Raw genomic sequence first — 72,089 nt, forward strand, 5'->3', positions numbered from 1 at the left:
TTTCTTCAAGCGTTCCAAAATCTGAGTGAAATGCAACAAGTTATATGGTCAGGTCTCCATTCTTCTAATAATGAATGACAACATGAACAAGACTGTGTGAATTGTACAAAAACTCTTATGAGTTTGGCTGCGTGATTTGATTTTCATGCAGAAAATATATCTTTCCAATGCTGGATGTCAAAATGAGCCTGCCTTCCTGGTACACCTTCCCCTTAGCAGAAGGCCGTCAGACTTTCAGGTGAAAGGTGATTGTTGGCAATAACTAGCAAGGTAGAAAGACTTCATAGCCTAAATCATAAATTATGGTATAAATTGAAAGGAATAAAAAATAAGCAGATCTCTCTAGAGAAAATAGGTTAGACTCAGATGGCATGAATCTATGCTCAATACCCAGAGCTTGTGCCTGAGTGCTAAGTTGCTTCAGTTGTGTCCGACTCTTTGGGGCCTCCTGGACTGTAGCCCGCCAGGCTCCTCTGTCCATGGGATCTTCCAGGCAAGAATACTGGAGTGGGTTGCCATGCCCTTCTCCAGGGGCTATTCCTGGCCCAGGGATTGAACCCATGTCTCTTATGTCTCCTGCATTGGCAGGTGGGTTCTTTACCACTAGTATCACCTGGGAAGCTCTCCCCAGAGCATACCCAGCAGCAAATGGCCTTCAGTAGTTATGTGAATCATGTAAACAGGATGAACAATGTTATTTTTAATAACAAAATAGTACATATTTTGGCATATGTTTGGAACTCAGAGTTGAACCTCCTATGGAGCAATAAAGTTCATAGTGAATACTAAGTCTTTGCTTTCACACTAATTATAAATCCATTGATTTGTAATGGATCCTTAATATTAATCCCTTAAACTATATACTTTAAGACACTTCGGGTTCATTTTGAATTTTTAAAAATAAGCATGGGCTGGTTTTCTCTATTTATAAACAGCTCATCAGAGACTTGTAAAGCCCATCAGTTTTGAGACACTGACTCGTATTTCTCTGCTATCTTTCATTTCTATGCGTGCTTTCTGTTTTTGTTCTCTTTGATGGTCTCTCTGTGTTGTATTTGTTTTGCTCTACGGGGCTGATTCAGTCCGATGGACACCCCAGAGAAAATTCTGACTCAGCAGACCTCTTCTAAAGGGTTGCAGAAGGTAAGCAAAGGCTACTCAGCCTCTGAGGACTGATACTATGCGACGCTATTAAGATGCTACTTGTCAGGACCCCACATCAAGGTGAAACGAGATCATGAAGCTACAGAACACAGAAGTGGTCCCACAGCCAAACTAGAGGTGCAGATGTAGAGAAGAGAGTTATGGACACAGCAGGGGAAAGAGAGGGTGGGATGAACCGAGAGAGTACCATTGAAATATACACACCACCGTGTGCAAAACGGATAGCTAGTGGGAAGCTGCTGTATAGCACAGAGAGCTCCGGTCAGTGCTCCGTGACGGTCCAGAGGGGTGGGATGGGGAGACGGCGGGGAGGTTCAAGAGGGAGGGGAAATATGTATACCTACGGCTGATTCATGGTGATGTATGGCAGCAACCCACTCAATACTGCAAAGCAATTATCCCCCAATTAATAATAAATAAATGTAATAAAAGTGAAAAAGAGGGAGGGGATATATGTATTGTTGTTCAGCTGCTCAGTTGTGTCCAACTCCTTGTGACCCCATGGACTGCCGCACACCAGGCTTCCCTGTCCTTCACCATCTCCTGGAACTTGCTCAAACTCATGTCCGTTGAGTCAGTGATGCCTCCCAACCACCTTGTCCTTTGTTGTCTCCTTGTACTTATGGCTAATTCACGCTGTTCTACGGCAGAAGCTAACACAACATTGCAAAGCAATCATCCTCCAGTTTAAAAAATTTAAAAATTAGAAAGAGCAAAAAATGGAAAAGTCTAACTTAAACTTGCCTTAATTTTAGTAAATGTATGGATGCAAAAGAAAGAAAGAAGTGGTCCACAGCCTCAGGCTGTGACAGAGACCTGGAAGATCCCTGACCCTGCTCTCTCTTCCTTCCACAGTCGCAGCCTTTATCTGAGATCCGGGATCAAGAGTGGAAGAGTAGTTTCTACTGTTCTGTCCTCTCATACTTATTTTCCAAGCCTTTCAGAAAAGGTATAACCCTCTTACCAAGCCCTCTCCATGACTGTAGCCACACATACCGCACATAAATGAGTCTCCCAGTCGGGAGAGTCTGTGCTGACCCTGGGGGATGTGTTGGTTGGGTGATAAACATCAGCATATGTCCTGACTTCTGTGGGGCTACATGAAGGAGGGAAAACACAGATTCATGAACAAGCCCCATTCCTTCCTGTAAGACCCACCAGCGTTCTTGGCCTTCCCCAATCAATAGAAATTGATTCCAGACGAAACAAGAAACTCAGGCAAGGCTTTATTGGGGCTCCTGTTATAGCAGGGGGGAGCAAGAATACACAAGTCTCCCTTGCTTACTCCCCGAAAAAAGGCAGAGCTTGCTTCTTACATGAGGCGAGGGTAAGAATGTGCCCAGGGGTAGGGTAGAGGGGTGGCTTAGGTGGTCTGACTCCCCTTTAGCGGTGTTGAGTGCCAGGCGCATGCGCAGTCTCTGGGTTTTGCGTCAAACACTCTTATCGCTCCCGGCTCTTCAGAAATGGCCGTGGCTGGCGAGGGCAGTGGTGGGGGTGTTGATCATTCTGTATCTTGTCCATAATTTGCCCCAACTGCACATGCATTCGTTTTTAGTCCTTTAGAGTTTCTATTTTGTGTGTCCAGTGCAAGCATTGCAGCAAAGGATTCCAGGTTCCACGTCCCAGCCTGTTTCGTTTATACTCAGCCTGGAACTAAGGTAAGTCATTTCCCTGGGGAAACTGAGAGACGTTGTGCTTAAGATCTCAACTAGACAGAAGCCAAATGCTCAGTAAAGTAGTGAATGTGCTGGATGTTCAGCTTTGCTTGAAAAAACTTTTAGAAACCTTTCCAAACATCCACATGGACCTAAGTTTCTTATCTGCTAAAGGTTGACATCCAAATTTTTCCTCTCTCTTTTTGTTTTATTTTAAAATAATTTTCTGGTGTTTTATTAGTATTCTGACATTTAATTATGAGTTGTTAGAATTGCCCTAGAAAGAAAATATCTGTTCAGACTTCAAGGACTAATACAATAATACCACTTGCTTCATTACGTCTTGGGCATTTTAACCTCACAGCACACCTGGAGAAGAACTAACATTCACTTCAGTGGTGGGTGGTCTCTGCTGAGATGATAAACGATACCTCTTTATATTTGAAGAGTCATTGATCATGCTGAGCCTGTGTGAAGTGAAAAGGGGTAAAGTTATGGTTACTTTTGAAGGACTGAAGCAACGGTTTAACAGATTGCTCAAGAAAAGACATATTTTAAAATGTGGGATTACTGGAGAGTTTTGCTGAATGCTGTGAGGTTGGTAACTGGCAAACTGTTTTTACTTCTGTGTAAGACATGCTCTAGGAACAGATCACACAGTTTGCTGAGGAGCTGCAAGATAGTTTGATTAACTTTCTTTTCTAGGACAAAAGGCTACCATTTAACTTGAAGTCCTCTATGTGAATTGAGTGATTCAGGCAATGATATTAATTCCATTTGAATTCCATTTGAGTTTATTGATTCCTTCATCTGGGAAAAAAAAAAAGAAAAAGAAGCAGGGAGCAGCTGTGGAGGCAGTAACCCAGGTCTTCCAGATTTTTGCTGTAAATCATGGGAGGGGATATGGTCTAAATTGCTCCCATTTGTAAATGCTTCTAGGCTGTTCTTTATGTGAAAAATGGCTTATCTTCGAACTTCCTTTTTCTGTCTTTTGTTAAGATAAGACAGAAGCCTAGTGGCTAGCAATAAAGAAAATTGTACTAACCATTTAGAAAGCATTTCTTTCTCGGGAGATGAGCTACATGCAGATATGTTGAGCTTGTAATCAGTGTGAGCAGTGTTCTTATCTGAGGGATGGGCTTTTGGACGATGCAGACCTGGAATGCTAGCATTTGTTGGGAAGTCATAGCTGTAGGGAAGACAGCTGTGATGAATGATTCCCTAGCACCCCAGGTCTGGGGAACAAGAAGTTCACTTGCATTTCTGTTTATAAAACAGAATATATCTGGCAATAAATAATGCCTTCAACCTCGATATTTTTTTTCCAGACTAATTCCATTCATTAATCAAACTAAACCATTATACTAAACCCCAAGGCTAATATGCTATAAAAAGTTCCCATCTATAGTGAAGACAGGTTGATTTGTGACTAAGATGGGGAAAAGAAGGATTATCTCGTGTTTCTTTTATTTCCCCAAAGCTTGTTGTTTAAAACACATAAAATTCGTAATTTAAAACCCTCAATTCCTTGAGCTTGTAACATCTGATTGCTGCTCAGATAGCTTCTAGTATGCAAGGGGTCACTTGCTATGGTCTGAATGTGTGTGTCCCTCCAAATTTATACATAGAACCCCTAGGGGATGGTATCGGGGGGTGGGGTCTGATTAGGACCCCACCTAGGACATGATCCAGAGAAGGCAATGGCATCCCACTCCAGTATTCTTGCCTGGAAAATCCCATGGGCGGAGGAGCCTGGTAGGCTCCAATCCATGGGGTCTCGAAAAGTCGGACACAACTGAGCGACTTCACTTTCACTTTTCACTTTCATGCATTGGAGAAGGAAATGGCAACCCACTCCAGTGTTCTTGCCTGGAGAATCCCAGGGACGGGGGAGCCTGGTGGGCTGCCATCTATGGGGTCTCACAGAGTCAGACACGACTGAAGTGACTTAGCAGGAGGACATGATCAGGTCGTAATTAGGTCATGAGAGTTCTACCCTCAAGAATAGGATTGGTGCCCTTGTAAAAGGGACTCCAAGGAGACTCCTTGCTCCCTTCCCCCATGGGAGGAAACAAGGAGAGTCTGCCTTCCAGAAGAAGCCCCTCTCTTGACTGTGAAAGTGACAGGTGCTCAGTCACGTCCAGCTCTTTGCCACCCCATAGACTGTGGCCCACCAGGCTCCTCCATCCACTGGATTTCCTAGGCAAGAATACTGAAATGGGTAGCTATTCCCATCTCCAGGGGATCTTCCCGACTCAGGGATCTAACCTGGGTCTCCTGCATTGTAGGCAGATTCTTTACCATCTGAGCTACCAGGAAAGCCCCCATCAATCATGATGATACCCTAATCTAGGACTTCCAGCCCCCAAAACCAGGAGAAATAAATTTCTGTTATTTATAAGCTACCCAGTCTATTGTGTTTTGTTAAAGCAGCCTGAATAGACTAAAATAGCTACCTACACTCCAAAGAAACTGTAGAGGAAGTCAGTGTTTCCATTTCTAACCCCGTGAAGAAAGATCAGGGCTGGGAGTCCACTGAGAACAGAATGACCTAACATAGACACATGGGAAACCTCACTCAGGCTGAAGCCAAAAGGACAGCATGTGTGTGTGTGTTAAGTGTGTTAGTTGCTCAGTCGTGTCTGACTCTTTGCGACCCCATGGACTGTAGCCGCCCAGGCTCCTCTGTCTGTGGGATTCTCCAAGCAAGAATGCTGGAGTGGGTTGCCATTCCCTTCTCCAGGGGATCTTTCCAACCCAGGGGTCAACCTGGGGTCTCTTGCATTGCAGGCAGATTCTTTGCCGTCTCAGCCAACATGGTTGTGTACTACTACCACCCTATGAACAATAACAACAACAACAAAAATGTGGAATTGAGAAAAAGAGAAAGTTCTGCTCCAGGTCTAAACTGCAGTGTCAGCCTCTCTGCTGCTGGGGCTGTGTATTGGTCGGGGTTCAATCAGAGAAGCAGCTGACTATGCAGGTACATTCAGGTATATTTTTCTATATAAATGCTGCTGCTAAGTCACTTCAGTCGTGTCCGACTCTGTGTGACCCCATAGACGGCAGCCCACCAGGCTCCTCCTTCCCTGGGATTCTCCAGGCAAGAACACTGGAGTGGGTTGCCATTTCCTTCTCCAATGCATGGAAGTGAACAGTCAAAGTGAAGTCGCTCAGTCATGTCCGACCCTCAGCGACCCCATGGACTGCAGCCTTCCACGCTCCTCCGTCCATGGGATTCTCCAGGCAAGAACACTGGAGTGGGTTGCCATTGCCTTCTCCAATGCATGAAAGTGAAAAGTGAAAGTGAAGTCGCTCAGTCGTGTCCAACCCTCAGCGACCCCATGGACTGCAGCCTTCCACGCTCCTCCGTCCATGGGATTTTCCAGGCAAGAGTACTGGAGTGGGGTGCCATTGCCTTCTCCAATACAAATGCTACATAGAGCTAAAAGTTAAAACTCAACTACTTGGCCATAAAGAATGAAATAATGCCATTTTGCAGCAATGGATGCACCTAGAGATTACCATATTAAGTGGAGTAAATCAGAAAGAGATCTCTAAGACAAACACCGTGTGACATCACTTCTAAGTGGAATCTAAAATATGACAGAAATGGACCTGTCTGTAAAACAGAAACAGACTCACAGACACAGAGAGCAGAAAAGAAAAGGCTGGGGGGCGGGCTGGGAGAAGGCTGAATTGAGAGTTTGGGATTGGCAGATGCAAACTGGTATATATAGGATGGATAAACAAGATCCAATTGTACTGTGATAAGCCATAATGGAAAAGAATTCTTTAAAAAAAGAATAAGGTTTCAAGAACACACACACAAAACTTAGAACTCAGAAACTTCTAGAGGAAAACATAGAAGATCTCTGTGACACAGATGGCACATGTTTTGTAGATGAAAAATAGTAATGATAAAATATAGTCCATCATATACAAAACTCCCATGCATCAAAAGATTTCATTAAGGTGATAAAAGAAAAAGCTAGCTATAACTGGAAGAAAATATTTGCAATACAAATATCTCATAAAAGACTCATACCCAGTATATATAAATAATTCCAACTGCTAACTAATAGAAAAATGAGTAATCTTGTTAAAAAAATTGCAAAAACCAAAACACACTTCAGAAAAGAAATTATATGATTCTAATGATAAAAGTGGCCAATGCACACATGAAAAGATGCTAAACAGCAGTGAAATGCAGATTAAAAGCATAATTTACAGTAACTAGAATAGCTAAAATTAGAAATAGAATAAACAGACAATACTCAGTATTGGGGAAAGTTACAAATGCAACTCTCATGCACTATTGCTGGAAATGTATAAAGACAAGTACTTTGGGAATCAATCTGGTAGTTTAAACATATATTTAAAATATAATTTAGCAATTCAACTCCTAGGGAAATAAAATTACACTCACTTAAAAACAAACAAACAAACAAACAAACAACAACCCTGTACAAAGGACTTCCCTGGAGATCCAGTAGTTAAGACTTCACCTTCCAATGTAGAGAATGCATTTTTGATCTCTGTTCAGGGAACTAGATCCCACATGCCTCGGGGCCAAGAAAGCAAACCAAAAATATTTGGAAGCAATATTGTAACAAATTCAATGAAGACTTTAAAAATGGTCCACTTGAAAAAAAAAAAAAACTGTATAAGGATTTTCATAGCAACTGTTCCATAACTGTCAAAACTAGGGGAGAAGAATCAACTAAGGAAATAAATTGCTGAATTATATGATGGCATACCCATTCAGTGAAATTCTACTGACCAATGAAAAGGAACAAACCACTGTATATCAGTTATCTGGGGCTGCGTAACAAATCACTTCAAAATATAATGACTTAAAACAACTATGGTGTATTACTTCTGTAGGTTAAGAGCGTGGCATTTCTGCCTGGGCTGACTTGCATTTATATTCAGTTGCTGGATGGAACCAAGAGAGCCTCACTCACCTCCTGGTGGCTTGATGCTGGCAATGGGCTGGACACCTGCCTCCATGTGGCCCTTTATCCAGGTGGTCTTCCCATCCTCTAGGGCCATTCTCTATAAATGTGGCCTGGCTCTTCAGCAGGATAGCCTGAACTTCCTTATATGGCTGCTGGAGAAACAAACGGCTACCTACTCCAGTATTCTTGCCTGGAGAATCCCATGGACAGAGGAGCCTGGCAGGCTACAGTCCATGGGGACGTGAAGAGTCGGACATGACGGAGCACGCAGATTCACCCTCTTTTTCCAAGACATAAAGTAGAAGCTATAAGCTCTATTAAGGCTTGGATTCAGAAGTCAAAGAATATCACTTCCATCACATTTTATTGGTCAATCAAGTCATAAAAGCAGTCTGTCTCATGGGGTAGTATATAGACCTTGTCACGTGATGGCAGGGGTAGCAATTTTCCATTATAAAAGGATAAGGTAACAGGAAAGGGAGTCATTGGGAGGCTGTTTTCACCACGGTCCCTCTTGTGATATGAGATTAATCTTACAAATAATACCCTGACTGAAAGAAGATGTTCACAGAAGAGTGAACAGTATATTATGCTATTTATATTAAAGCCTGGAACAGTCAAAACTAAGCTGTAAGTCAGAAATGAGAATACTGATTGGTTGTCTATTGTGGGAATGGAGGTGGGGAGGTTGACTGAAAATTGGGACAAGGAAGCTTTCTGTAGTGATGAAAATGTGGTGTGAATTTCAGATTATCTTCGTTGATATTAGTATTTCCTATCCAAGAAATAAATCTTATAAATATTTCTTCATTGTTCATATAATTCTTTTCCATTAATTGGATAGAACAACAAACAATCAAATACCCTGTTTATTACTTCTATTAGAAGTTTATCTTGTAATGAATTGTTGTTTTTATCGTGCTCTGAAAATTTTTTGCTACAATTTGCTTCTCAGTGCCCCCATATATGTCTATTTATTTTGTTGTTCATCTTTATTGCTTTTCTTATAGCCCATCAGCTTTTGAGCATGAAATCTATAGAAAAGGGAGAAATGACATAAGGAACTTTTCCCCCCAAATTTTGTAGCTTCTGCTAGAGGAAGTGAGTTAATGAATAAATCTGGGTCTGTACATAACTTGAATGAACAGGAAATCAGCTTTTTCCTTTTACCACCAAACCAAAAAACGTTAACTTATTTTTAATTTTTAACATATATAAAAATAAATAGGCAATATAGCAAACCCATTCTCCAGCCCCCAACATAAACAGGCCAGTCTTGCCTCATCTATGTTCCTAGCTCCAGTGCTATTAGAGATGGACCATCTTGTTATACTTACTCTTCCAAAGTAATCCAGGATAGCATACGTGTTTCATTTGTTCCATCAGTCAGATGGATCTGGAAAGAAAACAAAACTATTATAAAATACCAAAGTAATTATTAACTTCTGGTCCTAAGAAGCAACTTTCTGTCTGATGAGATGAAGAGATGGAGCAACACGTGTTACATATTCACACAGATCTTGGTTCTCATCTCTGATAACTGCTATGCTGCCACACAACTGATGGCAAATGGTTGTCAATGACAGGTTGCAATTGTCCAGAACATTTTTTATTGATTTAAGAAACTCACAAATAGATGATTTTCATTTGGCCAGAGGGGGAAAAAAAGGCTTAAAACTGCTCATAGGATTTCCTTTTGTAACAAGTGTACATTGTTATTGCCAAGTAACCAGGGTAGAATCTACAGTAATGGAATGATAGGTGGTGTTTGGTTTGCCACTTCATTTTGTATGGATTCTCCCATTATTTCAAATTTTTTTGAAATGTTTGGAAAAGTAAGTCACACTTGTTTTTTTTTTTTTACTTCAACATTTTTTCCTAAGTCCTGACACAACAATGGATTAAATTCAAGAACAACATGATTCACACTAAATTTGTATTATTTAAGAATTTAACTTTTCATTATGACCCTGAAGGACAAAACTCTCACTTAAAATTTAACAACTGTAACTACTTTTTAGCACTCCAGGAATAATACTAAGTTGTCTTTGGTTTAGCACTCCAGGAATAATGCTGAGTTGTCTTTGGTCTTAAAATGCTGATTCAGTGTGCTTTGTTTGGCTTGACTTGCATATAAAACAAGTAAACACAGCCTCCTTGTGCTCAGTGTCATCTCCAGGACTTGAGAGTTCGCAATATGGTCATTCAGACTGGGCACTTGTCTTGCGTCAGTTGTGTCTGTCTCACTGAAAACAGTTTAAAATGATTCATGCAGTTTTATTGTTGGGCTAGGCTAGTCCGGATCTCAAAATAAGTTGCATTTTTTTTTTCTCCTCAAAATATCTGTTTAAGACTTTTTGGTTATTTTGCATTCTGTTCATTTCTCTCTACATATTATGAGGATCACAATTCTGAAACACTGCTGTCATTAACAATGTTGAACATTTTATTGCTTTCCGTAACAACATGAGGAGAGAAGACATGGTTCCTAACAAAATCAACTTCTTCCTCAAGATAAGCAGTTGCTGACTATCTGGAATGCTCTGGTGGACTTATAATTTCTCTCCTCTTTTTAAAAAAATTTATTTTAAAAATGTTTTTCATTGTGTACAGTTGCTTTGCAATGTTCTTTTACAATTGCTTTACAACATTGCTTTACAATGTTAGTTTCAGCTATACAGTGAAGTGAATCAGCTATATGTATACATGTGTACCCCAGGACATGGAAGCAAGCTATATGTCCATCCGCAGGTGAGTGGATAGAGAAAATGTGGTTCATATATACAATGGAATATTACTCAGCCATAAAAACAAAACTCAACAAAACTGGGTCATGTGATGGCGATATGGATGGACCTAGAGTCTGTCAAGTGGAGTGAAGTAAGTCAGAAAGAGGAAAGCGAATATCATATGTTAATGCATATATGTAGAATCTAGAAAAATGGTACAGATGAACCTATTTGCAGGAATAGAGATGCAGATGTAGAGAACAGGCTGTGGACATAGACGGGAAGGGGAGGGTGGGACGAACTGGGAGAAAAGGACTGACATACACACGATTTTTCCCTTCTTAACTTTCTTTTTCTTTCACTGCTTTTCCTTCTGAAAGTATTCTCATTCTAGTAAATATATCTATCTTTTTACGATGTTACTGCCAAGAGATTTCCATTTCCTTCAGACCCAGTAGGAGAATTTGGCCATTTTGAGGCTCAAGAGGAACTAAAAAGCCTCCTGATGAAAGTGAAAGAGGAGAGTGAAAAAGTTGGCTTAAAGCTCAACATTCAGAAAATGAAGATCATGGCATCTGGTCCCATCACTTCATGGGAAATAGATGAGGAAACAGTGGAAACAGTGTCAGACTTTTTTTGGGGGGGGGGCTCCAAAATCACTGCAGATGGTGACTGCAGCCATGAAATTAAAAGATGCTTACTCCTTGGAAGGAAAGTTATGACCAACCTAGATGGCATATTCAAAAGCAGAGACATTACTTTTCCAACAAAGGTCCATCTAGTCAAGGCTATGGTTTTTCCAGTGATCATGTATGGATGTGAAAGTTGGACTGTGAAGAAAGCTGAGTGCCGAAGAACTGATGCTTTTGAACTGTGGTGTTGGAGAAGACTCTTGAGAGTCTTTGGACTGCAAGGAGATCCAACCAGTCCATTCTAAAGGAGATCAGTCCTGGATGTTCTTTGGAAGGAATGATGCTAAAGCTGAAACTCCAATACTTTGGCCACCTCATGTGAAGAGTTGACTCATTGGAAAAGACTTTGATGTTGGGAGGGGTTGAGGGCAGGAGAAGGGGACAACAGAAGATGAGATGGCTGATGGCATCACCGACTGAATGGACATGAGTTTGAATGAACTCCGGGAGTTGGTGATGGACAGGGAGGCCTGGCACGCTGCAATTCATGGGGTCGCAAAGAGTCAGACATGACTGAGCGACTAAACTGAACTGAACAGTCTTCTTTCTTTCAGAATAGGTTTTTGGCTTGCAGTAGGATACTTAATTTCATTTTATTTAAATTTTGGCATAGTCCATAATTCAGAACAATGTACACAACCTGAATTTAAGGTTTGCAAAAGTACATTTCAAATACATTTTAATTGCTCCTACCCTGTATAGAGCTATATAAATTGGTAATCAAACAACTTAAAAAAATTGAGGTATTGTTGATTTGTAGTGTCAGGTTAGCTTCAGGTATACAGCAAGGTGTTCAGTTATACATGTATATCTATTCTTTTTCAGCTTCTTTTCCTTTAGGTTATTACAAAATATTTATTATAGTTCCCTATACAGTAGGGAACAGTAGGTCCTTACTGGTTATCTATCAAACAATTTCTATTTTACATACATTAACTTGTTGATGGATATATGTAGGAATTTTTATCACTGGGACCCTCTATTCTTTGGGTCATCTTACTGCTTTTAGACAATTTGTGTGCAGACTCACTACGCCTATGTCAGTGTTATAGCTTGTTTCTTCTGGAACTACTGTCAGGACAAGATGTTGAGTAACAACAACAGTAAACTTGTTGAGTAACAAGTTAATGCATTGCAGAAAGCACAGAATGCCACACAGACATTTCAGATGCATGAGGTACTGCCACAGTTTTGCTCTATAAAGTTAAGAATTCTTATAAACTCATATTTGCATGATTCCCACAAAAAAGAAACATATAGAGTATTTAAGATTGTATATTCTGAATTATTTTATCTGTTCTGACAAAACTCCTATTTGGGTAAGTATTGTAGCAAACCAAATCTTCCACTAACAATTTTGCTTTGCGAGTCTGATAATTACAAGAGATTTCTGCAGGCTAGCTTCGGCCCATACATTCCAAACCTTGTTTCTCCCACATGGCCCCCATATCTAGGGCTGAGTGGTTAGAGCACTTTCATGTTGCAGCCTCATCTCTGACCCTACACTTTGTATTACCGTTGGTGAGTCAGCCTGGTGGACAACAGTGGTTTTCCTGGAAGTCATCTTTATACCTGGATACCTAGCAATAAGTAACAATGCCAGAAGAGACCATAAGCTGCATAAATATACTCCATTAAACCAAAAACATATGCTTCCTTTGCTCAGCTCCCTTTATCTGTATCTCCCAAAAGCTAGGCCACTCTGTTGCTGCTGCTGCTGCTAAGTCACTTCAGTCGTGTCCGACTCTGTGCGACCCCATAGACGGCAGCCCACCAGGCTCCCCCGTCCCTGGGATTCTCCAGGCAAGAACACTGGAGTGGGGTGCCATTTCCTTCTCTAATGCATGAAAGTGAAAAGTGAAAGTGAAGTCGCTCAGTCATGTCTGACTCTTCGCGACCCCATGGACTGCAGCCCACCAGGCTCCTCCACCCATGGGATTTTCCAGGCAGGAGTACTGGAGTGGGGTGCCATTGCCTTCTCCGCAGGCCACTCTAAAATCCCTGATATCACAGGGCAAGTATGACAAAGGGAAAATGAGTGGAAAGAGACAACTGTCTTCACCAGTGAATCCATCTTACTTTGACACATTTTAGAAAAGCGCATGACTAGGTGAACTCATTTCTAGGTTCTCTCCCAGGCCTTGGAAATGGTCCATTAAAAATGAGGGGCTCTGACATTTTGTCAATTTTATAGTAAACCTGCTTCTGACCCCATCAGCAAATTACATCTCTAAATTACAGTTCATTGATTACTCTTGATGTGTTGCTGATGACATTATATATACAATGAAGAAAAAAATCAGAATTAGAAACTTATTTGACTCATGATTTAATGGTTTTAGATCAATCATTAATACTCATATAATTATAAAATTATTTAATAATAAATGAACAACAGTAGCTAACACATGAGAAGCTCTTTTGCAGGCTGTATGATCTACACTTCAACACTACGAGACAGGTGTACTGTTACAGGTATTATCATCCCTGATTCAGAGATGAGGAAACAGAGGATGGAAAGGATACGTGATTTGTTCACAGTCACATAGTTTTAGTAGAGGATCTGAAAGATTTCTATGAGGAATGCTATGGGATTTCTATGGTGGCTCAGTGGTAAAGAATTTGCCTGCAAAAAAAAAAAAAAAAAAAAAAGATGCAGCATGCTTGGGGCTGGTGCATGGGGATGACCCAGAGAGATGTTATGGGGAGGGAGGTTCATGTTTGGGAATGCATGTAAGAATTAAAGATATTAAAATTTAAAAAATTTAAAAAAAAAGGAAACAAAACAAAACAAAACTTAGAACCTGAAAAAAAAAAAAAGAGAGAGAAGTGGCTTCAACTACACTTTTTAGTTAGAAGATATTTGAAATAAGACTTAAAATAACAACCTCTGTTATAAAAACATCTTCATAGAAGAGTATTCAAAAAATCTCAGAAAAATGAACTCTTAAAACAATGATTACCAAAGCAGCGATACTTGGATAACATTGGAATAAAACCAAATCCAACAAGTAAAAAAAAAAAAAAAAGTCCATTCTAAAACAAAAAAAAAAGAATTTGCCTGCCAATGCAGGAGACGTGGGTTTAATCCCCTGGGGTAGGAAATGGCAACCTACTCCAGTATTTTTGCTGGAATAATCCCATGGATAGAGGAACCTGGCAGGTTATAGTCTATGGGGTCCCAAAGAGTCAGACATGACTGAAGCGACCGAGTTCTCTTGAGGAATTCTGTGACAGAGACTCAAATGTCTTCTTGTCCAGGCAGGAAGGATGCATGGGGGGAGGAGGGGGTATGGTTGTAATGAGATCAGTCGCTCACTCCCTAGGCACTGGTGAGACTGACTTGAACTGGAAAGCTCAAGGCCATCTAAGGATCAGTACTCAGACCCAAGGGATTGTGGCCCCGTGCTAACACTGGCCCAGACTTTCTGATTTTTCAAGAGAATACAAAAACGTAAAAGTTTGTGTGTCACTGTGTAGAATCTCCTAATTGTAAAATACTGAATCCATTTTATTTATTTTTGGTTTGTTTCTGATGTCACTTTTTAATCAACACTAAGGCCTTTTAACATTTAGCTTCCTTCTTTCTCGAATGTTTCTGAAGACGTTCAATTCCCAGGGCCCTTGGAATAATAGAATCCACCTTGCTTTGTTTCAGTAGTTTAGAAATAATCACCACCTTCTCCCTTGTCTTCATTTGTACCAAAACAACAACGTACATAGAAGTGACAAGAATTTCACCATCTCTGTTCAAAGACCTTATGTAAAGAACAAAACCAGGGCTGACAGCTCAAAAACTCTTCCGTTTTGGGCAAATATATTAATCTGTGTACTTGCTGAGGCTGCCTCGGACTCCAGCCTCTGGAAATCAGACGTGCTGATGGCAGGTGGGCCTGGCTGCCTATTGCAGTTTTATTGTTCTTGAATCAATTTTTAAAAAGAAAAACAAGTGGGCCAAAAAAGGGGACTGTGCTTCTAGCCCTGCTCTGAGGCCAAGACTACTCAGCCACAGTTAGTTCTTCGCAAAATCACAGTGTATGATCTGTATTTCTACACTCGTTTTCCTTTGCTTCCCTTGTGGCTCAGTTGGTAGACTCTGCCTGCAATGCGGGAGACCTGGGTTTGATCTCTGGTTTGGGAAGATCCCCTGGAGAAGGGCAAGGCTACCCACTCCTGTATTCTGGCCTGGAGAATTCCGTGGACTGCAGTCCATGGGGTCACAAAGAGTTGGACATAACTGAGTGACTTTTGCTTTCACTTTCCCTTTTTTCCTTTTACTACTCAAAATTTTGTAGGTTGCTTTCACTGCTTAGCATTTTGCTTTTCCTAGAGCAGTTGCTTAAATAAATGAAGTTGGTCTGTAAGATTCTCCGACTCAGAAGTGGAGCTTGACCTGTCTAATCAGGATGCTTTATGGGAGGGAACACAGGAAAAGGTAACATACAGCAACATTCAACCATTTACCACAGGTGATATGGTGCTATCTACCTGTAAAAAGTATTGATTTTTCCCTCTGGGTACTCCTTATTGGTCAAATATCAGATCAACCCAGGAGTAAGGAAATATAGAGAAGAGCATAAAATGCTGATTAAAGGGGTGGGGTGAAGTGGGAGCTGGGAGGGAGGTTCAAGAGGCAGGGAACATATACATACCTATGGCTGATTCATGTTGATGTATGGCAGAAACCAACACAATATTGTACAGCAATTATCCTCATTAAAAATGAATAAATCAAAAATAAAAAAGAATCAGAAGACCTCTGATCTATTACCACTTCCAAATAAATATTTAGATATGCTACAGTTAAGTACAACTAAATATTAGTAATTATTAAAGTTAAACATTAGATTGTTTAAGTTTACTTTAAACTGAACTATTATAATAATTGATATAATAACTTTGTGTATAGAATACTGTTTGAAATCAAATGGGTTATAGGTTAGTAAATATGTTTTTGTTATATTTACTTTATATTCAAATGGTATTGGTAATAAAATTTCATATATATTTTTTTCTACAAAAATATCAGTAATTAGCAGTCATAAACATTTCAGGCCCCAAGGCACCTGTCCCACTTTAATATCCACTGTATGAAATATGGAATTGCTCTCTAAAAGCATACAGCCAGATCATTCAATAGGATCCCCAACAACCTTTGCCCCAGTCATCTTGCAGCCCAGAAATCAACACTATTAACAGCAAACCTCAGAAATAAAAACTTAGAGACACATGTACCCCAATGTTCATTGCAGCACTGTTTATAATAGCCAGGACATGGAAACAACCTAGATGTCCATCAGCAGATGAATGGATAAGAAAGCTGTGGTACATATACACAATGGAGTATTACTCAGCCGTTAAAAAGAATTCATTTGAATCAGTTCTGATGAGATGGATGAAACTGGAGCCGATTATACAGAGTGAAGTAAGCCAGAAAGAAAAACACCAATACAGTATACTAACACATATATATGGAATTTAGGAAGATGGCAATGACGACCCTGTATGCAAGACAGGGAAAGAGACACAGATGTGTATAACGGACTTTTTGGACTCAGAGGGAGAGGGAGAGGGTGGGATGATTTGGGAGAATGACATTCTAACATGTATACTATCATGTGAATTGAATTGCCAGTCTGTGTCTGACGCGGGATGCAGCATGCTTGGGGCTGGTGCATGGGGATGACCCAGAAAGATGTTATGGGGAGGGAGGTGGGAGGGGGGTTCATGTTTGGGAATGCATGTAAGAATTAAAGATTTTAAAATTTAAAAAATAAAAAACTAAAACAAAAACAAAAACAAAAACAAAACTTAGTATTCATGCTATAAACAGGTGTAAATCCCTGAAAGCACAGTAAACCCAGTAATGTGATGGTTTCCATTCATTTCATTTTATCTATTCTGGTTTTTTTTTATTTTTGATTATATGTTTCATACTTCCAGTGATCAAATGCTCATGTCAAGTGGTTGAAATTATTGGTTCCAGAAATTCCAGTGAGTTGGCTACCGACATCTGCCTGCTCTGATTTTTGAGCTCATTGTGTCTGTGTGTGTCACTGGGGCTCACACATACACGGAAAGCAAGCTCTTCCAAGACGGAAGACAGAGGGAGACTCCCCTCCTGTCACAGCGGCCTCGCTCTCTGCTGCTGTTGTTTGCGTCCGGTCTGTTCTGTTTCTTCAGAAACAGCCCAAGTGTGTGATTATGCACTTCTGGAGCCTCGCCAGCTCACTCAGGAGTTTCTGGCCCTCTGGCGTCTCTCCCCTAAGGCAGCAAACTCCATTGACTCAGAGAGCTGTTAATTAAGTGAATTATGTCTGGTCAGGAATTTATGAACAAAGAAAACAGAACTGGAAATGATAACTGTGCCCTCACAAAAGACTGAGTAAGCGATATGCAAATTAAACAAAAAACCCCAACCCAACCAAAAGAATCTCTTCATAAGGATTTTCCCTCTACTCTGAGTTTAGTGTTCCTTTCTAACCCAATTTGACAGAATACACTTGTTCTTCAGTGAGATGGTTCTCCTCCCAAATGTGCTTATAATCTCGGGCAAAATGCAGAGAAGAGCTGAGAGGAATATAAACACTGTGTATTCTCTCTACAGAACCGTTGAAGGAAATGCTGTTTACTTGGAAATAGAGTTCCAGAAAGTATGTCTGCCATCTGTAGTCCAGATGACGGTGGCTGTGGTGATGAATTAAACGTTTAGAAATAAAAGCTAGTGGTTGTTTCTGTTTGCGAGGATAAGGCAGTTGAAATATTGTTTCATTACTCTTAATTCACAAAATAGCTAGAACTTGTTTGTGCATTATATATGCACAACTTAGAAGACATTTGAAGAAAGGCACAATGATTGTGGATTTTTGAGAGTGTGTCTTGGCACAATTTCTGCATAAGCTCTGATGCAGACGTAATTTGCTAAGCCATGGAGACTGCTAGAAATTTGAAAGCACTCTTATTAGCACCATGACTTACTCTTTAATGAGGGCTCTTGCTCTAAGATCCACACACCTGACCTGCCTCTTGAGAAACCTATATGCAGGTCAAGAAGCAACAGTTAGAACTGGACATGGAACAACAGACTGGTTCCAAATAGGAAAAGGAGTACATCAAGTCTGTATATTATCATCCTGCTTATTTAACTTATATGCAGAGTACATCATGAGAAACGCTGGGCTGGAAGAAACACAAGCTGGAATCAAGATTTCTGGGAGAGATATCAATAACCTCAGATATGCAGATAACACCACCCTTATGGCAGAAAGTGAAGAGGAACTCAAAAGCCTCTTGATGAAAGTGAAAGAGGAGAATGAGAAAGTTGGCTTAAAGCTCAACATCCAGAAACCAAGATCATGGCATCTGGTCCCATCACTTCATGGGAAATAGATGGGGAAACAGTGGAAACAGTGGCTGACTTTATTTTTGGGCTCCAAAATCACTGGAGATGGTGACTGCAGCCATGAAATTAAAAGACGCTTACTCCTTGGAAGAAAAGTTATGACCAACCTAGATGGCATATTCAAAAGCAGAGACATTACTTTGCCAACAAAGGTCCATCTAGTCAAGGCTATGGTTTTTCCAGTGATCATGTATGGATGTGAGAGATGGACTGTGAAGAAAGCTGAGCACCGAAGAATTGATGCTTTTGGAGTGTGGTGCTAGAGAAGACTCTTGAGAGTCCCTTGGACTGCAAGGAGATCCAACCAGTCCATTCTAAAGAAAATCAGTCCTGGATGTTCTTTGGAAGGACTGATGCTAAAGCTGAAACTCCAATACTTTGGCCACCTCATGCAAAGAGTTGACTCATTGGAAAAGACTCTGATGCTGGGAGGGATTCGGGGCAGGAGGAGAAGGGGACAACAGAGGATGAGATGGCTGGATGGCATCACTGACTTGATGGACATGAGTTTGGGTGAACTCCAGGAGTTAGTGATGGACAGGGAGGCCTGGCGTGCTGCGATTCATGGGGTCACAAAGAGTCGGACACAACTGAGCCACTGAACTGAACTGAACTGAACTTGCTCTAAGATAGAGTGATTGTTTCAAATGCTACCACTCACAAGCATGCATCAATCAGCTCACCGTGAATATCCCCATTCTTGAAGCTATGAAAGAACATTTAGAAAGCCGTCCATGATTCTTTACTAAGTGAGATGCCAAGAAAGCTAAATGACTATGATTCCTGAGCACTGCCCTTCAAGAACAGACCATCTAAAAGGGACATGTGAAAGAACAGGGCAATGAAAATAGTACATTCCTAAGATATTCATAAAATCAAGGCACATAGAAGAGTTTTGGTGGTTTTTTAAAAATGAAAAATTTGTTTCAGTTGGTGAAGGCAGAACAAGCAGAGTAATGGTCTCAATCATCGTGCTCAGTCATGTCTGACTCTGCGACCCCATGCACGGAGGCCCACCAGACTCCTCTGTCCATGGGATTATGGGATCCCAGCAAGAATAATGGAGTGGGTTGCCATTTCCTACTCCAGGGGGTCTTTCCGATCCAGGATTCAAACCCGCTAACCGACATCTCCTGTGGCTCCTGCATTGGCAGGCGGATTCTTTACCACTGAAACAAGCCCAGAGTAATGGTAGAAGAATCATTAACTTTCATCCAAAGTTGAGACAATTCTGGTATGAAATGAGACTTCAAAGGCTGTTTGTACAATCAAGAAGGTTGAGAAGGAGACATACAGGCCAGACAATGAATGACTGAAAGCAAGTTGGACTTGGGCTGTGGTGATGTGTAGAGATGGCCAGGATGCGGGGTGGCGGCAGGGATTGGGGGGGCAGCCATGGTTATAATGGGACCACTCATTCACTCCCCAGGGACTGGCAAATTGAAGAGACTGAATTGGAGAGCTCAAGGCCATTTAAGGGTCACTATTCAGGCCCAGGGGGTTGTAGTCCTATGGTAATACTGGCCCAGACTTTCAGATTTTTCAAGAGAATATAAAAATATTAAAATGTGTGTGTGTGTGTGTGTGTGTGTGTATAAACTCTGAATTATACAACATTGGGAGGTGGTGAGCCAAATACAAGAATATAAAATTGAAGCAAGCTGTCTATCTATAACTCAAGATACTTGGTAAATGTTTCTAGGTTTGGGGGAGTTAAAGGATGTTCCAGTCTTCTTTCTGGTCTATCTACTCTTTCTTACAAATCTTTGTACTTCTCCGCCACTAACCAAAACAATTGGCCATTCCAAGCAAACAAATGTTCCTGATTGAAGATACTAGCAAAAGAAGTGCTTGAAGTGATGCTGTATGGGTTCAGGGCTGGATGGGGAGGGTTTGGGTCCTGAAGGCAGGTTGAGTAAAGCATCCTATTCAATAGCTGAAGCCAGCTCCTATAGTATCATGAAAAGTGAAAGTGTTAGTTACTCAGTCATGTCCAACTCTTTTGTGACCTCATGAACTGTAGCCCGCCAGGCTCCCCTGTCCATGGGATTTCCCAGGCAAGAATACTGGAGTGGGTAGTCATTCCCTTCTCCAGGGGATCTTCCTGACCCAGGGATCGAACGAACCCAGATCTCTTGCATTGCAGGAGGATTCTTTACCATCTAAGCCACCATGGAAGCCCATAGTATCATGAGAAAAAATTATTAAATTATCAGGAATTTTGTCAGCCAGTATAGCCATTATAAAAACTATATTAAAAATACAATTACATAAATTATATAAAAAACAAAGGTAATAAATACTCACACCCTTCCACTTTCTGATTATGTCAGTACATTTTACTGTTATCTATACTCTTGAGGGCATTTTCTTACATTGTCACTGTACAATGAAAGTGCTGCAGAATAAGGTGCTTTGGGGCCTCTTTTCCCAAGGCTGCCCTCAGTGTTAACATGCTGGTGGCTGGAAATCAGCTACACTGATAAGCATTTACCAACATATCACTGGTCCTTTCTACAATAGACCATCTCCAAGGGTGAGCTTGCTTTTTACATCAGAGCTGGTTTTACAGGCTAAATAAAATCTCATTACAAAGTACAGTTACAGATCTAGAAAACAAATTTATGATTACTAGGGGGTAAGGGAGAGGAGAGATAAACTTGGAGACTGGGATTGACATATACACACTTGTTATTGTTCAGTCAATAAGTTGTGTCCGACTCTTTATGGCCCCATGGGTTGCAGCACGCCAGGCTTCCCTGTCCTTCACTATCTCTTGGAGTTTGCTCAAACTCATGTCCGCTGAGTCGGTGATGCCATCCAACCATCTCATCCTCTGTTGCCCCCTTCTCCTCCTACCTTCAATCTTTCCGAGCATTAGTCTTTTTCCAATGAGTCAGCTCTTTGAATCAGGTGGCCAAAGTATTGGAGCTTCAAGCATCAGTCCTTCGAATGCATATTGAAGGTTGATTTCCTTTAGGATTGACTGATTTGATCTCCTTGCTGTCCAAAGGACTTTCAAGAGTCTTCTCCAGCACCACATTTTGCAAGCATCAATTTTTTGGTGCTCAGCCTTCTTTAGAGTCTCACATCTATACATGACTACTGGAAAAACCATAGCTTTGATGATATGGACCTTTGTTGGCAAAGTGATGTCTCTGCTTTTAAATATGCTATCTAGGTTTGTCAGAGCTCTAGGTAACTAATAAGGACCCACTGTATAGCACAGGGGACTCTATACAATATTCTGTAATAATCTATATGGGAGAAGAATCTAAAAAGGAGGGCAGGATATATGTGTATGTATAACTGATTCACTTTGCTATACATCTGAAATTAACACAACATTGTAAATCAGCTATATTCCAATGAAAAATTTTTAGACAAAGAAATAAAACTTGGAAAGTAAGAAGAAAAAGGAGATAAGGAAATGCAGGAAGTGGGTAGGAAGAATTGCCGCTCAGTTGCTGATAACGATATTCCATCTGTCCCTGAGATGGGCCTGGAGCTCTGAAATGATGATTAAATTCTCATCCAGTTCCTGAATAAGTGCTTCTAATATCAGGCAACTGAGAAGCAAATTGAAATGACATTATTAGAAATAAGTGTCTATGTATAAGTTGCAGTCTCTTTGCCTGAAAGAAGAGATTTTATCATCTGTATTCATTGCTTTTGAGACTACTAAACTGAATCTGATATTTCTTCATGTTAAATTGAAGGCTGTAGTTATCAAAATGCTGACAGGTTGAGTTATTGGCTATTTTCAGGGCCCATGGAAAGAGTCTCCCATTAATAACATTCACTGTGTACATTGGTAGCAGAGAATTACTTAGAGCTATCAAATGTGTTATTACAACTTATCCTGTATGCCCTAAAGAAGACATTTTTGACTTGTGGGGGGAAAAAGGATATTTTCAGGGAGCTGACAAATGACAAAATAGCACGGCCTGTATTAGGGGGAAGGATGTAGTAATGCAACTCTGGGATAACTCAGTTAGAATCTGCCGCTGCTTTGCTGGTAGTTGTTTCTCAACAAGGTTTACAAGGCTCATCTCTCTTGCTCTCTCCCTCTCTCTCTCTCTCTCTCACACACACACAATGAGATGAAACCAGAATACAAGAAGTCAGATGAATAAATTTGTTTAAAATGTTGATTTATCACACGGGCTTAAAACTCACTACCAAAAAATATCGACCATTTCCTTTATTTTCTACTAAAAAATCACAGCTGTCAGTTTAAGTATACAATTGTGTATTATGTGCCCTTAATGCACATTAAAAAAAAAAAAGAAAATATTTTTAGAAGTTCTGATTTTAAATACAAAAGCAATGGTGTAGGGATAAGCATGGGGTTATAACGACATGGTATGGTAGCCTTATTTGGCAAATAAGGCTCTCACACTTCCTTTTCAGGGTGTGATTGCCTGCATAAACAGTTCTCAAGCCCTTTGTATATTTCAGCCCAAGAACTATTTTCACAGATTCTCTATGGACCATTATGGACACACCCTTCATATCTGATGGCTACATGGTCATAACTGTATCCCATACTCCCACAATACAGAAACACACGTGCACAACCCAAGAATGAGTGGAGAAATGACGGTGTCTTTTGATGCCTCTCATCCATATGATTGACATACATGTTATCATTCCTGTGTCCCATGTACCCCTGCTGGGCACTCGGAGGGACCCAGGAATAATATACCCAACTCCTTAAGGCATCTTTAAGTAACCGATGAGAGACATTTAAAAAATGGCAAATCACAATATAGTAAGGGAAATAATTTTGTCATGAAGATATGGAGAGCAGTGCTGTGGAATTCTCAGAATGGAGAGATCCACCCTTCCTGAAGTCAGGGAAGACTTCACAGAGAGCTGGACCCTTAAAGGCATAGGATTTCACCAGACAAGAAAGAGAAAAGGTCTGAAATGAATAAAGTTCTGCTGCTGCTAAGTCGCTTCAGTCGTGTCCGTCTCTGTGTGACCCCATAGACAGCAGCCCACCAGGCTCCTCCGTCCCTGGGATTCTCCAGGCAAGAACACTGGAGTGGGTTGCCATTTCCTTCTCCAATTCTAAAAAGTAAATGCTCTAAAAACACAATCAAAGCTTTTCCCCACACGGGATCCTGCAGCAGGGTGCCAGCGCTGCTGCGGGCAGGCTGGTACCATGCCCATGGAGATGGTCCACAGCAGAGTCCACCTCCGGTCCAGCCAGAACCTGGTGCTGCTACCAGCTGAGCGGAGAGAAGACCCTGTCCAAATCCTGTGCCTTGGGAAACAGAAAAGGCTTTCTCTCTGGCTGGCTCGGTAATATCAAACAGGAATTAGCCGAAAACAAAGAAATGAAAGAAAGTTAAAAAAATTTTAAAAAGTTCCGAGGCAAGGCCAAGAAGGAGATACTGGTGCTGCTGCTAAGTCCCTTCAGTCATGTCCGACTCTGTGCGACCCCATAGAAGGAGATACAGAACCATCGAATCAGAAATTCTGAGAAGGAAAGAGGCAATCAGGAAAGAAGCTGGGGGAGATCATGGGCACGGGGAAGGAGAGTCTTGATGAAGTCAGTCAAAGTGACCTTGGCGGGAAAATCAAGGAGGGTGTGGAAGAAGCATCCGAGACTGCAGAGCCGGCGGCCAAGTTGTTGTCCGAAGGCGGGGAGAAGCTCGACTGGACCGGTGCCTTCAAAGCCGCCTGGCCAGGGTGTGGAGTCCATCCAGCAGAAGATGGACCTGAGCGTCCCCAGGCAGACCAGGCCTACCTATGGCTGGAGAGAAGTTCAAGGTAGAGGAAGTGTTTGAGGCCAACGAGGAGGCACTGGGGTCGCTGCACAAGGACTCCAGGTGGGACCAGCAGCTGAAGGACTTCAGGGACAGCAACATGGTGCTTGATCGGCTCTTTGAGATGAAGATGAAGCGTGCCAAGAGCAACAACGCCTTAGGCTGGGTGTCCCACAGTGCTGATAGTCAAGGTCAAGGACTTGCTGACAGTCAAGGTCACAGCAAGATGATGGATGCAGAGGCCTGTGCTAATCACCACCTTCCAGGCCCAGTTGGTGACGGTGATCAAGAACCCCAAAGGCGAGGTGGTTGAGAGCGACCTGGACAAGGTACCGGTAATGTTGTACATGCGGGCGCTCTGCCCAGACCAGGATGAGCTGAAACCCTCTGTCACCTGGTGGCTCCCGGACATCTCAGCCTCCAGCACAGAGCAGCTCCTATGAGCAGGGTGGCCACAACTGAGGCCTCTGGGACTGACCCTTACTCAGGACATGTGGGGTACTGGTGTCCACCTGCAGCAACCAGATCTCTGGGGACAAGACCGTCAGCTCTGTTGCTGCCCTACCAGGCCGGTTGCAACCCCAGCTGAATGGGGTGGGGAGGGAACAGTCTGCACTGCTGCCCTGCCCCTGGCAGGCTGGTGGCCGCTAGGCCACAGATGCACAAACCAGGCAGGGCCCAGAGGCCCCCAGCCCTGAGACTCCCTCCCAGGGCCAAGCTGTGGGGGCTGGGCCCACTGACCACATCAGCCAAGCTGTTCTAGCTCCTTTTTTTTTTTTTTTTTTGGTCTTAACAGTGCCCTGGTTATCCTGTATATAAGCCAGATTTGGAAATAATAAAACACCAAAGTACAAGAGAGCAAAAAAAAAAAAAACCCAAAAAACTTTTCCTGATACCAGTATGCAGAGCACACAAAAGACCTTTTCAGAACCCTGAACTATCCGTCTGAAGTCTTGGGTTGTTACTGCAGCAGAGCCTAGATTCTTCTTTCCAGTACACTTGTGTGATGGTCTTGTTGGAGTCACAGATCAGATCACAGCATGTGAAAGTGAGGATGGAGTTTCCTGAAAAGAGAAGAAACTCCTGGAATCAGTCATCTTGGGAAACAGTCAGGCCTGGGATAAGAAAGAATGATTTTATAAGCCACTTAGGAGAGAGCGTTTTCCTTCTCTCTTGGGCTAAGGGTCTAAGGCAGGGATATTCCTGGAGGTTTTCTGATATTGGGATGAGGGTAGGGCCTGGCTGATGGTTCAGAGGGTAAAGAATCTGCCTGCAATTCAGGAGACCCAGGTTCGATCCCTGGGTCTGGAGGATCCCCTGGAAAAGGGAATGGCTACCCACTCCAGCATTCTTGCTGGAGAATTCCGTGGACAGAGGAAGGAGCCCTCCAGGCTGCAGTCTGTGGGCTCACAAGAAGTTGGACACGAGTGAGCGACCAACACACACGAGTGAAACTAAAACACTCAGCGCCAGAAGTAGCCTCTGTTGCTGGCCTGCCTTCCTGAGCTCAGTGAGTCACAAGCTGCAGTTTCATGCTGCAGACGGAAATTTTCCACGAGGGTTACTCAGTAGGAAACATCATTCTGTCTGCATGATCGTCATCAGGTCCTGTTCTGTAACAGCTAGGCTGCAACATTAGCTGCAGTAACAAACAGCCCAAGACCCTCCATGGCATAAAACAGGGAATGTTTGTTTCTTGTTCATCTACATGTTTAATGCAGGCATGTGCATTGTGTGGCCTCTGCTTAAAGCTGTTCTCTTTTCAGGCCCTTAAAGCTTCCCCCCAGCAGTGGTGGGTGTGACTTCTGCTGGTCCAAAGTGATGCCACACATGCGCAAAGGCGGCAGAATGATGGAGGCCACGGACCCCAACCCCATATTCCAAAGGAAATCTCTTGAGTCCCTGGATGAAGGGTATATGGTTTTCATTAGGAAAATGATGATCAAATTTGAAATGTACTGAGCAGGCAGTTAGCTTTCCTGACAAAATAACTCTGTAACGATGGTCTGGTTGTAGGAAGGTGAAGGAAGAGAGATGACGGAATAAGCAGAGAGGAGAGGATGAGTGACGCTTGAGAAGCAAATAGAGACATAAGAGAAGTAAAGGCAAGAAGGAGATTCATGAGAGTGAGTATTGCCCATCTTCCCCCAAGGTGGCTTTCCTACAGCTTTCCCCTCCTCCTCTGATGCTCCACAGTTGTTCATTTCTCTAGGTTCTGACTAATTAATTGAACCAAGAAAGACCTGTAGGCAAGAGGAGGCAGAAGGGAAGTGCAGGATGATGTGGGCGCAGTAAGTCTCCTACATATGAACCTTTAAGTTGCTATCAAAGATGCAAGTGTGTATCTGGCTCTAGCAAGGAGCCAGAACCATCAACGTGCCATCAACATCAGGCGTGAGTGAGACTGCAGTTTGCCCTCTGTCTCCTGTTGCTGACGATCCTTCAGCTCTCCCATCTCCCACCTCCTCTTCCTCCTCTAGTCCATAACTCTTGTCTGTTCACTGGATGCCAGCCCCTGTGTGCCAGCTGTGGCACTGTACTACTGTACTTTTCAAGGTACTGCACTATAAGATTAAAAATGTTTTCTTTACTTTTGCTTTTTATGTATTGTGTGAGAAGTATTATAAACCAATTACAGCACAGCACTATGGTGTATATATAATGTGTATATGTGTGTATATTGTGATTGTGCTAGTTGGGTACCTAGGGTAACTTTTGTTGGACTTATGAACAAACTGGGTTTAACAGACGTGCACTCAGAATGGAACTTGTGGTGGGGGTGCGGGGAGATGCGGACTCAAAGATGCCTGAGTGTGGACTTGCCAAGATGGGTAATTGGAGGAAGAACAAGGGACAGAAAGGGGCCAAGGAAAATGGAAGTGGCCATGGAGAGTCTAAAATTCAGAATCTGCTTAAGCCGGGGAGACACTGCAGCTGATGAAACTGCTTGTCTTCTTGAAATATCAGGTTCTTCCTCTGCTGCCCTCTGCCTGATGATGATGGTGAAGCTAACCCTCCTGAGACTGTCTCTGGGAAGAATATTACCAATAGGTTGGGAACTGGTCATCCCAGAAGAAATCCACGGAGCCCTTGGTTTGGGGATTGACCTGCCCTAAAAAAGGCAGTCTGGTCGTGCTCCGAGGGCAGCCTGCTCCGTCCATCATTAGACACACACCCAGTCATACTACCTCCATGAGGACCAAGGCTTTGGAGAACTGGCTGGAGCTGTTGGGTAGAGGTGGGATGACTGTATTCCAGAGAAAACCTTGCTGTGATCCATGAGAAATCACTAGTTTGTTTAAAAAGTATGAAAAAATTGAAAATAAAGCTTTTACAGCTTCACAAACCTGGTGTTAAAAATATCATTTTAATGTAACCAGAGCTGCTTTCTGTAGCACTTTGCTAGCAGAGACTATCAGATTAATAGGCATCTCTAAGAAATGTCAGACTGTCTTTTCATATAAAAACCATGAAATTGTTTAATTGAAATCCATTGCAAGAGAGGTTCTGAATTCTCAAAGAGAGGACATGTATTTGCCTAGGAAAGTAACGAGACACTCTCCAAGATCTGTTAGGCTTTGAAGGGGGAGTTGGGTTTTGCTCACATCATAGACTTTATTTATCATCTTTTTTCATGACTTAATTGTGGAATTGTTTTTTTTTTAATTTACATGAAATGGAAATAATTTTCCTCACTGTTCTGTTGAGTATCTCCTCTGTCCTGAAATTGATACTTGCCTTCTCTTTGTCCAGCTACCAATATAGTATTTCCTTGGAAGCGGTCATATTTTACAAAGGGCAGCCACAAACCTAATCAGTGCCTTTGTGTGGAAAAAAAGGCGGAAGGGCTTATCCACAGAGAACAAATTGATGGTTGCCGGGGTGGCGGATGGGGGGGAGATTGAAATGGGTGAAAGGATTTTTAAGGTACAAACTTCCAGTTGTAAAGTAAGTCAGTCCAGAGGATATAATGTACAGTATGGTGACTATAGTTGATATGGTGCATATATGAAAGTTGCTAAGAGAGTAGATCTTAAAAGTTCTCATCACAAGATAAAACATTTATAGCTATGGCAGATATTAACCAAACTTATTGTGGTGCTCATTTCACAAGGTATATAAGTATCAAATCCTTACGTTGTACACCTGGAGCTAATATAATGATATATGTCAATTATAGCTCAATAATAATAATAAAAAAGACTCAACACAATGGGTGCCCAGTTGGGTAAGTCCCAGTGTCTAAGAGAAATAGAGGGCAACCCTTCCTCTGGGAAGATCTCTGCTCCAGGCTGCATGGTGTGGTGAGCAGAGTTTTGGCTTGATTTCAATCCCGCGCATCCTTCAGGCAGGCAATTTGTGAAATGCACAAACTGCACCACCCTGAATACTCATTGGAAGGACTGATGCTGAAGCGAAAATACTTTGGCCACCTGATTCGAAGAGCCAGCCCATTGGAAAAGACCCTGATACTTGGAAAGACTGAAGGCAGGAGAAGAGAGAGACAGAAGATGAGGTGGCTGGATGGTATTATCGACTCAAAAGACATGAGTTTGAACAAAGTCTAGGAGATAGTGACGGACAGAGAAGCCTGGCGTACTACAGTCCATGCAGTCGCAAAGAATCAGACACCACTGAGCAGCTGAATAACAAAACAACAATACATGTCAGTTCTTACAGGATGTGTCTCCTTAGCTACATTTGCTTGGTCCAGGGGTGGCATCTTATATAAGCCAGGCCAATCAGAGCTCTTCGGTGGAATTTTTTTCCAACTACACCTAAGACAGCCAGACCTTCTCTGTTGGTGAAAGTCAAATGATGAGTTTTGTAAACTATTGGTCACTAGGGTTCTTACCATTTGATAAAAAACCGTTGGTAGTGCAAAAAAGAATGGAGCCAGGGCACAAGGAAACAAAAGCAAGAGATGGCAAACACTCAATGAGCACTGAAGTTCCTGGTTCCGGCGGCGCCTGAGACCAGCGGCATCCTTGTCCTTCTCGTGGTGGGTGGTCTGGCTGTTCAGCCCTCACCTGGATTCTGTGAGTCAGAGACGTCCTTTCTGCGTCAGCTTCTCTGAGTCGGGTTTACACCATGGCAACTTGAGAGTCATGGAAAAAATGCAGCGATGGTACAAAGAGCAGCCGAATATCACGGCAGCCAGTCACAGCTCCAACCCCGCCTGTGGCCAGCTCCCGTAACCTATATGCACTGACAGGTCTGTGTTTGTTACATGGTCAGGACCCAAAAGCCCCCATTCCTAGCAATATGACCTTGTCCCAGACTCTAGACCTCATGTCCACATCTGCAAAGTGGGAAATTCAAGAATTCCTACTTCATAGAGTTTTTGCAAAGATTAAGTGAAGGAGTGCATGTAAATATTTAGGAGAGTGCCTGGCATCCAGTAAATGTTAGATCTGATTACTACTGTGTTCTTATTTCCAGTGTCAAATGGGGCTTGACATAGGATAGACACTAGTAAGAGCTGCAGTGGGTATGACAAGCTCATTTTAGCCTTAACTCCATCACTAACATTCTGTGACCTTAGGAAAATTATTTGTATTTTTGAATCTCAGTTTTCTTATTATAAATGGGAAAAAATATTTTTGGCAGGTGAATTAAAAGATAACACAAAATGATGTGTATAAGCAAATTTCATGAACTCAAACTCTATCCAATTATAAAAGATGAAAGATTAGAAAGATGAGTTTAAGTTTGCTCCTTTATGATGATGCTAATATATCAATATATTAGAAATATATTATTATATAATTAGAAATATTAGAAATAGAGGAAAACAACAGAATGGGAAAGACTAGAGATCTCTTCAAGAAAATCAGAGATACCAAGGGAACATTTCATGCAAAGATGGGCTCGATAAAGGACAGAAATGGTATGGTCCTAACAGAAGCAGAAGATATTAAGAAGAGGTGGCAAGAATACACAGAAGAACTGTACAAAAAAGATCTTCAAGACCCAGATAATCACGATGGTGTGATCACTAATCTAGAGCCAGACATCCTGGAATGCAAAGTCAAGTGGGCCTTAGAAAGCATCACTACGAACAAAGCTAGTGGAGGTGATGGAATTCCAGTGGAGCTATTTCAAATCCTGAAAGATGATGCTGTGAAAGTGCTACACTCAATATGCCAGCAAATTTGGAAAACTCAGCAGTGGCCACAGGACTGGAAAAGGTCAGTTTTCATTTCAATTCCAAAGAAAGGCAATGCCAAAGAATGCTCAAACTACCGCACAGTTGCACTCATCTCACATGCTAGTAAAGTAGCTCAAAATTCTCCAAGCCAGGCTTCAGCAATACATGAACCGTGAACTTCCTGATGTTCAAGCTGGTTTTAGAAAAGGCAGAGGAACCAGAGATCAAATTGCCAACATCCGCTGGATCATGGAAAAAGCGAGAGAGTTCCAGAAAAACATCTAGTTTTGCTTTATTGACTATGCCAAAGCCTTTGACTGTGTGGATCACAATAAACTGTGGAAAATTCTGAGAGAGATGGGAATACCAGACCACCTGACCTGCCTCTTGAGAAATCTGTATGCAAGTCATCCTTAGCAATAGTTAGAACTGGACATGAAACAACAGACTGGTTCCAAATAGGAAAAGGAGTACATCAAGGCTGTATATTGTCACCCTGCTTATTTAACTTCTACGCAGAGTACATCATGAGAAATGCTGGACTGGAAGAATCACAAGCTGGAATCAAGATTGCCAGGAGAAATATCAATCACCTCAGATATGCAGATGACACCACCCTTATGGCAGAAAGTGAAGAGGAACTCAAAAGCCTCTTGATGAAAGTGAAAGAGGAGAATGAAAAAGTTGGTTTAAAGCTCAACATTCAGAAAACGAAGATCATGGCATCTGGTCCCATCACTTCATGGGAAATAGATGGGGAAACAGTGGAAACAGTATCAGACTTTATTTTGGGGGGCTCCAAAATCACTGCAGATGGTGACTGCAGCCATGAAATTAAAAGATGCTTACTCCTTGGAAGAAAAGTTATGACCAACCTAGATGGCATATTCAAAAGCAGAGACATTACTTTGCCGACTAAGGTCCGTCTAGTCAAGGCTATGGTTTTTCCTCTGCTTATGTATGGATGTGAGAGTTGGACTGTGAAGAAGGCTGAGAGCCAAAGAATTGATGCTTTTGAACTGTGGTGTTGGAGAAGACTCTTGAGAGTCCCTTGGACTGCAAGGAGATCCAACCAGTCCATTCTGAAGGCGATCAACTCTGGGATTTCTTTGGAAGGAATGATGCTAAAGCTGAAACTCCAGTACTTTGGCCACCTTATGCAAAGAGTTGACTCATTGGAAAAGACTCTGATGCTGGGAGGGATTGGGGGCAGGAGGAGAAGGGGACGACAGAGGATGAGATGGCTGGATGGCATCACGGACGTGATGGACGTGAGTCTGAGTGAATTCCAGGAGTTGGTGATGGACAGGGGGCCTGGCATGCTGTGATTCATGGGGTTGCAAAGAGTCGGACACGAGTGAGCGACTGAACTGAATATATCAGTATTTTAGCAGCTAAAAAAGAAAGGAAATCACAACTGTAAATAATAAAAATATTTTCTTAAATTGTTTCATAAAAAAGGGAGAACTTGTAAACTGATACTCTTCTATTGAATGCAGTAGGTACCATAAGTCCTGAAATAGAGACTTCTTCTCCTTGGGGATCAATAAAACTATTTTCATTTTGATTGGGAAATATGTGTTTTTTAAACATTCTTATTTTTCTTAAATTGGCTCTCATGCACAAATTTTGCTTTCCCCTCATGAAGACTGTCTAAGAATTCTGATAGTGTCCCAAGCTTAATCTGGGAAAACAACAATTTTAAAATTTCAAATCAAATCTTGGCATGATGTTTAAAACATTAGCCTGCCTCCAACAAAAGAAGCTCTAGATCAAACCATCTGTTTTCTTAGCATGCTAGCCTTTGGTAAGTGGAGATTTTGAGAATAAAACTGAATATAATCTTCTTTGGACCATTTCAGTGAGAGAGGATAGCTCCACCAAAAAAAAAAAAAAAAACCTCTATTGCTTTTTCTAGCAAGTTTGCAGATTTGATTAAAGAAGATGTTTAGCAGAATAAATTCAAGTTAAAGAACTAAAAATATGAGAAAATATAAGAACAGGCAAGTTCTTATATGTGCAAGTTGAGCACAGTGCTACAACATCTCGTTTCTCTTTTAATTTAGAACATCGCCTAAAAGTTTGATGCTTTCAAACTATGGTGCTGGAGAAGACTCTTGAGAGTCCTTTGGACACCAAGGAGACCAACCCAGTCAATCCTAAAGGAAATAAACCCTGAATATTCATCAGAAGGACAGATGCTGAAGCTGAAGCTGCAATCCTTTGGCCACCTGATGCGAAGAACTGACTCACTGGAAAAGACCCTGATGCTGAGGAAGACTGAGGGCAGGAGGAGAAGGGGACGACAGAGGATGAGATGGCTGGATGGCATCATCGACTCAATGGACATGAGTTTGAGCAACTCCAGGAGATAGTGAAGGGCAGGGAAGCCTGGCGTGCTGCAGTCGTGGGATCGCAGAGTCAGACACGACTGAGCGACTAACACACACACACACACACACACACACACACACAGTTGATTAACAATGTGTTCATTTCACATGTACAGCAAAGTGATTTAGTGTCTTTTCAGATACACGTGTCTGTTCTTTTTCAAATTATTTTCCATTTTTTAAAGGAAGTCTGAAGTAAGTTTTTCCACAAATGTCATGTGAGATGGAGAATGCATACTTACAAATTACTTTCCAAACAAGCATTGTAAACATTTCCTCCAGAAGGCATGGGACCTTTGACCTCATCATTCCTGAGCTGCTAGGCCTTGCTCTGGGTAATGAAAACTCTGGCAATGGGGGGGTCATTAGGTCCCTAGAACCTCAGGAAGAGATTTACAAAACAAACCACAGATATGAAATAAATGCTATTAAGAGGAATATCAGAGGCCTGTTTCAAAAGCTGCAAATATTTTCTGAACTTCTGCCATCTGATTCTGCAGTAGTCATGTAGATACAACCCAACTATCCAATTTGTTACAGTTGTTGGTTTATAAGACTTTTCTTGAAATATTGATAACCCCTTCTATCTTCCCCTCAAACTTTTATCAAACTCAAGCAGATTTTTGTCAGAGAAAACATATTCTTGTAACTTAATTGATAAAAGCAATACATGTATACATCCCTACCTGTCCTCTGCGTGGCCTAGCCCTGGCTCTATTTAGCAAAGGAAGCAGAACATAATAGATGCTCAATAAATATTTATGTGCTTGATGCATGAAGACATGCCGGAAACTTACAAACACTGACAAACAGAATTTAGAGACACACACTCTTTACACATGCATTTGTACATTTGTACACAGACAAATCTTATTCCATATTTTCTATTTATATTTTGAGTTGTCTGTTTCTTTTGCTAGAGAAGGGGAAGCCGATGAGACTTGTTATTTCCTGAAAATGGGATTCGGGGAAGTTTTCGACGATATTATCCTCCATTATAAAAAGGGACAGAAGGGAGACAAGCTGCTTCCACAAGTTTACACATCGCTGGAAACAAATCTAAGCTTTCTAACTGCCACTAAAAAACTCCTCCACTCTGCTATGTAGGTCAGTCTAAGACAGTTGATAAAGCTTTATAGTCCAACTAGAATGATTTAAAAAACTGAAAGAACCCAAGTAAGTAAATAATAAATGCTCACCTTCACTTGCTATTACACGGGGTAAACATGAGTCGTGACATAATTTGTTTGCTCAATGGAAGAGGGGTTTATGCCTTTATGTTGCCAAGCTTGTTTCAAGGGCAGCTGGAGTTGAGTTTGCAGCTCTGGAAGTAAATGAGGAGTCCGTCATTGAGACTCCCTGAAAAGCCTTCGTTAGCAACATAATTTAGCAAATACCACACTGACATCACTGTGCCAGTCCCAGGTTGGCGTATATGCCGTTCCAGTAAGTCACCTCCTGCACATCCTCTGCATGACCAGGCCTGGGACTGTTACTCAGAGACTCTAGAGGGAAAGAATTTAAAGTTTCACCTGGCAGACTATTATAAAATATTATTACAACTGTCTACTCCAATACTTTGGCCACCTCATGCAAAGAGTTGACTCATTGGAAAAAACCCTGATGCTGGGAGGGATTGGGGGCAGGAGGAGAAGGGGACGACAGAGGATGAGATGGCTGCATGGCATCACGGACTCGATGGACGGGAGTCTGAGAGAACTCCGGGAGTTGGTGATGGACAGGGAGGCCTGGTGTGCTGTGATTCATGGGGTCACAAAGAGTCTGACACGACTGAGTGACTGAACTGAACTGAACAGGGAGCCACAAAGGGACGCAACAGGGCTTGAGTTTAAATTACAGTCAATTTCTGATAATGGACCTCCACGTTATTTGCACCCTGGATTATCCTTACCTTTGGAAGAATTGTCCTTGGATAAACAAAGCAGAGAAATCAGGACAGTTTGTCTTAAGTTCCACTTTGCCGTTTCTTCAACAAATACATATGAAGCACATATGAGATGCCAAGCATTGTCTCAGTGTGGTGATCCTGCAGACAACAAAACAGAGCTCCTGCTCTCATGGGTCCTAGTTTATTAGGCAGATGCAATAAATAAATGAATAAAAATACATAATATGAAACTGGATCACCACAAATGCTATGATAAAAGACAAAGAAGGATGAGGTGATGGGAGTGACCTTCCAGGTAGAGCTCTCTATAGGAGAGAAGGGAGTGAATTGAGGGGCCAGCCTTGGGCTGTCTAGAGGCAGAAGCTCCGGGCAGTGGGAAGAGCAGGTGCAAGGGATCCAGGACAGGCTTGTAGAAGGGCAGATGCAGGCAGGGGATGTGCGAGGACCAGCCAGTGTGTCAAGCAGAGTGAGCGAGGAGTTGAGTGTGTGAATTGTGTCAGAGAGACACCCAGGAGAACAAGCATGTGGGGCATGGAGACCCTAGGGAGGACTTTGGATTGGTCAGTGCATTTAGAGAGTTGTCACAAAAGAGATTCAGAATCCACATTGCCTTTTAAAAGGATCCTCTGGCTCTAGTTTAACACACACACTGAACTCTGTGTGAGTTGAATCTGGGAGGGACACTAGAAATACAAATGGGAAAACCACATAAGATTACAGAAATCCTCCCCAGAGATGACTGGTTTGGACCAGAAAGGATTTCTGGCTGGGTTGGATACAGGATGGGAAAAAGAGAAAAATGAAGAATAACTCTGGTAAAGAGCCTCATCACCCAAGTAGGACTACAGGTATTCTCATTTGAAGGGATCAGTTCCAGTGCCCCAGCCCCACCCTGTGAATACCAAAATCCAAGGATGCTCAAATTCCTCATGTGAAACAGCATAGTATTTGCGTATAAGCTACGCACATCCTTCTGTAGCCTTTAAACATCTCTAGGTTACTCGAAACACCTGATATAATGTAAACGCTCTGCAAGTAGGTACCACAGTGTGACAAATCCAAGTTTTGCTTTTGGGAACTTTCTGGATTTTTTTGTTTCCTGAATATTTTCAACCTGTGGCTGGTCACATCCACAGAGGCAAACTCCAAATTTAGAGAGCTAACTGTCTTCATTAAGACGGGCTAGACTGAGAGAAGCCGGTTTGGGTGAATGTGAGCAGGTAATCCAGAGGCCAACTGTAGACTGACGAAGTGTGAAATCTTTGGAGAAGCCCTCTTAATGAAGGTGATCACGATGGCAGTCAGGCACTTTGGACACTGCTCCTGTACAAAAGACATCAAGAAGGAAAAGGCCCAGTAAGATTATCTCACAGTGTGGGGCGCTGGGGAGTGTGGGGCTGCTTTCATGGGCGCAGACAACTGTTAGAGCTGCTGCTTTGCTGAAGTACCGGTGACAGGGGGGTACACACGTGCTCAGCCTTCGGCAATAGTAGAACACCCCAGAGCGGGCACTGGAGGCAGACAAGGCGACTGGCAGGCCCTCTAGCAGCCCAAGAATACGAGACCAACCATGTGGTTTGGGAGGCTGGAAAGGAAGCCAACCCAGAGAATCCCACACCCTGGATCCTATCTTATTTCCACTTGACAAAGTGTACTTCCCTCGTCTTGCTGTTCGTGTGCGACTGGAGCCACCGAAAACACTGCCGTGGTTAGAAAATCCGATTGGAAAGATAAACTTGGATGTCCATGGTGAAACATCGGTGAATGTAGGCACAAGTGCCCCCTAGAAATAAGTCTTTGGAGATCTGCTCAAGTTACTTGAGTAGCAAACAAGGTTTCAGCAGAAGCAAAGGAGCTGTGAATTGAAGATGAAGACTGTGTCGCCTTCATAGAGATCGATCCACAGAAAAAAAGAATGAAATCACCCCACTGGCAGCAGCATGGGTGGGCCTAGAGATTACCATACTAAGGGAAACAATTCAGACAGTTAAAGACAAGCATCATGTGATATCACTTATATGTGGAATCTTAAAAAAGATACACGTGAACTTATTTACAAAAGAGGGAGAAACCCACAGACATAGAAAACAAACTTATGGTTACCAAAGGGGAAAGGGAGGGCAGAGGGTCAAATTGGGAGTTTGGGATTAACAGATACACTCTACTATATATAAAACATGACCAACAAGGACCTACTGTGTAGCACAAGGAACTCTACTCAATATCTTGTAATAACCTGTAAGGGAAAAGAATCTGAAAAAGAATGTATATATTCAGTTATCCATATATAACTGAATCACTTCACTGTATGCCTGAAACTAACACAATATTTGTAAATCATCCATACTTCAATTTAAAAACATTGTAATCCAAGCAATCATTTTTTTCACCCTTAAAAAAAAATGGGTACATGAGATGGGTCCAGTGTATGAACTGTAGAAACAGAACAGGTTGGGTTTTTGTCCAAAGCTAAGCCTGTGGAAAATATTACTGCAAAGTCAAAATTAAGGCTGAGAAATGATCTCCAATCAAGACTGATCTAGGGGCTTTCCTGGTGGCTCAGGGGCAAAGAATCTGCCTACCAGTGCAGGAGACGTGGGTTCAATCCCTGGTCCGAGAAGATCCCATATGCCTCGGAAAAACAGCCTGTGGGCCACAACTATTGAGCTCACATGCGGCAGCTACTGAAGCCCCATAGCCCAGAGCCTGTGCTCGGCAGTGTGAGAAGCCACTGCTATGAGAAGCCCTCCCACTGCAACTAGAGAGCAGCCCTGCTGGGAGCCAGCGTGAGGAACTCCGCCCTTGGCAAAGGTCATGAGGAAGGAGCCTCGGCAAAGGCAAAGGCCGGATCGAGCCTCAGGAAACCCCGTTCCCGCGCATCTACCCCCAAAACTAGACTGCCTACTTTACTGTTTTATGCTCTCACCTATACCTCTGACTTTACGGGGGGCTGACCCCCCATCACCATTTCCCTCGGAAAAGGAGTTAACTTGTAGCTCCAGTTAATAAAAATTCCTGGGCGTGACAAGAGTGTTTCAACTTACAAACTCCTCTGAAGGTTCTCTAGCCTGCCTGAGCGGGTTCGTCAGGCCACGTGATTGTTTACAGCCTCCCAACCGTGAGAGGCACGAGAGGCTTTAAACTTTCTATATACAGACTCTTTTGAAAAGTTAGAAAATTATTAGTATAGTATAGTGGGTTGATTAGGAATTATATGGGTGAAGGGTTTTTCATTTATTGTGCCAATAGTTACTGCTCATTCCCTGCCCTGGGTGTGACAAGGGTGTCTCAGGTCAAACCTCTCTGCTGACAGACTAGCTTGTGTGACAGCCTCTCAACCATAAACAGCACAGAGAGTTTGGAGTATTTTGAAAGTCTCAATTAGCATAGGGCTTTTCTCATTGTTGAATCAATGATTGATGCCAGGTCTCCATATCCTTGGCACCTGGGAATATATTAATGTATTTGGAATATAGAAAAGGAAATATAGTAGTTTTTGATGTTCGCAATACTAGACTTGAGTTAATGAATTTTCTCTTTTGTTATAGATCACTGTACTTTGTTATAAATCACTGTGTCCTTGCTATGTAAAAATGTAACTTTATCACTATCTTAAGACTAAATAGATCCTAAGGGGAATACTGGTGAAGGGTTTTCATTTGTTGAGCCAATATTTGCTACTAAATCTCCATATTCCTTACCCTTATAATGAATATAACTAGCATATAGGAGAAATAAGTATTAACCTTTAAGATTAACCATGTTAAACCTTAGACTAAGTAAATTCCTTTCTTGATTGTAACCCACTATACCCTCACCCTATAGGAATGCAACTTTATTTGGACAGTGGCGCCTGGTTTAAGAAAAAATCACCCCTGGAAAAAATAAGTTTTCTGGTTGACTGACCATTATCAGAAAGGGCCATAAAATGTCAGCAGGCCTCATGGCCATAAGATGATGTAAAACCCATAAGACCTTTGTATAATTTTATATGAAGCACCTGATTATGACAAGGGTCAGGTCTGCTGACCCCCACGTGACTCTGCGTTCATCCTTATGTGTAACAAAAAGTATATAAGCAAACCTGAAAATAAAGAAATGGGATCAGTTTCTGGAAAGACTGATTCCCCCATGTCGTTCTTTCCCCTTCTGGCTGAATTCCCATCTGGTACGTGGGTAATCACCAAGCCTGCTAATTTTGCCTGGGCTTCTAAGATTGGACCGGGGAGGCCTCAGTGCCTCCTCTCCTTTGGGAGAACGGAAAGATGCCTGTGGCCTACGTAGGTGGTGATTGGTATTCCACGTAAACCAAGTTATTCAGCCTCCTTTTCTCCACTAATTTTCCTACTACACTGTCCGTTTCTAATCTCTCTATATATCTGTAATTAACTAAGTTTTTTCCTAGGATGTCTACTCCGTCTCCCCTTTGAATTACCCTGGATCCACCGGGGCTGGACCCTGGCACAGCCCCTTGGCCAAAATTAGAGAAAAAGCCTGTGCAGCAAGGAAGATGCAGCGCCACCAAAAATAAATAAATAGACAAATAAAATTATAAAAAAGAAAAAATCGATCTAGATGATGATATAAGTGGCCTAAAACAGAGGTGTTTGTGGGATGCTGAAGTTAACTGCGACTCAAGTCACAGTTACCAGGGGAGAAAGGAGAATCCAAAGTACAGTCAACTGTTTCCAAGAATCTCTCTGCGATTCCTCCATCTGTAAAGGCCAGAGAAGACTGAACTGCACCTGAAGGGTGAACTGGCTGGAATACAGCACCTGTGGCTCCTGTGTTACCAAGTGACGCCTCCCAGCTGCCTGCAACATACACAGCCAGGAAGGAGTCAGAGGAGAAGAAGAAAAAGAAGGCTTCAAAACTGACTCCACACCACCACCCCCAGCCGGCCGTGGAAAACCTGTAACAAAGGAGGATGCCTCTGCCCATAAGACTCAGATTCCTGACCATGGGCCACTCTGAGGCCAAGTGCTTCCCCCAGACCAGAAGAAAGGATCTCTGCATCCGAGGTCCTAACTCAGCCAGCCACATCTCACTGAAGACCTTGCTTAACGCAAAAGACTTTCTACAGGATCTGGAATTTGTTCCATCAGATGAAAGCAAAAGCAAGGCTGCCATTGAGAAAATGAAACTGTAATTCAGAGCAAGAAAGAGCAGGTACAGTCCGAGGGCATGACAGTGACTGAGCTCTTCATGGAGTGGTAACCAGCCCTGTAAGTGCGGGTCTTAGGAGCAGAGGGGCCGGGCTGTAAGACTTTGGGTTCAGGGGCCCTCCTGGCAGTTCAGAGATCAGCTGTGGCTCTTGCCTAATGGTTCACTAGTTGATACATTTGCTAAAGGTAAGAACTGTCTTAAGGATGACGGAATTTGTCTGGATCCATATGTTCAGAAATGGGATGCTGTGGTACTGGCACTCAGCTATCCCAAACATTCTTGGGATAAATCACTTTTCTTGCAGTTCTGAGAAAACTTTACAGCTTCACGGTAAAGTATACGTCCCGCTTGAGATTCTGAATTGGTTGGTCTCTCCTTTGTTTGGAATTTGGGATTAAAAAACATAGAAATACCTTGACCTAAAGGCTATAAAGTCAAGGGTTTTCTTTTTAACCTTTTAATTTTTATTTATTTATGTATATTTTTGGCCATGCTGCAAGGCATGTGCAATCTTTGTTCCCTGACCAGGGATCGAACCTGCGCCGGATGCAGCGGGAAGCATGGTCTTAACCACTGGGCCAACAGGAAAGTCATGAAGTCGACTTTTATCAACTGACTGAAAACTTAAATCAGATGAAGTTCACAAATTGCTCTCTTTACCAGATCTAATTTAACCCTTCGTGGAGAACTCAGGTGAACACACCTAGCTTCTGTGACTTTTACCTTTTTCCGTTACCTTCTCCGATTCTTTATTTCTTCATCCTCCCAGAAGTCCCTCCCCTCCTCCCACCTGTGGGTTGGAGACCTGACACAGAGTAGACCCTCTTCACAAACTACCGACAGTGTGATGCTACAGAGAATGGAGGCGCAGTTTGCAAAGCAAGATATTATTTGTTATTCTTATTGCAAGCTTCGCAATGACCGCGATGCCACTTAGAAGATGCTGGCATCAGCCCTGGCCCATAGGCTAAACTCTGAATTATCAGGGTCTAATCTCAGAGCAGAGCTGCAGTGTCATAGACGTCACCACTCTCCACGGCTCTGATATACGCCCTCGCTAAGGTTGAGAACAGGAAGTTTAAACCTCAGGGTTGAGCTTCTGAGCAATCATGTCATTTCTATTGACCACCTAATGAAAATGTATGGCATTCAACAATGAAAAGATAAGTTTGCCTGGGGCTCCCAGCTGCCATAGCTGTGTTCATGCCATTGCCAAGAGAGGCCCTCACCATACGTTTAAGATTCTCCTGTTACCAGGGGGAAAGCAGGTACGGCATAAACTGGGAGATTGAGACATATACACACTACTAAAATATACATAGTCCATAGTGTCCCAAAGAGTCGGACACAACTGAAGCAACTTATCACGCACGCATATATAAAATAGGGGCTTTCCTGGCTCAGTTGTAAAGAATCCACCTGCAATGCAAGAGATGTGGGTTTGATCCCTGGGTTGGGAAGATCCCCAGGAAGAGGCCGTGGCAACCCACTCCAGTATTCTTGCCTGGAAAATCCCACAGACAGAGGAGCCTTGTGGGCTACAGTCCACAGGGTCACAGAGTCAGACACAAAGCGACTGAGCATACACACACACATATTTAAAATAGACAACCAATAAGGACCCACTGTATAGCATCGGGAACTCTATTCAATTCTTTGGGTATATGCAGGACTGATTCACTTTGTTGTACATCTGACATACAATACTGTTAATCAAGTATACTCCAGTAAAAATTAATTCTAAAAAATAATTGAAGAAAGCACAGGAAGATGGAGGACATGTTGGGGACTTTCATTCATCAATTTCTTTACCAAGCCATATAAATAAAGATTTAGACACTAGTAAGCATCATAAGGGAGAAGGTGATGGCACCCCACTCCAGCACTCTTGCCTGGCAAGTCCCATGAACAGACGAGCCTGGTGGGCTGCGGTCCATGGGGTCAGGAAGAGTCAGACACGACTGAGCGACTTCCCTTTCACTTTTCACTTTCATGCATTGGAGAAGGAAATGGCAACCCACTCCAGTGTTCTTGCCTGGAGAATCCCAGGGATGGGGAGCCTGGTGGGCTGCTGTCTATGAGGTCACACAGAGTCGGACACTACTGAAGTGACTTAGCAAGCATCATAAGAACACTGACAGACGAACTGTAAAGGCCAAAGTAAAGGGAAGATGAAACCTTTGGGTAATCTATCTGGGTAGATAATGCCTAGGATATTTTCCTGGGGTCCTACTGATTCGATGTTTAATAGCAACTATAAAAACATCCAAAGAGGGTGTGTGAATATAAGCATAGAAACAGTTACATAGTGATAAACCATTCACACCAGAAAATGAAGCAAAGGTGTGTTATCACATGTATGAAATGGGGCAAGAGTTAATTGCATTGGCAGAATCTAATTTATAGTCGTGAGAGGGAAAAATAATTCCCAAGAAACCACGGTAACCGTTGCTGGCAAGGGGATTGTGGACACGGCTCCTGGCAACTGTGGCCTTGACTAATTTAAGGAGGCTGACATCACTTGTTAAACAAGAAACTTCCTGTTCCTTTTGAAATTAATCATGAGGGTGGAAAGTAAGAAAAGACTCCTCTTAACCATGAGAATTTGCAGAGAACCTTGAGCTCCAAAGCCCATGAAAAGCCATTCAGACGTATTGCCCCAACACTCGTGTTGAAAGCAGTCCGTGCCCCACAAGACTCTCCAGCTTCTTGATCTGCCCCGGGAGGGCAGGCCAATGGCTGGGAAGGTGGCAGCCTTTGTGTGCAGCTTCCACCTGTGACTTACCAGCTGTGGAACCTTGGACAAGGGACTTAATTTTCTCTGCCTCAGTTTCCTCTTCTGAAAAATGGAGATGTTAATTTGCTGTCATTGTTTAGTCCCGACTTTTTGTGACCCCACGGACTACTGTCCACCAGGCTCATTTGTCCATGGAATTCTCAGGCAAGAATATTGGAGACGGCTGCCATTTCCTTCTCCAGGGGATCATCCCCACCCAGGGATCAAACTCGTGTCTCCTGCATTGCAGGCAGATTCTTCACCACTGAGCCACCGAGGAAGCCCTGGAGATGTTATTATGCCTGCTTTATAGGACTGTTGGGAGGACTAACTAAGTTACTCTTTAAAGTCCTTGGGGCAGAATGTGGCACACAGCCATGTTATATGTTTGTGAAATAAACAAACCAGGTAAGGGAGACATGTTTGCTTGTTTAGCGTCTCCCCTCCTAGAACACAAGATTGGTGAGGAAAGGACCTGTTTTGCCCTCTGTGCATTCCCAGTGCTAAGATAGTGGCAGGGGGCTCCCTAACCTTCTTACGTGCAGTCCTCCTGGGTTTCCCCATAGTGTTTCAATGCCGCCTTTGTCCAGTAACCTTGTTTGGGTGATTTGGCTTCTGTGTTTAATTATGGACTCAGAAATATTTTAGGCCAACAAATTCTCTGGGAATCCAATCTTGTTTTTTTTTAATATAATGTTTCTGATGTGGACTATTTTAAAAGTCATTATTGAATTTGTTTCTATATCGCTTCTGCTTTATGTTTCGGTGGGTTTTTTTTAGCCACGAGGCACGCAGGATCTTTGCTCCTCAGCCAGGGATTGAATCCACACGTCCCGCATTGGAAGGCAAGTCTTAACCTCTGGACTGCCAGGGAAGTCCTCCAATCTTTTTAACATAGGTATTTGCTTACTGAGATCTTACAGTTTAAGGCCTAGAGCTCCTCCTGGCCCAAATATATGGTCCAGAAATAGTACTGAGAAAAAAAATTTTTTTTATATATTGAGATATTGGGAAAATTCTGACTTATACATGACTGCACACTTGTGGGCTGTTACTTCAGTTGTGTCCAACTCTCTGAGACCCTATGGACTGTAGCCCACCAGCCTCCCCCATCTGTGGGATTCTCCAGGCAAGAATACTAGAGTGGGTTGTAACGCCCTTCTCCAGGGGATCGTCCTGACCCAGAGATCAAACCCTCATCCCTTACGTCTCCTGCACTGGCAGGTGGATTTTATCACTGAGCCACCAGGGAAGCCCCTCTTTTTGGTTATCTATTTTAAATACAGCAGTGGTCTCCTGACCTCTTCACGTCATTTCCTCCTTCCCATGTTGTCCCTTCTCTGTAAGCAGTTCTAATTATTGAGACTGACCTCCCGGTTTGGCCCTCCAGCTTTCCTGTGGTCTCTTTTCTATTTTCCTCTCGGAGCTCTCTTGGGTTTGTCGTGGTGGTTGTGACGGTGGTGGTGCTGCTTTCATGTTGGTTTACTTCCTGGTCTATTTCCTTAAGTTTATCTCCTAGCAGTTTTACTGACTTTTTCCATTTCCGATTTCAGATTTCGATTTTAAGAGTCTCCGGTTCTTGTTTTGTGGATGTAACGTATCCTCTTGTTGCCCCCGGAGGAGTTCAATTACAATGTTTGGGGGAGGTTGTTCTTCTCCTCTCTGTATGGTCCCCACCCTGTCTGGGCTCCTTTTCATTTTCACTCTTTTGTGTCTTTCATGTTAGCAGCATCGACTTGCCCTCTGCTCTCTTTTTTCATCCACATGAGAGCAGCTGGGGGAAGCCTTGTGCAGGGCTGCCTCATGTCCTGGTGAACCTCCCTGTGGGGTTTTGGGAAGAGCTGGCCATTTTGCCAAGTGACCTTCACAAATCTGTTTGAGCATTCTTTGGCATTGCCTTTCTTTGGGATTGGAATGAAAACTGACCTTTTCCAGTCCTGTGGTCACTGCTGCATTTTCCAAATGCGCTGGCATATTGAGTGCAGCCCTTTCACAGCATCAGCTTTTAGGATTTGAAATAGCTCAACTGGAAGTCCATCACTTCCACAGGTTTGTTCATAGTGATGCTTCTGAAGGGCCACTTGACTTCACATTTCAGGATGTCTGGCTCTAGGTGAGTGATCACACCATCTGAGTTGTGAAGATAATTTTTGTACAGTTCTTCTGTGTGTTCTTGCCACCTCTTCTTAATATCTTCTGCTTTTGTCAGGTCCATACCGTATCTCTCCTTTATTGTGCCCATCTTTGCATGAAATATCCCCTTGGTATCTCTGACTTTTTTTAAGAGATCTCTAGTCTTTCTGATTATTTTGTTTTCCTCTATTCTCTACATTGATCACTGAGGAAGCCTTTCTTATCTCTCCTTGTTGTTCTTTGGAACTCTGCATTCAGATGCTTATATCTTTCCTTTTCTCCTTTGCCTTTTGCTTCTCTTTTTTTCTCAGCTATTTGTAAGACAACCTCAGACAACCATTTTTCCCTTTTGTGTTTCTTTTTCTTGGGGATGGTCTTGATCCCTGTCTCCTGTACAATGTCACGAATCTCTGTCCATAGTTCTTCAGGCACTCTGTCTATTGGATCTAATCCCTTAAATCTATTTCTCACTTCCACTGTATAATCATAAGGGATTTGATTTAGGTCATACCTGAATGGTCTACTGGCTTTCCCTACTTTCTTTAATTTAAGTCTGAATTTTGCAATAAGGAATTCATGATCTGAGCCACAGTCAGCTCCCAGTCTTGTTTTTGCTGACTGTATAGAGCTTCTGCATCTTTGTCTGGAAAGAATAATCAATCTGATTTTGGTGTTGACCATCTGGTGATGTCCATGTGTAGAGTCTTCTCCTGTGTTGTTGGAAGAGGGTGTTTGCTATGACCAGTGCATTCCCTTGGCAAAACTCTGTTAAGCCTTTCCCCTGCTTCATTTTGTACTCCAAGGCCAAACTTGCCTGATACTCCAGGTATCTCTTGACTTCCTACTTTTGCATTCCAGTCCCCTATGATGAAAAGGACATCTTTTTTTGGTGTTAGTTCTAGAAAGTCTTGTAGGTCTTCAAAGAACCATTCAACTTCAGCTTCTTCAGCATTAGTGGTTGGGGCATGGATTTGGATTACTGTGCTATTGAATGGTTTGCCTTGGAAACGAACAGAGATCGTTCTGTCATTTTCGAGAATGCATCCAAGTACTGCATTTTGGACTCTTGTTGACTATGAGGGCTACTCTGTTTCTTCTAAGGGATTCTTGCCCACAGTAGTAGACTTAATGGCCATTTGAATTAAATTCACCCATTATAGTTCATTTTAGTTGACTGATTCCTAAAATGTTGCTGTTCACTTTTGCCATCTCCTGTTTGACCACTTCCAATTTACCTTGATTCATAGACCTAATATTCCAGATTCCTATGCAATATTGCTCTTTACAGCATCGGCCTTTCTTCCATCACCAGTCACGTCCACAACTGCACATTGTTTTCGCTTTGGCTCCGTCTCTTCATTCTTTCTGGAGTTATTTCTCCACTATTCTCTAGTAGCATATTGGGCACCTACCCACCTGGGGAGTTCATATTTCAGAGATCAAATTGACAGCATCTGTTGGATCATAGAAAAAGCAACAGAGTTCCAGAAAAACATCTAATTCTGCTTCATCCACACAGCCTTTGACTGTGTAGATCATCACGAACTGTGGAAAATTCTTCAAGAGATGGGAATACCAGACCACCTTACCTGCCTTGTGAGAAATCTGTATGCAGGTCAAGAAGCAACAGTTAGAATCAAACATGGAATTACTGGTTCCAAATTAGGAAAGGAATACGTCAAGGCTGTATACTGTCACCTTGCTTATTTAACATATATGCAGAGTAGAAAGAAAGAAGAAAGAAAGTGAAGTCACTCAGTCATATCCAACTGTTTATGACCCCATGGACTGTAGCCCAAAAGGCTCCTCCATCCATGGAATTTTCTAGGCAAGAGTGCTGGAGTGGGTTGCCATTTCTTTCTCCAGGAGATCTTCCCAACCCAGGGATCGAACCCAGATCTCCCGCATTACGGGCAGACGCTTTACTGTCTGAGCCTCCAGGGAATCTAGATCATGGGAAATGCCAAGCTGGATGAAGCACAAGCTGGAATCAAGATTGCCGAGAGAAATATCAACACTTCAGATACGCAGATGACACCACCCTTATGGTAGAAAGTGAAGAAGAGCTTAAGAGCCTCTTGATGAAAGTGAAAGAGGAGAGTGAAAAAGCTGACTTAAAACTCAACATTCAACAAACAAAGATCATGGCATCTGGTCCCATCACTTCATGGCAAATAGATGGGAAAACAGTGGAAACAGCGACAAGCTTTATTTTCTTGGGCTCCAAAATCACTCCAGATGGTGACTGCAGCCATGAAATTAAAAGACGCTTGCTCCTTGGAAGAAAAACTATGATCAACCTGGACAGCATATTAATAAGCAGAGATATTATTTTGACAACAAAGGTCAAACATCTAGTCAACATCTAGTCAAAGCTACAGTTTTTCCAGTAGTCATGTATGGATGTGAGAGTTGGACTATAAAGAAAGCTGAGCACCGAAGAATTGATGCTTTTGAATTGTGGTGTTGGAGAAGACTCTTGAGACTGCAAGGAGATCCAACCAGTCATTTCTAAAGAAAATCAGTCCTGAATATTCACTGGAAGGACTGCTGCTGAAGCGGAAGCTCCAATACTTTGGGCACCTGTTGTGAAGAACTGACTCATTGGAAAAGCCCCTGATGCTGGGAATGATTGAAGTCAGGAGGAGACGGGGTTGATAGAGGATGAGATGATTGAATGGCATCACTGACTCGATGGACATGAGTTTGAGTAACCTCCTGGAGTTGGTGATGGATAGGGAAACCTCGGGTGCTGCAATCCATTGGGTCGCAAAGAGACACAACTGAGAGACTGAACTGAATTGAACCAAACTCAAAGAGCATCTGTTCCACTGAGCAATAATAAGCTCATCTCATTTTTCTCACTGTGGAGAGCTGTGGTGAGTTGTGTGTGTGTGTGTGTGTGTGTGTGTGTGTGTGTTAGTTACTCAGTCATGTCTGACTCTTTGTGACCCCATGGACTGTAGCCTGCCAGGCTCCTCTGTCCATGAAATTCTCCAGGCAAGAATACTGGAGTGGGTTAGCAGTTCCTGCTCCAGTCATCGTATATATGTTGATGTATGTGGATATCCATATACCCAATTTATGGTTTTATTCCACCCATATTTATCTTTAAGTCATTGTCCTACTGGAAAATTAAACCCACAGTTAGCATTGGAAACTCAGAGAGCTGTGTTTTGAGAAGGGATGATTTTGGAATGCCTCTAAGGGAAAGGAAGGTCAGTCAAAGCCAAGAGCAAGCAACAGGCAGTGAGTCATATCCAGTCATAAATTCTACTTCAGGACGTTGAGGTGATAGGCTATGCGGACTCTGACTCATGAGTAACAGTAACGTCTCCTCCCGATGTGGTAGGTGTGACTGATGAGTCAGCAGGGCCAGTTTGGGTGGCAAATGAACAAGCCTTGTTACTTCCCCTCTGCTTTGGCAGTGAGTTGAGCTTGTCTTTCAGGTACAGAGAGGCGAGAGCATAAAAATGTTTCTTTTAAGGGTTGTTAGGATTGAAATGTCACATTTCTACATCTGCATCATGTATTTAATAAAGCAGAGTGAGACAAGCCAGTTTGCATGGCTGGGATAAATTGGAACATGTCATTAGACACATCACTTCCGAAGTCAGCTGCCCAAAGCAAGTTAATACAGTGTGTGGGGTCTGTGAGTATGCTGCTAGTGTTTTGCGTGCACATGTGTTTACACACACACTCAAGACCTTGGAATTGGTCCTTGCAAATGCCTAGGATGTACTTTGACATACAAGGGAAATGTCCTTGTAATTAATCCTATGAGATACTGGGAAATAGTTCAGAAAAAGATAGAACTCTAAGCAGAATACATTATTCCTCTGAAAAACTTGTGTCATCTAACAAGCTTAAGTCCTTTCCCCCATGCTGCCTTGGGATGAGAACTCTTTCAGTCAGAAAGGCTCTTATCTGCAATTTGTAGGGGACCAGCTCCATCGTGGCTGCTATCATGCCGGGTCCCCACACAAGCCTTGGAGGCAAGGCCCCGCTGCAGCCTGACTTGTCTCAGTGAGCATCAATCATCCTCTCAGGAACTCAGTGAGAGAGGCAGTCTTGAGAGATGTCCCCAAGCCGTGTCCCATCCACTGCCCGACATGTGGGAGATGCCACAAGGCAGTTTCTCATCTGTTCCCCTGGTCCCCAGGAGCCATGGGACTTTCCACCTGGCCCCCAGCCTTCAGAAACAGATGCAGACTCTAAAGCGACTTGGGGTCCTCAGGAACAGCATCCCCCTGTTCATGTCAGCTTCGTCATTGGGCCCTGTGGGTTTGGTGTTGTCCTATGGGACAGAGACGCAGATTACTGACACACGCTGATCTGATTAAGATTGCCTAAATCCACCTGGGCTTGTTGTCTCCTTAGCAGTGTGGCAAGCTGATCTTACTGCATTCTAAGTGGCCACCACGCTGCTGCCTAGGGAGTGCTTGACTGCTTGGAGTTGCTGTTGTTTAGTCACACAGTCATGTCCAACTTTTTGTGACCCCCAAGGACTATAGCCCGCCAGGCTCCTCTGTCCATGGGACTTTCCGGGCAAGAATACTGGAGCAGGTGGCCATTTCCTTCGCCAGGGAATCTTCCTGACTCAGGGATCAAACCCATATCTCCTGCATTGGCAGGTAGATGACAGCTTGGTAGAAAACCTGATCAACAGTAGCTTAAGAGGGGGAGGATGCTTATATTCCTCACATGCTAAGAAGTGTGGACATGGGCAACTGCTATGTTAAGTAACAGACATGATGTCAGAGCTGGTGTCACTGTTCAGCAGGCTTCTTGGTCCCAAGATAGCTGCTGTGGTGGCAGGCATCACATCTGCATTCAAGGCAGGATGAAGCAGTAAAGGCAGGTTCCAGCTATGCATCTGTTTACTTTAGGAAAGCAAAAGCTTTTCCAGAAGCCTGTCTGCAGACTTTCCCTTGTGCCTTATTGGCCCTAACAGGGTCACACCAACTTGAGCTTCAGGGGAAGCCAGAGATCCAGTTTTGAAAGAGGGGAACTAGATTGGGATGATTGGCCTAGACTAGATCAGACTGGTCATAGTACGCTGCTGGGAAGGTCTCCTTGCCTCTCATAACCAGACAGGAACTTCACTGGTGAGACAGAGGGGAGAATGGATTGGGTGGGCAACAGCTGTGTCTGCCACAGTCCCTGCTTCTCAGCTCCCAAGGGCTGATCAGTAGCTGACTCCAGTCTGTCCCTGCTTGTGATTCAACTGTAGCTCCTGCTTAAACTGGAAAAGGTGATTGGGAACCTTGTGAACACAATTTCCAACTGCAGAAACTATGAGACTCAACTAAAAGAAAAAAAAAAAAAAGACTCTTAGAGTTGTCACGATCAAACACTACAGACACACCAGCCTTGAATGCCTTTTGAAGCCTTTTTTCTTTTCCTCATTCTAGAGGTGGAATATCAGAAAGTGAAAGTCACTCAAGTTGTGTCTGGCTCTTTGTGACCCCGTGGACTGTATGGTCCATGGACTTCTCCAGGCCAAAATACTGGAGGGGGTAGCCTTTCCCTTCTCCAGGGGATCTTCCCAACCCAGGGATCAAACCCAGGTCTCCCACACTGCAGGCAGATTCTTTACCAACTGAGTCACAGGGGAAGTCCAACATGCCAGAGATGACATCAAATGGTTAGAAGAGGATGACATTAGGGGGACGTTAAGGGTCTGAAGCCACCGCAAGCTTACCTCCTTTTGCAGAATTCTAATCATGGTTAAGTTTCCTTCAGGTAGGAGTACTATATTGCCTCATTCAATTAAGAGATAGTTGGGATTGTTACCTGAGTTTTGGCAGATTGATGCAAGAGATATTAACCTATCTGGTCAGGAGGGAAGAAAATTTTCAAATGCTACCAATGGACCTAATCCCTAAGGAGACAGGCTATGAGGACTTAACTTACCCTCTACTTTCCCTTTTATTTGCCAAACTCCTCAAGACCCTGCTTAAAAATAACTTGTTCTGTGAAATCACTCACAAGTTTCTCAGCTAGTCCAACCATCTGTAATCTAATAGCCCCTTTCCATATTTCTCTTTTCCCTGACATTTTACCACTGGCACACGGGAATGACTGGCTTATCCAGCCATCTCACCCACCGGATTAGGAACATTCCCAAGGGAGAAGCTTTGTCCCAAACATTTAGTACAAGGTTGGAAGCACAGTAGTAAGTTCTCAACATAATCTTATTGAATAAAATCTATTTAAACTTTGAATAATTGTTAGCTTGTAACATTAAAGTCCTACACCTTTTTTAAAATTGAAGTATAGCTGCTGTACAGTATAATGTTATAGGTGTACAATACAGGGATTCATAAATGTTAAAGGTTACACTGCGTTTATAGCTATTATAAAATACTGGCTATCATTCCTGGGTTGTACAATATGTCTTTGAAGCTTATTTTATGCCCAATAGTTTGCACCTCTTGCTCCCCTCCCTCTGTCTTGGCTCTCCCCACTGGAGACCACTCGTTTGTTCTCTCCAATGAGCCGCTTCTTTCTGACCTTTTCATTACTCTGCTGTGTTTTTAGTGCCACATATAAGTGAGATCATACAGTACTTGATATAAGATAAAGTCTTACATCTTAATTCAAGCACATACAAATTTAAAAATACACTCAGAAACTCAAAATAGGAAGCAAATGCAAAGCAAGAAAAATATTTGCAACTCCTGTCATGTGAAAATGGCTTAGTTTTCTAATATATATAAACTGCTGAAAGTTGAGATAAAACAGGTAAACAGGCAAGGACATAGACAAATCACATAAAAAGAAGTATGCTGTGCTGTGCTTAGTCACCCATTCATGTCCGACTCTTTGTGACCCGATGGGCTGTAGCCCGCCAGGCTCCTCTGTCCACGGGATTCTCCAGGCAAGAATACTGGAGTGCGTTGCCATGCCCTCCTCCAGGGGATCTTCCCAAATGGCCCTTAATCCAGTGAAAATAAACTCAATATTACTCATAATTTTTAAAATGCTTATTAAAAATATGTCAAGATGCTCTTCTCACTTATCATATTGGCAAAAATCCAAAAGTTCAAAAAGATACTCTGTTAGTGAGACTGTTAGAAAACGAGTGATTTCAATGTTTTTGGGAGAGGCAGAAACAGTGTCATCTTGAGTGGGTACTGTGTGGCAATATCTATGCAATACATGTTACAAACACTTTCATTCTTTAACCCAATTCTCCTCCTCTGGGAACTCTTCCTGCTGAAATCTCTGCACAGTTGCAAAATGATACGCACAGGCGCTGGACGTGGAGTTGACCAATACTGTAAGATGAGAGGGTTTCCCAGATGGCGATAGTGGTAAAGAACCTGCCTGCCAAATAGGAGATGTAAAAGGTGTGGGTTCGTTTCCTGGTTCAGGAAGAGCCCCTGGAGGAGGACATGGCAACCCACTCCAGTCTTCTTTCCTGGAGAATCCCATGGACCGAGGAGCCTGGCAGGTGGCTGGTGGGCTACGGTACATGGGGACACAGAGTCAGACATGACTGAAGCGACTTAGCATCTCACAGCAAGATGAGAAGCAAACCATTTCCGTAGGTGGAGAGTGGTTAATTAAACTGTGGTGGGATTTCCCTGGCAGTCTGATGTTTAAGGCTCTATGCTTCCAATGCAAGGGACAAGGGTTTGTTCCCTGGTTGGGGAACTAGGACCCCACATGCTGTTCAGCGCAGCCAAAAAAAATATAACTAAAGGCATTAATTAATAATCTTTCAAAAATAAATAAGTAAACTATGGTAGGTCCTCACAATGGAATACTATGCAGCTGAATTCAAATGAGGATGCCTTCTCTGTTGTGTTCTGGGAAGGTCTCAGGGCAAACGGTTCAGTGGAAAAGCAAAGTTGAGCATAGTGACCACAATGCAGTGCTTTCTGTTTCATGAAGGGGAGGATAAACTTTCACATTTGTTTTTGTTTGCAATTGCAGAAAATACCGGTTGTGTGTACTGCAAGGGAGTGAGCAGATGGCAGAACTGGGTGGATGGAGTGGAACCAAAACTTCTCACTGTGTACCATTTTGGCTTTTAAAACCTGTGAATTATTACATATTGCAAAAATTAAAATTTTTAAATCCTACATCTTGCCCATAAGTTTTAGAGCCAGTGTGTGTCTTTGAATCTCTGCTGCACCTTTTACAAAATCAGTGAATCTGGGCAAATTTCTTAACCCCTCTGAAAAAGAATTTGATGAGTTGATAAAGGCAAAAAAAAAAAAAATTCAAACTTGAAACAGAAGTAGTTCTGTGCGAGTGTGGGCTGTTATTAGTACTGAATTTAGTAAGAATTATTTTAAAGAGCTCTTGCAGGCGTGTGTGCACAGTTGCTTCAGTCATGTTAGACTCTGAGACCCCATGGACTGTCTCCTGTCAGGCTCCTCGGTCCATGGGATTCTCCAGGTAAAAATACTGGAGTGGGCTGCCATGCACTCCTCCAGCGGAATCTTCCCAACCCAGGGATCAAACCCTTGTCTCCTGCATTGCAGGCAGATTCTTTATTGCTGAGCCACCAGGGAAGCCCAAAGAGCTTGCTAAGGTGACCTCTTCAGTGATTAAAGTTGGCTCTAGTGGTAAAGAACCCGCCTGCCAGTGCAGAAAACATAAGAGACGCAGGTTCGATCCCTGGGTCAGGAAGATCCCCTGGAGGAGGGCATGGCAACCCACTCCAGTATTCTTGCCTGAAAAACCTCATGGACAGAGGAACCCAGCAGGCTACAGTCCATGGGGTCGCAAAGAGATGGACATGACTGAGCAACTTAGCATGCACGCATGGTGAGATTTTCAGAATCTTCAGTATTCTTGTGTGATAGGGATAAGCTGTTTTCACTTTTGAAGATAATAAAATGAACGCCAAAAGAAATAAGGTGATCAATTCAAGATAGCATTGAGTGTGGGACAATGCAGGAGCTGGCAGCGGGGCTCTGTACATGAACAGTGTATGTATATGTATACACATATGAACACAGCTACGAGTCAAGTGCACTGACTCCTACTCCGTTTTAGCAAATCGAAAAGAAAATACCGTCAGCCTAATTTGGAGGTATTCTAAATACACAACCTGTTTCAAAACGCAAGACAGGTACCAAACACAACCCCTGCCAGTAACTGCCACAAATCTTGGTGAAATCAATTGTTTGAAATCTTCCTTCTAATTTTCTAGGCCTAGAGGCCCAGAGAATGGGGGTCACCACCAGGCTTGGAGTTTCTAGGAAGAAACTTGAAACAAATTTTTTAAAAAGCCTTCACCTACAGGACTTTGCACGTACAGTACAGTCCTACACATTCTCACTCTGTAATTGTTTATTTACAAAATAAAAATAAAGGATTACTAGTGCAGAAATGAATCATTAGCAGGGCACTGTCAGTAAATTCTCCTATTCCTCTTAGATGGCTTAGTTTGCCTTTTTCTGTGTAAAATGAATACGTGTGTGACATTTTGAGATCTGGATTATTTACCCGGTAGGGTTGATCTCAAAAACAGCACAAAGAAACAGCTTAGCTGGGTTTGGTTTTTTTTTTTTTCTTTTCCTAATAATACAAAAAAAAAAAAAAAAAGCCCAGCACATTGTGAAGAAATTGTGCCCCCTGCTGCTTTAATTCGATATTAACGTCACCAGCTTAACAGTTGTTTTGGAAAAATGCTCAACCTGCAGGAGTGCAGGATGGTGCTGTGACTTCAAGGTCATTTAAATGTCCTCTCAGATGCAGTTTCTTCCAGCAATTAGCAACTCTGCTTGATACCGACCTTGGGGCAAAGGAAGCAAAGAAGAAATGCTTCCTTTTGGGATGCTTGTAAAGACATTTGTCCTAAGAACCTTCTCGTTATTTCCTGCATCTTTGTAACCTCTGAAGATGAAACAAGGGAAGAAGCGAAGCTTGGAGAGACGGGCTGGCCGACGGTGAGCACAGGCCCCTTTATTAGGACACAACGCTTATTTTCTAAGTGCTCAGAGAAATGAAAATGCTCCTTGAGACTGACTGACTTCCTTCAGTGTGAGATGACTTATCACTGATGCATAGCAATTCATGATAGTGCACTGGGGCCTCCGAAGTTATTGTTAACTGGCTATGAGCCACGGATTCAGATCCTCAGCGCACCCCCACAAGGACTCCAGGACTGGACAAAAGCATCAGTCGGAAATGTAGCAATTGTAACCCCGCCCTCCTTTTCTCGGGGGTCCTCATTTTTTTTGTCTTCACTCCTGGTTCCCTTCATTGCCTGTTGCCTGTCAACCTGGGCTTTTAAATCTATACCTTTTTCTGGCCTGGTACTGATTTTCCGCAGGTTGCCCAGCAATCTTCCAGGAAGTTCATTGACAGAGCTTTCCTTCTTTTCCTCTGCAATGGGCTGAATGTTTTTATCCTTCCAGAAGCCATATGTTGAAGCCCTAACCCCAAGGCGATGGTATTTGGAAGTGGGTCTTTGGGAGGTGATTAGCGTGCAATGAGATCGTGAGGCTGAGGCCCCATAATGCGATTAGTGCCTTTATAAGGGGATGTAGGGAACAGAGCTTTTTCCCCTCCATGTGAAGACACAGTAAGGTTGTGGCTGTTGCAAACCAGGAAGCGAGCCCTCACCGTGAACTCAGCCCTGCTGGCACCCTGATATCTGACGTCTAACCTTGAGAACTGTGAGAAACCCATGTCTGTTGCTTAAGCCACTCAGTCCATGATTGGTTATGGCAGCCTGAGCTGGGATGTTCTCTTAAAAAAAATATTTACACCTTTTGGAGAAATTCTGAACCCAGGAAGGACTTTGATGATCTATTTGTCCATGGAAAAGGTCATGGAGGTGTTTTGGTGTAGAGAATACATGTTTCTCCTAGCCACAGCTGCAGGCCGCAACTCTGCTTTTCTGCCATCCATGGAGAGAATAAGGCTTTCCAGTCCGAGGGATGCAAAGCTTTGTTCTAGATTCAAGAAATAGGAAGGCAGTAAAAACTGTCTCTCTGCACTACCCACCCCACGTCCTGCCCCCCACCTCCCATCCCCTAGAAAGGTTTTCATTCTTCCCAGGCCCCTTTGGCCTTTGATGAGAGCTGTCATATTTAGAGAATAAAAATACACAACACGTGGTCAAATCTAAATTTTAAATAAACAATGAATGATTTAACATTTGTATTTGTTATTTGTCTAAAATTCAGATTTCGCTTGGGTCCTGTATTTTGTCTGGAAATCCTGTCTTTAACTGTTTTCATGCCTTCTGTTTCCAGGGCGTTCTAAACACACCTGAGTGACACCTGAGCCGGGTCAGAGGGAAGTGGGCCCTGGGCTCAGGGGACCACCGCGGTCCCTCAGGCACCGTGGTTGTCCGGAAGCTCATCGCCCTCTAGCGGCCACCAAGGACATCACACCAGCCGAGCGGGCAGCCGGCCTGGGGTAAGATGCTCCTGAGTCCACATTCTCACGGTGGTCCTGGAGGACCGGAAAAAGGGACCTGCCAAGCTTATAGCTGACTAAACCGAGATCCATTTTCCTCGGTGCCCTTGCGCAAGAAAGTGGCCCTGTTCCCAGTAGCAGAAATGGAGATTCCCTTTCTTCCATTAAAAGTACCCTGGAACTGACCCGTCACCTTGTGCTGAAGGTGACGGTCTAACCTTGGGCTGCACTCACTCCATCACTGATGACTGTGGGATCGCTGTTGTCATCTCCTGCGGGGGAGAAATCTAAGCCCTTCTCCCCTCTAACCCCGAGTGATTTGTCAAAGTGTGTTCCTTTAGACTTCAAGCTCAAGAGACTCTTATCTATAATGTGTCTGGCACTCAGATACATTTAAATGAACTGACATTGAAATTCACTACCGGCTTTGAATTAAAAATAAAGAAGAAACCTGCTCTTACCCTCGGGGAATGACTGCCGTATCAGGAGAGGAAAAAGCTGAAGTGCTTACCGGCAGCCATGACTGTGAAATTCGGTCTTACATTTCGCTTCCATCCTTTTTTTTTCTTAACATTTAAGTCTTATTTATTTGTTTGTTATGTGTTTATATTTGACTGTGCTGGGTCTTAGCTGTGTGGGCTGTTTTCTAGTTGCAGTGAGCAGAAGTGAGAAGAAGGCTTTAATTGCTGCGTGGGGGCTTCTCATCCCGGTAGCTTCTCTTGTTGCAGAGTGCAGGCTCTAGGTCACATGGCTCAGTAATGGCAGTCTGTCTGGAGAGCACTGGCTTAACAGTTGTGGCACACAGGCTTAATCGCTCTGTGAAACATGAATCTTTCTGGTGCAGCGCTTGAACCAGTGTCTCCTACCTTGGCAGGCAGATTCTCTACCACTGAGCCACTAAGGAAACCCTCATTTCCACTCTGTTGGACCTGCTTGGAAGGATTGATAAATATGAGTCTGTTTTACAGGACATGGCTGGCTTGTACTGTTTCATGAAACAAGGGTAATGTCAAGGATGGTGGAATGGAAGCAGAGCACAGTTTCTAGGATCCAGAGATTACTCCCAGATTACACCCTGAGTTCCTTGAAGGACTTCCTAAGTGATCAATGCAAAGAAATAAAGGGAAACAATAAAATGGGAAAGACTAGATATCTGTTCAAGAAAATTAAAGACATCAAGGGAATATTTCGTGCAAAGAATGGGCACAATAAAGAAAAGAAACCACCCAGGCATAACAGAAACAGAAGATATTAAGAAAAGGTGGCAAAAATACACAGAAGAACTGTACAAAAGTCTTAATGACCCAGGTAATCACAGTGATATCACCCACCTAGAGCCAGACATCCAGGAGTGTGAAGTCAATGGCCTTAGGAAGCATCACTATGAACAACGCTAGTGGAGGCTGAGCCACTTCAAGTCCTAAAAGATGATGCTGTGAAAGGGCTGCACTCAGTATGCCAGCAAATTTGGAAAACTCAACAGTGGCCACAGGACTGGAAAAGGTCAGTTTTTGTTCCAATTCCAAAGAAATGCAATGCCAAAGAATGCTCAAACTACCATACAATTGCACTCATCTCACACACTAGCAAAGTAATGCTCAAAATTCTCCAAGCCAGGCTTCAACAGTATGTGAACCAAAAACGTCCAGATGTACAAGCTGGATTTAGAAAAGTCACAAACCAGAGATCAAATTGCCAACATCCATTGGATCATCAAAAAAGCAAGAGAGTTCCAGAAAAACGTATACTTCTGCTTTATTGACTATGTCAAAGCCTTTGACTATATGGATCACAACAAACTGTGGACAATTCTTAAAGAGATAGGAATACCAGACCACCTTACCTGCCTCCTGAGAAATCTGTACTCAGGTCAAGGAGCAAAAGTTAGAACCAGACATGGAACAACAGACTGGTTCCAAATTGGGAAAGGAGTACGTCAAGGCTGTATATTGTCACCCTGCTTATTTAACTTACATGCAGAGTACATCATGAGAAATGCCAGGCTGGAAGAAGCACAAGCTGGAATCAAGAATGCCAGGAGAAATATCAATAACCTCAGATATGCAGATGAAACCACACTTAGGGCAGAAAGCAAAGAGGAACTAAAGAGCCTCTTGATGAAAGTGAAAGAGGAGAGTGAAAAAGGTGGCTTAAAGCTCAACATGCAAAAAACGAAGATCATGGCATCCAGTCCCATCACTTCATGGGAAATAGATGGGGAAACAATGGAAACAGTGTCAGACTTTATTTTCCTGGGCTCCAAAATAACTGCAGATGGTGACTGCAGCCATGAAATTAAAAGACGCTTGCTCCTTGGAAGAAAAGCTATGGCCAACCTAGATAGTATATTAAATAGAAGAGATATTACTTTGCCAACAAAGGTCCGTCTAGTCAAGGCTATCTTTTTTTCCATTAGTCATGTATGGATGTGAGATCTGGACCATAAAGAAGGCTGAGCACTGAAGAATTGATGCTTTTGAACTGTGGTGTTGGAGAAGACTCTTGAGAGTCCCTTGGACTGCAAGGAGATCCAACCAGTCCATCCTAAAGGAGATCAGTCCTGAATATTCATTGGAAGTGCTGATCCTGAAGCTGAAACTCCAATACTTTGGCCAGCTGATATGAAGAACTGACTCTGGAAAAGACTCTTATGCTGGGAAAGATCAAAGGCAGGAGGAGAAGGGGATGACTGAGCATGAGATAATTCGTGGCCTGAGTGGCTCAATTGAGCTCATTTTTTTTTTATGGTCATTTTTATAGTCATGTATAGATATGAGAGTTGGACTATAAAGAAAGCTGAGCACTGAAGAACTGATACTTTTGAACTGTGGTGTTGTAGAAGACTCTTGAGAGTTCCTTGGACTGCAAGGAGACCCAACCAGTCGATCTTAAAGGAAATCAGTCCTGATTATTCATTGGAAAGACTGATGCTGAAGCTGAAACTACAATACTTTGGCCACTTCATGTGAAGAGCTGACTCATTTGAAAAGACCTTGATGCTGGGAAAGATTGAAGGCAGGAGGAGAAGGGGATGACAGAGGATGAGATGGTTGGATGGCATCACTGAAGGAGATGAGTTTGAGTAAGCTCTGGGAGTTGGTGATGGACAGGGAGGTCTGGTGTGCTGCAGTCCATGGAGTTGCAAAGACTGGGACATGACTGAGCAACTGAACTGAACTGAACTGGCTCAATGGACATGAGTTTGAGCAAGCCTTGGGAGTTGGTGATGGACAGGGAGGCCTGGTGTGCTGCAGTCCATATGGTCACAAAGCGTTGGACGTGACTGAGTGACTAAACTGAACTGAACTGATGATTGCTTGTTGAATAAATGAATGAAACTATATCTATGATAACCATCTCCACACCAAAGACGACCTGCTGCAGAGCACACTGACTTTAGTACGGTCAAGGCAAGACAGGTAGAGACTTTAATGACGGAAGTCTGGTGGTAGGAGACCAGGCCATCAGTGGCAGTATTAAGGGGTGAGTGGGGACAAGGTAATCATCATAGTCAACAAAAGAGTCTGAAATGCAGTACTTGGATGCAATCTCTGAAACGACAGAATGATCTCTGTTCGTTTCCAAGGCAAACCGTTCAATATCACAGTAATCCAAGTCTATGCCCCAACCAGTAATGCTGAAGAAGCTGAAGTTGAACAGTTCTATGAAGACCTACAAGACCTTTCAGAACTAAAACCCAAAAAAGATGTCCTTTTCATTACGGGGACTGGGATGCAAAAGTAGCAAGTCAAGAGACACCTGGAGTAACAGGCAAATTTGGCCTTGGAATGTGGAATGAAGCAGGGCAAAGACTAATAGAGTTTTGCCAAGAAAATGCACTGGTCATAGCAAACACCCTCTTCCAACAACACAAGAGAAGACTCTACACAAGGACACCACCAGATTGTCAACACCAAAATCAGATTGATTATATTCTTTGCAGCCAAAGATGGAGAAGCTCTATACAGTCAGCAAAAACAAGACCAGGAGCTGACTGTGGCTCAGATCATGAACTCCTTATTGCCAAATTCAGACTTAAATAGAATAAAGTAGGGAAAACCACTAGACCATTCAGGCACAACCTAAATCAAGTCCCTTGTGATTATACAGTGGAAGTGAGAAATAGATTTAAGGGCCTAGATCTGATAGACAGAGTGCCTGATGAAATATGGACGGAGGTTCATGACATTGTACAGGAGACAGGGATCAAGACCATCCCCAAGAAAAAGAAATGCAAAAATGCAAAATGGCTGTCTGAGGAGGGCTTACAAATAGCTATGAAAAGAAGAGAAGTGAAAGGCAAAGGAGAAAAGGAAAGATACACCCATCTGAATGCAGAGTTCCAAAGAATAGCAAGGAGAGATAAGAAAGCCTTCCTCAGTGATCAATGCAAAGAAATAGAGGAAAACAATAGAATGGGAAAGATACGGATCTCTTCAAGAAAATTAGAAATACCAAGGGAACATTTCGTGCAAAGATGGACTCAATAAAGGACAGAAATGGTATGGTCCTAACAGAAGCAGAAGATATTAAGAAGAGATGTCAAAAATACACAGAAAAACTGTACAAAAAAGATCTTCATGACCCAGATAATCACGATGGTGTGATCACTCACCTAGAGCCAGACATCCTGGAATGTGAAGTCAAGTGGGCCTTAAGAAGCATCACTACGAACAAAGCTAGTGGAGGTGATGGGATTCCAGTTGAGCTATTTCAAATCCTAAAAGATGATGCTGTGAAAGTGCTACACTCAATATGCCAGCAAATTTGGAACACTCAGCAATGACCACAGGACTGGAAAAGGTCAGTTTTCATTCCAATCCCAAAGAAAGGCAATGCCAAAGAATGTTCAAACTACTGCACAATTGCACTCATCTCACACGCTAGTAAAGTAATGCTCAAAATTCTCCAAGTCAGGCTTCAGCAATACATGAACCGTGAACTTCCTGATGTTCAAGATGGTTTTAGAAAAGGCAGAGGAACCAGACATCAAGTTGCCAACATCTGCTGGATCATCGAAAAAGCAAGAGAGTTCCAGAAACATCTATTTCTGCTTTATTGACTATGCTGAAGCCTTTGACTGTGTGGATCACAATAAACTGTGGAAAATTCTTTAAGAGATGGGAAAACCAGACCACCTGACCTACCTCTTGAGAAACCTGTATGCAGGTCAGGAAGCAATAGTTAGAACTGGTCATGGAACGACAGACTGGTTCCAAATAGGAAAAGAACTATGTCAAGACTGTATATTGTCACCCTGCTTATTTAACTTATATGCAGAGTGAAATGCTGGGCTGGATGAAGCACAAGCAGGATTCCAGATTGCTCGAAGAAATATCAATAACCTCAGATATGCAGATGACACCACCCTTTTGGCAGAAAGTGAAGAGGAACTCAAAAGCCTCTTGATGAAAGTAAAAGAGGAGAGTGAAAATGTTGGCTTAAAGCTCAACATTCAGAAAACGAAGATCATGGCATCCGGTCCCATCACTTCATGCCAAATAGATGGGGAAACAGTGGAAACAGTGGCTGACTTAATTTTTCTGGTTCCAAAATCACTGCAGATGGTGACTGCAGCTATGAAATTAAAAGATGTTTGCTCCTTGGAAGAAAAGTTATGACCTACCTAGACAGCATATTCAGGAACAGAGACATTACTTTGTCAATAAAGTTCCGTTTAGTCAAGGCTATGGTTTTCCAGTGGTCATGTATGGATGTGAGAGTTGGACTGTGAAGAAGGCAGAGCACCGAAGAATTGATGCTTTTGAAGTGTGGTGTTGGAGAAGACTCTTGAGAGTCCCTTGGACTGCAAGGAGATCCAACCAGTCCATCCTAAAGGAGATCAGTCCTGGGTGTTCATTGGAAGGACTGATGCTAAAGCTGAAACCCCAATACTTTGGCCACCTGATGCGAAGGGCTGACTCATTTGAAAAACCCTGATGCTGGGAAAGATTGAAAGTGGGAGGAGAAGGGGACAACAGAGGATGAAATGGTTGGATGGCATCACCAGCTCAATAGACAGGAGTTTGGGTAGGCTCTGGGAGTTGGTGATGGACATGGAGGCCTGGCGTGCTGTGGTTCTTGGGGTTGCAGAGTCAGATATGACTGAGTGACTGACCTGAACAGGGGACAAGGTGACTTTTAGTCTCCATAAGTCTCCCTCAATCCACCTGAAGAGCACAGAATCCAAAAACAATCTTCTTGCTTTGAATTTTCAAGACAAATACCCTAGAAGTTGCCCCCTTTAGCCAAATTGCCTCTCTGAAAGCATTGCTACAGAAATGTGCTGGACTTTTGCCACCTGGCATCCATCTTAGTCCAGATCCATCATCCCACAGGGTAGGGCGGTAGGTGGTTGCACAGGAAATTAAAATTTCAAGTACTAACCCTTTTTAGAATAACTCATAAGGAAGATAACAATTATTGAGGATCTAATACGTGCCAAGCACTCTCTGGTGTGATCTTCATGGTATATTAGCCAGCTCAGGCTCTTACAATAAAAATGCCTTAGCCTGAGTGGCTTAAACAACAGATACTTATTACTCACAGTTCTAGAGACTGGAAAACTGAGCTTGGGATGTTAACATGTTCAGGTTCTTGGTGAGAGTCCTCTTTCTGGCTTGAAGATACCCTCACGTGGAGGAGAGAGAAAGAGCTTTATTCTCTTCATCCCCTTCTAAGGGCACTAATCCCATTATGGAGGTCCCACCCTTATGACCTCATCTAAATCTAATTACCTCCCCAAAGTCCCACCTCCAAATGCTATTATATTGAGAGCCAGGACTCAAACATACAAGTCTGCAAAGGGCTACACAAAGTTTCAGTCCAGAGCACATAGTAATGCTGTGAGATCATTACTGTGCAAGTGTTTACAGATGTGGAAATGACAGGTTAAAAGTGGAGTAACTTGACCAAGGTCATTCAGCGAGTGCCAAGACACAAACCCACAGCTGCCAAGTTCATCTCTTGCCAGTGTATGGCACTGATCCTTGAATACCAGAGGAGGATACTTGTATGCTTAGAAGGAGGAGCAAGTCATTAGGTCATGGATGCTGGAAATCAAGAAGCAAGCATCAAGAGAAAATATGGAGGGGTCAGCTGAACAGTGGGTGGGAAAGAGGCGGAAGAACCACTCTGTCCTGGTTGCCTGGAACTCTGAACCCTGCATCCTGGGTCTCATCAGCTCGCCCCTCTAGACCAGAGGTCCTTTAGATGACAAAGGAGACGGCAGTGCTTCTGAAAACATTACTTAGTTTTTAAAGTATGTACGTTTTCATGCCTCATCCCTGAATATTCTGATCTTGAAGGTCTGGAGAGCGACCCGGGAATCTGCATTTTTAGCACATTTGAAACTCAGTGCTGTGATGTTCTCTCATGTCCATTCCTCTTCTAAACTTTGCTACAGTTTTAAGGGAATTTTTTAGTTAAGGTTATTGTTGTTATTTTAATATAACTTTGTCAGGAAAGGAAAAGTTAAGGTACTTGGTGATGGAACTGGTATATTTCTAGAGAGCAGTATTGGTATGTGAACGTTCTGGTGGTGTTTTCTACGATATTTCACTGGCATTTGGCTACTTACAGCCCTAGTAGAGACATAAGCTCCTTAAACCAGTAATTCCACTTGATACTAGGTTATATAAGGAATAGAACCTGCATGCCTTCCAAGGAATTGTTAGCCTCATGAAAGGAATGATTTTGGAACCAGAATATAGTAATGACTGTTTTAGCTAGATTTTTCCTTAGTCATTTAGATGCTGTGCTGCTGCTGCTGAGTTGCCTCAGTCACGTCTGACCCTGTGCAGCATCAAGGACTGCAGCCTGCCAGGCCCCTCTGTCCATTGGATTGTCTAGACCAAAGCACTAGAGTGGGTTGCCATGCCCTCCTGCAGAGGGTCTTCCCGATCCAGGGACAAACCCAGGTCTCCTGCATTGCAGGCAGATTCTTTACCATCTGAGCCACCAGGGAAGCCCAAGACTGCTGGAGTGGGTAGCCTAAGTCTTCTCCAGGGGATTTTCTCAGCCCAGGAATCGAACTGGGGTCTCCTGCATTGCAGGCGGATTTACGAGTTGAGCTACCAGGGAAGCCCGTAGATCCTATATTCATTCCTTAAACATGCATTTTTAAACTGCTTACCATGCTTCAGGCTATGCTAGGAATATGAGTAGGCTGAATAAGAACTGCTTGCTTTCATTAACCTTGGGCTTCCCGGGTGGTGCTAGTGGTAAAACACCCACATGCCTATAGAAGAGGCAAAAGAGACATGGGTTCTATCCCAGGAAGGTCCCCTGGGTGAAGGCACGGCAACCCAATCCAGTAATCTTGCCTGGAAAATCCCATGGACAGAGGAGCCTGGCAGACTACAGTCCATCGGGTTGCAAAGAGTGGGACACAACTGAAGCAACTTAGCATGCACATCTCCTCAAATTCTGTCCATAAAGAGTCTGAGTAAAATTAAGTCAATAAGTAAAAATGAAACAGATCACAGAGATGTTCTTGCTGAGAAAACAATCACTGTGGACACTGGGGCTTATGTTAAGGGATACATGAGTGGAAAGGGAGTCAGCAACGCTCTTTTTGAATATCTTCTGCTTTAAGAAGTGCAGAATTTTTTGAAAGCAGATAAGGAGTTTTTGAATCCCATTTTGTTGAATCATGTGATGGTCACCTGATTAGACTTAAAATTTATAGACTGGATAGACAATAATGGCCTACTCTACCACATAGATGGGGCTTCCCTGGTAGCTCAGTTGGTAAAGAAGCTGCCTGCAATTCAGGAAACCCTGGTTCGATTCCTGGGTCAGGAAGATCCACTGGAGAAGGGATAGGCTATCCACTCCAGTATTCTCTGGAGAATTCCATGGACTATAGAGTCGGACACGACTGTCAGGGAACCACATTCAATATCCTGTGATAAATCATAATGGAAGAGAATATGAAATAGAGTACATATATGTTTAACTGAATCACTTTGCTGTCCAGCAGAAATCAACACAACACTGAAAATCAATTATACTTCAATTTTAAAAACTAATAAATTAAAGAATAGAACTAAAAAAGGATAGCTTCAAGCCCTTTGACTAAGTGTGCTTTCCCCGCCAACAATCTGTTGCTTTTCCTATTTAATCCTTGGTTATTCGCACCATTCCTACTCTTAAATGATTACTGATTTCTTCTTCAATCATCACCCACAATATGTATACTTCATTATCTGACCTTGGTGTGAGAAACTCGTCTAATACACCGATTCACTTCCCTGTGAAGATGGTGTCATCACGTTGGCTATTTGTCTCTCTTGTAATTGAATAAGCTACCTGGAAAATGATTTTTACCTCTTCTTTTTATTTCTTTCCTTATAAAACTTCTGTCTATATTGCTGACATGTCATCTACTTAAATATCCAAGATTAAATCTACTTGTTGGGCTGGAGAGGAGTTGATATATGATTAACAGGCACTTCTTCTTCAAGAAACTCAAGATTGTGTAAGTATGCCTTACTCATGCCAGCTGCAATGCCATTGTGTAATAACAGAGAGACGATAAAGAGTGGCGAGGACGACAGCCCATCCCAGCTGTGGTGACTGATTCTCTAATTCCATGAGCCAACAGGGAAATTATGACCTGGTGAAACACACAGCTCTCAAAATCATTCCAGAAATTCCAAAGAGTGATGTGATTTTTCTCCTCCTGGTTGCAGTGAAGAGACTGTGTTGTTCAATTACTGTTCTTCATTTGCTCCATTGTTTCTGTATCATGCAATCCAATTTCTATCCTACAGAGATTTCTTCAGCCCTTGGTACATGCTAGCCACTGAACTGGGAGCTCCCCTAAGTATCAGTAAGTGGACATGAAACTGAGCAGGAGCCTTTGGTCCTTGCCCCCCCCCCCCATGTCCTCAGCTTGCCTTTTTTCTGTGGAAAAACTTTAGCCAAAGAATAAGTTTAATCAGAGAAGTGAGAACAAAGGAACAAAGGAAAACAGTCAAAGGAGACCAAATAATTATAGTTTAGTCATTAAACCTAGTCAAGGACCTTCAGTTTCTTCTCAGGGGCTGTAGATGATACTCTGAGCCACAGCCTGTGAGCGGTCTTAGAGATACTGAAACCCCCACCAGGTGGAAGAAGTCAGCTACATGATGACTAGGCTGTGGCTGTGACATAAACTGCCACAGTGCTAAGAACTGGCCTCAAGGAAATGGAAACAAACCTACTCTGGAACTGAAGATTCATGGTGAGAGTCACTCAGTTGTGAGCAACTCTTGTGACCCCATGGACTGTAGCCCGCCAGGCTCTTCTGTCCATGGGATTCTTCAGGCAAGAATACTGGAGTGGATTGCCATTTCCTTCTCCAGGGGAATCTTCCTGACCCAGGAATTGATCCCAAGTCTCCTGCACTGCAGGCAGATTCTTTACCGACTGAGCTATGAGGGAACTGAAGATTAATTGTACTTAAAACAATCAGGATGATGCTAGTCAGACCACTGATGATCAAATTGAAGGTAACTGTCAGAGCTGACTGCTGCTTCTGCATGCAGCCCCCTCCCTCAGCCCACAAAGCTCTTGCCCACTGATTGTCAGTGGGTGGAGTCAGCCTTTGGACAGACATCCTCTCTTCTCCCAGTCCCTGGCCACTGGCATCTGAAAAAAGGCAAACCCTTTCTGCCAACCTGGCCTCTGTGATGGCTTTTGAGCGGCAAGCAGCCAGACCTGGGTTCAGTAACAGACACAGACACTACTCTCTTCTGTTACCTTCTTCTATTCATTTAATCAAATTCATATCTGTGATATTTTTGATAATGAGTCAGAGCATAAGAGTGTGGTGCTAAATGTATGGATTCTGTTGAGACAGATCAGAGCGTGAGATTCAAGTTCATCATGGCCACCTGTGTGTCCATGGATGCTGTTAAAACACAAAAATCAACAGAGTAAACGTAAAGATCTATTTGGTTTTTTTAAAAACAATGCATGAATTTGACAGCATCCCATCTAGCAAATAGAAAGGAACTCCGACGAGCTGGACAAAACGGAAAAGTTTTCTATGCAGGAAGCAGGGAGGACCAAAGAAAGAGCAGATTGTTTCAGGCAAGGTCCCCTTCCTTTAGGGAACAAAAGAGTTCTATCAAGTGGCTTTTCTCACTAATGTTGACCAGGAAATTCTAGACTGATGGGTGATTACACTCTGGGGAAGACTGAAATGACAATTATGTATGTGTGTCCATACTGAGTTGCTTCAGTCGTGTCTGACTCTTTGCGAACCTGTGGACTGAGGTCCACCAGGCTCCTTTTCCATGGGATTCTCCAGGCAAGAGTACTGGAGTGGGTTGCCATTGCCTTCTCCAGGGCTTAGCACAGTGTCTCCATTTGGGGCCGGTTGCCTTTTTTTAAACAATTCCCCACTTTGATCAGACTCTTAGTTTCACTGAGATGTGACCAAAATCAAGGACATCTTTAAGGAACCTCTATGCTGTTCTCCATAGTGGCTGTATCAAGTTACATTCCCACCAATAGTGCAAGAGAGTTCTCTTTGCTCCACACCCTCTTCAGCACTTATTGTTTGTAGATTTTGTGATAATGGCCATTCTGACCTGTGTGAGGTGATATCTCATTGTAGTTTTGAATTTGCATTTCATGCTGCGATTCATGGGGTTGCAAAGAGTAGGACATGACTGAGTGATTGAACTGAACTGAATAACTAGTGGAAGGAAAGTTACGATCAATCTAGACAGCATATTAAAAAGCAGAGACATTACTTTGCCAACAAAGGTCCGTCTAGTCAAGGCTATGGTTTTTCTGGTGGTCATGTATGGATGTGAGAGTTGGACTATGACGAAAGCTGAGCGCCGAAGAATTGATGCTTTTGAAGTGTGGTGTTGGAGAAGACTCTTGAGAGTCCCTTGGACTGCAAGGAGATCAAACCAGTCCATCCTAAAGGAGATCAGTTCTGGGTGTTCATTGGAAGGACTGATTTTGAAGCTGAAACTCCAATACGTTGGCCACCTGATGCGAAGGGCTGACTCATTGGAAAAGACTCTGATGCTGGGAAAGATTGAGGGCAGGAGGAGAAGGGGACAAGAGGATGAGATGGTTGGATGGCATCACTGACTCAATGGATGTGAGTTTGTGTAGACTCCGGGAGTTGGTGATGGACAGGGAGGCCTGGCGTGCTGCAATCCATGGGGTCGCAAAGAGTCAGACACGACTGAAAAACTAAACTGAATTGAACTGAATAGCTAGTGATGTTGAGCATCTTTTCCTATGCTTATTGGCCAACAATAGAACCACTGTGTGACCCAGCAATCCCAGTACTGGGCATATACTAAAAAAAAAAAAAAAAAAGATAATTCAAAAAGACACATGCACCTCAATATTTATTGCAGCACTATTTACAATAGTGGGCTTCCAGGTGGCTCAGATAGTAAAGAATCTGCCTGCAGTGCAGGAGACCTGGGTTCAATCCCTGGGTTGGGAAGATTCCCCTGGAGAAGGGAATGGCTATCTACTCCAGTAATCTTGCCTGGAGAATTCCACGGACAGAGGAGCCTGGTCGGCTACAGTTCATGGGATCTCAAAGGGTCAAACACAACTGAATGACTAACACTTTCACTTTTCAATGACAATAGCAGGATATGGAAACAACCTAAAAGTTCATGGAGGAATGGATAAAAATGTGGTGTATAAATACAATGGAATATTACTCAGCCATAGAAAAGAATGAAACTGAGTCATTTGTAGAGACGCGTGTGGGTCTAGAGACTGTCACACAGAGTGAGGTAAGTCAGAAAGGGAAAAACAAATATTGTATATTAATGCATATATGTGGAACCTAAAAAATATTGGTACAGGCCATCTTATTCACAAAGCAGGAATATAGATACAGATGTAGAAAACAAATGTATGGATACCAAGAGGGAAAGGAGAGGTGGGATGAACTGGGAGATTGATACACATAGAGTATTGATACTATGTATGAAATAGATAACTAATGAGAACTTACTGGACAGCACAGGGAACTCTACTCAGGGCTCGGTGGTGCCCTAAATGGGAAGGATATCCAAAAAAGAGGGGGTATGTGTATGTGTAGAACCGATTCACTTTGCTGTATAGTAGAAACTAACAGAACTCTGTAAAACAACTATACTCCAGTAAAACATTTTAATACTATTATTTTGATAAATAAAAATTAATTTTCAAAAAAAATTTTTAAGGCATTAGTGAGCAGCTACTGCTCCAAAATTTTTCAAATTTCTGTTGAACGTTTGTTGTATTCACAGGTCAAGACTTTTTCTTTTTTTGGCTTAATTTCTGTGATAGTCACAGGCTATTACTTCAAGTTCACGATTTTTAAGTCAGGCATCCTGTTCATTCCTTTTCTGATCCTCCAGGCTCAGGGAGATCATTTTCTTGGTGGTTGTTGGCTGTGAACAGGCACTTAAAGTCTTGAGAGAATATAGCACTTTAGGAAGACTACTGTGAATTATATATATATATATATGTATATATATAAAATCTGAATTATATATATATAATTATCCTGTTATAAGCAGGACAATTCCCAATGTCTGGAGTGCTCTCTGGAGCCATGGTCCCTAAGATCCAAACCAATCAAAATCGAAGAAGTCAAAGGCAGACCCTGTTGAAGGAGTCACCTTTTTAAACCAAGTAACTTGCTCAGTGACCTTGTGTGACTGAGTTTCAACTGCCCCAGAAGAATTAATCCAGGTGCAGCAGGTGGTGTTGGCCAGGGAAGGAGGGCCCCACTGAAGGAACCCTGAATTATAAATGCTTCTTGCAAATTCCCATTTGAATTTGTGGCTCAGGACGGGAAGGTTGAAAACCATGGATGCCAGTTTAAGTGTCGGTAGACCACACAGGAAGTTTCACTCTGGTTACCCTTGTTCAGTGCCCCTTTTTTGTATAGAGTCTGGGTACAACATTCCCCAAGTTTGGGGTTGTTAACCAGCAACAGGGAAATGGGTCAGGGGTCTCACGCATCATGGACAGATAAGGGTTTGTGTTGACAAATCCAACAGTCTGAAAGATTACCCCCCAACTTAGCAATGGCCTGGGAGATGCAAGTGGAGGCATTTCCAGGCCAACAAGAGTTAAGGGAAGAAAGAGTTTAGTAAAACAATGTGTGTGCTCAGTCGCTCAGTCGTGTCCGATTCTTTGTGGCCCCATGGACTGTAGCCTGCCAGGCTCCTCTGTCCATGGAATTTTCCAGACAAGAATACTGGAGTGGGTTGCCATTTCCTAGTCCAGAGCTGCTTTCCAACTCAGGAATCGAACCTGTGTCTCTTTGCATTTCCTATGTTGGCAGGCAGACTCTTTACAACTGTACTTGCCTCCTGGGAAGATGCTAACTTTCTGTAAATTACAAAAGGCTTTTAAAAATGCCTCATGAGAGTTCATGGCAGTAGAGTTAACAAGGAAATGTGGTTTTTATGATGACACATGACATTTTAAAATGATAACTGGAATTATTGTGGTAACATTATACCAGGACATATCAGACTTCAGGAATATTATACAATTTCTGGATCATTTATAACATATACAAATATGGTGTAAAGAAGCCTTAGTATTACTTCATATTTGACAACACTTCCCATGTAATTTAGCACATCAAATAAGTCTAAGTAATCTTTGTTTTTATAAGAAGGGAGAGCAAATCTTTTAAAACTTTCCAGAGACCCTCAGGAAAACCCCAAAGTTAGTTTAAGTCAAAAAGACTTCATTTAGGATTTCATTTGGGGAATTTTTTTTAAGACGTTTTAAAACTTGAAACTCTTTGTGAAGGATCATAATTCACTGTAAAAAAAAAAAAAAAAAAAAGGCAAAAAAACCCACCCAGTTATACATCGAACCACCATGACAATCAAAGGCTTCATGGGCCAATATGGAAAGTTAAGTAACTGGGTTTTAAAAAAACCTTAGCTTTTTTAATAGAGAAGATTCAACTTTCTTAAGTAATCAAAGACCTTATTAAGACAACATGGGAAATTACTGTGACAAAACACAGAATCTTTGTTTTCTAGGCAGATTGCTTTAAATGGCAAAGAGAACCTTTTACAATCTCTTATCAAGAGTGAACCAATAGTTTAAGAAAACTTTGTCTTTTAACAGAGAGAAACCAATTGTTCACCAGTTTACTTTTCATATAAAACTCATTCACTCAATTAAATTCATTCCAATTTTAGCCAGTCCTGACCATGCATAAAATTCCCTACCAAAGATTACTTTTCTTCAAACTTTAATTAAATACGTTAGAATTTTTAGCTCTTAAAAAAACCTTAATTTTAATGAAAATAAAGAAGTAAACAATTATGAGCCATTTCATACTAACATTCTGCGAACTGGCAGACTTATAAATACTTTTCATAACTTCTAGAAATGTAAACTTTCTCATAGTAAATTTCTCAGCATGGCACAAACATGTTTACTAATAGACCCATAACCTTAGTGCCTCTAAAAGGAAGCCAAAGTAGATAAACTTGTATTCAGTAATTAATGTTTCAGACTTTATCTTATTTGGAAATGATCTAGAAATTTACTGACCATTCATCATTTAATTAAACTTAACAAAACTTTAAGTTCTCAGGATACCAAAAAAATTTAAGGAAACTATTTAAAAATTCACTTAAAAGTTTTTATCCTACTTGTAGCTTTTTGATTCAGTTGTTCTCAGTAATTATGCTTAGATTACTTGTAAAAATTATTTGTCTTAGTGACAAAGTTTGTAAAGGAACATGAACTTATGTGACTAGTAAACACAAGCAGAATGAACATTGTAAGT

The 72,089-nt window shown here is 42.6% G+C and overlaps 1 pseudogene; it reads left to right on the forward strand.

Moving 5' to 3' along the window:
* Positions 1 to 24,057: 24,057 nt before the first annotated feature.
* LOC101120337 (mitochondrial import inner membrane translocase subunit TIM44-like) lies at positions 24,058 to 24,693 on the forward strand (annotated as a pseudogene).
* The last annotated feature ends 47,396 nt before the right edge of the window (positions 24,694 to 72,089 follow it).

This window comes from Ovis aries, chromosome 8 (genome assembly GCF_016772045.2).
Source record: "Ovis aries strain OAR_USU_Benz2616 breed Rambouillet chromosome 8, ARS-UI_Ramb_v3.0, whole genome shotgun sequence".
NCBI classification, from domain to species: domain Eukaryota; kingdom Metazoa; phylum Chordata; class Mammalia; order Artiodactyla; family Bovidae; genus Ovis; species Ovis aries.